The sequence below is a fragment of the Pleuronectes platessa genome, chromosome 13 (genome assembly GCF_947347685.1).
Source record: "Pleuronectes platessa chromosome 13, fPlePla1.1, whole genome shotgun sequence".
Taxonomy (NCBI): domain Eukaryota; kingdom Metazoa; phylum Chordata; class Actinopteri; order Pleuronectiformes; family Pleuronectidae; genus Pleuronectes; species Pleuronectes platessa.
In genome coordinates, this window is record NC_070638.1 from 902,907 (window position 1) to 971,616 (window position 68,710).

Genomic DNA, 68,710 nt, shown 5'->3' on the forward strand with positions numbered 1-68,710 from the left:
CTGTTTTAGTCTTGCATTGTTTCATTTATGAATCTAACACAAAAATCGATGTGCGGCTTGTTTTTTGTCTCAAGTCAGAATCGGACTCAGTTTTCAGTTCAGTGAATGTGTCAGAACTTTCCATAGAAACTTTCAGTTTTGAAGAATGTCTTCATTATCATGTAAACAAACATCTGTAAACAAACTTCTGTAAACAAACTTCTGTAAACAAAAGTAAAACACAGTCGAACTCACTGTAACCACGGCAACATTTTACTTCCTGTTTCTGTCAAAGTTTCTGTGACATTTTCCAAAATACAATCTTTTATTTGTTGTGTTAGTTGTTTGTTGGGAGCGTAGTAAACATGCTTACGGGAACAGGTGAGTTAGCGAACAGAAGGAGAACCACTGTGACGACGCGGTACTGAACGAGGGAAGCCTCAGACTGATGTGATGACTTCTGACTGGAACCTTTCACAAACTCTTTTATTTTGCCCTGTGTGTTGCCGCTGCCATTTTGAATGACGTTTGCGTGTCAGCGAAATAAAGTCGCGATTTTTAAGAAAAGCCTTTGTTTGTTTGTTCTGGAATCAAAAGAAGTTGTTCTGAGTTTTCCTTGTTCCACTCGATGTTATACAACCTGTCCATGAAGTGTGGAGACACTAGAGGGCAGCAAAGGACAAGGACAAGTTATAACCGCCTGCAACTAACTGATGACGTTTAACTACTATGACACTTTATAATTATAATGATACAATGATAATAAACTACAACAACGATATGATGATAACTATGTGAACTGATTTAACTCACGTCGTGTTCTGAGACACGTTCAGGTTCCTTTGTTTAATCTTTAATCTAAACATCGTAAACGAGTGAATTTGAGATTAAGATGCATTTATTAGTCCCAACACATGCACAGACACACTCATGCAGTTTTAGGAAATGTAATCTCTGCTTTTATCCCATCTGGTGCAGGACACACAGAGCAGTGAGCAGCCATGTACGGCGCCCGGGGATCAGATGTTGGGGGAGTAAGGTGCCTTGCTCAGGGGCACTAGACAGGGTAGGGAGAATCCTCTTGGATTTTTTGACAGATCAATCCAGGTTCGTCTTTTATTTTTTGTCCGTGGAGTCGAACAAGAGACGAACCAGAGACCTTCTCTGCCACTAGTCCACCACCTCTCCCCTTTGACTTTGAAGATGAAATATAAACATTTATAAATATAAACACACTCATACACATGAAGCTCCATCTTGTTTTCAGCAGCAGACATTTGAAGCTTCACCAGAGCAGCGTGTCAGAGACTGAAGTTTCATAACGTTCCCCTCATGATCGTTTCACTGCTGAACTCAGTTTATTATTTTAGTTTCCTCTTTACACCCCCCCCCCAGTCGACAGCTTCAGCTGAAGCAGCTTCCTCCTCCTCTGGGGGCCGCAGGGGCTGATGGGAGGTTCCAGGACCTGATCTCACAGCTCGTCCTCGTTAGAGAACCACTTCTCCTCAGGTCCACCCGAGGAACCCCCCCCCCCCCCCCACAACATGCTTCTCCTCCCAGCGGCTGCTCTGTGCTGCCTGTGTTCAGGTGAGTGTTTCCAGCCAATCAGGGGCTCACAAGCTCCACCTCACCTCCACACTCACCTCCGTCCATCTGTCTGTCCACAGCACTGGTTGCCACAGCAGCAGAGCTGACTCAGGACCAGTTGTCTTTGACCGCGACAATTGGTGGAGAGGCCTCGTTCAGCTGTGGAGGAACTGATCCGTGTCGCTGGATAATCTGGTTTCAGAAGGAAGACAAAGGAACGTTCAAACAGATTCTTGTTCTTACTAGAGGTGGTAATGTTGATAAGGAGTTCAATCATCTTCAGAAAGACGACTTCACAGCTAAGAGACAACAGAACAGCTGTGAGTTGAAGATAAAGAAAGTTAAACCCTCTCATGCTGCCACGTACTACTGCGCCTGTTCGGACTATGACGAACCCACAGTGATACATGATGTGGGCAGCCTGAACAAAAACCAGTATGAGGAGCAGTGGGAGAGAGAAGTAAACCACAGCGTCACATGTCTCCCCTCTACCCGACAGCTGCTCTCCACCTTCTGTTCTAAAGACTCGTACGTTCAGCGGCGTGGGCTGTAGCCGTCTCTCATAATCACTCACCGATTTGTTTTAAGTTTTCCTCTTTCTACGAGGAATTCCTCAAAGTTTTTGATCACCCTCTGTGCAGCAAGGAGGCCAGTAGCCGGCTCCTGTCTCTTCGCCAGGGTGAAAACTCTGTGGCTAAGCACTCCGTCGACTTCCGCATTTTAGCTATTGAGAGCGGGTGGGACGAGAGAGCACTGCAGGGTTTTTTCTCCGGGGATTGAGGGACGAGTTGAGAGATGAATTAGCCGCTCTTGATGAGACCACCTCGTTACACAAGTTAATTTCTTTGTCAATTCGTTTAGATTCTCGTCTTCACGAATGGTGCAGGGAGAGATCCGGGAGGGTTGTCCGTGATTCGGACAATGAGCCCTCTCCAGCTCTACCTCCTGGATTGGGAGGGGTATGGGCCGGAGGAGAGACAGTGGATTTCCCTTTCAATTATCTTGGACCCGGGTCGGCCGCCAGGTGGCGTCCCCTGAGGGGGGGGGGGGGGGGGTACTGTGAGGATGTGTTTTGGTGTGGTGTTGTTTGTGTTGTGTGTCCTCCTTCCCTTCTGTTTTCTCCCTGTGTGTTGTGTGTGACAGCGGGGCGTGGCTGCAGCAGGACGAGGCACACCTGCTCCCAATCCATCTAATCATCCCCTCCATCAAAGTCTGGTCTACTAAAACACTTCAGTGCCAGATTATTCCGTCTACTATGGTAGCTGTTGCGCTGCAGAACTCTCCACCCTTGTGTTTGGATGTCTTCTAACCTTTGTGCTTTTCTTCAACCCAGAACCTTTGTGTGCCTCATGGCCCGGCTCCTCATCCTCTTCTCTACCAGGATCGCCAAGCCAGCCAGCACCCTGCCGCTCCAGCCTTCATCTACCTCGCTTACAAATAAACTCTGTTCATTTACCTCCAACAACTCGTCCGTTTCTGCTTTGGGGTCCAAACCTTCACTCAACCTTAACAGTCAGAGGACAACACCTGCTCCTCAGGACTCAGCTGAGGAGCTCTCAGGTGGACTCAGCCGTCCACCTCTAAAGGACAAGGAACGTTCATCTGAATACAACTGTGTCCACATGCTGTCCATGGAGGACAGATGGTCTGAACCAGGAGTAAGAGAAGCCGTCTACGTCAAACTAGAGAAGCAGTCTCTGAACAGGAGGTCGAAGGGGAATCGACTCCCCACTGTGCACATGGAGACATTTTGCTGGACACTTGGTGTCAATGACTCAGTGTCCACTGGAGTTTGAATGTGGGGCTTTTGGACACTTGATGACATCTGTCATGTACTTTTATCCCAAATATGAGAAGAGCCGGCCTCAGTTTGGTTCAACAAGTATTTATTAAGAAGCAATGAAAAGGTATGAAAAGTTACAGCAAAGCAATGGGCACCCAACGCACGGCCCCCCCGGCCCTCTAGTGGCACCGGGCAGTCAGCAGTCACGAGTCGCACCGCACAGAGGGGGGTTGTAATATTTTATAACAGTAGGTATAATTTGATTGGTCAATAATGAAGGGGAGTCGAGACCTGGTTCTTCCTCGATGGTGCGCAGACGTAGTTCCAGCCTCATGGAACTTGAATCAGGAAGTGATGAGGAGCAGCTCCCAGTCAGGTCCTCCTCTGATAGTGGCTGGGCAAATCTTCACATGAACAAGCTTTGACTCAGCTGGCACCTTGTGGGTCAGTGTTGTTGTTCATTGGAGTAAATAATATTGTGTTCCTGCTCTATCGGCTGTATGTTCTGTTTGTGTAAACATGTGCATCCTCCAGACAAAACAACGCCTTTCTATCTTCCCCCCAGAACCTGGGGCAGCTAATGAATTCTTTCTAAGGCTCATAAGCACAGTGCATTCATGTATGTGTGATGTTTGCTAATAAGCTAAGGGAGATATGCTTTAATATAAAAAGTTAAGTATGAGAACAAGTTAAAGTCCAGTATATTGTAAACCACAGATTTACAGTTCTCACAACAGGCAGCGACTCTTATCAGACCTCTTATCAACCAGGTGTGAGACTGACCAGCGATGTGACGCACACACATTCTACCAACTTCAAGATTAACACTAAGCAGCAACGGTTATTATAATGCATTGTGTGAAGGCCATATATCTTGCCCAAACTGCTCCTGCCCCCCCCCCCCCCTCTGCATTTGTTTAGAGTTCAGTTCCATAAACATCTTCACAGACACACAAACACACAGACAAACACAGACTTTAAAATCCCAACACATCACAGGAGCAGGATGGAGGTTGTGTTTCTCTGTTGTTTGGTTTCCACTTACATCACTTGTGTTCTGTGAACTTATGCAAAACAGTAAGTCAACCAAACTCGAAACTAGAACTTTAAGGATTCTTCTTCTTCTTATTCTCTGCCAAATGAATTGGCTTTTTGAGAGCTTTAACTTGCTCAACTTCTTACCAAACTTTGCAGGAAATTCTGAGAAATTTACGTATTCTGGAGTTATTTGAAATGGGTGTGGCGAAATGGCTCCATAGCGCCACCTTTACACAGCCCCTGAGTTCACTTTGACCGATCATCACGTAAAATTGATACACAGGTGTATCATGTTCAGACGCACAAAAAGTCTCAGGGAGCATTATGAATAACGCAACAGAAAGCCCGCCATTTTGCATTTAGTGGCCTTTTTGACCATATTTGCCATTTTTACTTTTGAAATACTTGTCCCAGGGCTTTCATCAGATCAACCTTAAGTTCAGATGAGTGTCATCACAACAAGATGGAGATGAAAAATTTGATAGCGTGGACCTTAATGAGCAATTAGCTACAAGAATCGACATCGTGTGACGGACGCAGGAAGTGAAGCGTTTGTTTTAAAGGGGACATATTATGCCCATTTCACCACAGTTGATATGGTTCCTTGGGGTCTTAATGAAATGTCTGTAACATTTTTTGGTAAAAATACCCCAAGGATCATTTAAAACAGCACCTTTTTACTCTGTCTAAAACAGACCTCCTCAGATCAAGCTGTTTTGAGGGCCCCGCCCCCCTCTCACCCCGCCCCCATCTTACCCCACCCCCTTTCACCCCTCTCATCCCTCCCCCTTCTCACCCCTCCCCCCTCTCATGGAGGTGTAGGACATGTGTTTGAATGTGTTCTCACTACAGAATGCATTCAACATCTATAGGGCAGATTATGGGCCTTTATGTCTAAGAGGAATAGAGCAGTAAGTTTTTTTTTTTTTATGCATGAGATATCAGTCATTTCTGCAATAAAATTATGACTGAGGAATAAAATACATAAATTACTCTTCTCTGTGTATTACTTTGCTAACTGCTCATCTTACACGTGTCAATTGTTGACATGTTACATATCAAACATTAAAAGCACACAACTGCTTCTATAAACTTTTATTGTCAGAAAGATTGCCACAGAGCTTTTTAAACATACCAAGTATAATGAAAACATTGATTACAAAAATACAATTTGTGCCATCAGTAGCCATACTGTAAACAAAGGAACACTTTATATTTGTGTGTCACCTTTATTCTCTAAATACAATGTGAACTTTGCTCAGCCGTTACAGGTATTTCTGTCAGACAACTCACGTTTGATCATGTAATATATTTATTACAACAGATTTAGTGTTTGGCGTCTAGGCTCCAACTTAATCACTCCCCCATATGATTACACAGGAATGATGGGAGTGATGAGCAAATACTTGTAACCCCCTGTTGGAGCCTACAGGTGGATGCTGGGCCTACAGGTGGATGCTGGGGTGGTGGAGGGACTGTAGCAACAGGTAGCCATACTGCAGCAGCAGTGCGAGCAAGAGGGGTTGATGGGAAATGTCTCTCTGGTTAAATAGACCACCTGATAAGGTGGGTGTGTATTATAGATGGTTGTGGAGATTGAGGTATATCACATGATGTATGTCACATGATGTACGTCACGTGATTGGCGCAGCGCAGCTCGAGTTGCCTGCCAGAACTAGCTCGCAGGCGTCGCCATATTTCTGTCAGACAACTCACGTTTGATCATGTAATATATTTATTACAACAGATTTAGTGTTTGGCGTCTAGGCTCGAACTTAATCACTCCCCCATATGATTACACAGGAATGATGGGAGTGATGAGCAAATACTTGTAACCCCCCAAAACTGCACATAGTCGGAGCCTGACGTACGGATCGGTATCTGCTATGTGTGCGCCATTCACCGCTGCGGTGTGGCCATTCTCCGTAGGGGCATTAGCCTGCAGGAGAATATGCTAACTAGTGAACCTGTTATGTGAGCCATTCACCGCCGCGGTGTAGTCATTCGCTGTAGCCAAATTGTCTGCGGGGGAATATACTACCTGGTGAGGTTCCCTATACGGGAATATAGTGAACTTGGCACATGGCAACATATGCACCGGAATTTCCCCTTTAAGCCCAGCAAACCACCTGAAATGTAATAAAATAATCAGTCTGCAAAGCACATACAAATTATTCACTCACATGTTTTGTTTGTATCGCCAATATTCAAAACATGATTCGTTTCATCGGGCTTAACAAATGCGACATCCTGTCCTTAACCCTCGACAAGAGTAAGGAAAAACTACCAAAAAACCCCCATAAACAGGGGAAAATGTAGAAACCTCAGAGAGAGCCACATGTGAGGGATCCCTCTCCCAGGATGGACAGGAACAGATGTATGCCACGGCAAGGGTGCAATGAATCCCTTGGCATCGTTTGCATTGTATCGTCAACATTTGAGGGGATGAAGGCGCGCCGAAACATGCCTGTGACTACCCCGGACGCAGAGACGTGATGGATCCCGAGATCTGACATGCAACAAAGGATTTATGCAGCAGAGAATACATATTAAAACATCAAGGCTGCAGATGATGTTTGAGAGTCAATATTCCTTCTTGTGGTGTCCAACATAGCATGAGTAGCATTGATGATGGAGTGTTGCAGTCCTAGCGGTGCCACATCTTAGTAAGTGCGGGGACAGCATCCAGGTGTTAGGCCTCAGCTCTGGCAGGGATGGCGAAGCTTTGAGGAGATCTCGTCATGCATTTTCGACCATTGATTGTTTGAAGAGGGATGCAAGCGTTTGATCATAGAGGAGAAAGAACAGAAAGCAGTATTATTCTTAACAATGATAATTCAGAAGTCTCGACAAGATCTATCAGACTTTTTGTGAACATGTGTTCTTCTAAGACTAGAGAGGATAAGGTCATGTAGAGGATTAAATAAGCGTCCTTGTCAGATTTCCTATTAGACTGCTTCCGTTATCGTATACTCTGACTCACCTTGACAACAATTCAGTAATAAGGAAATATAAAGCCAAGGTAAATGTTAGGTAAGACTGTCATCATTGAGGATTCATAGCTTTTCTATTGTAGCAGCATTGACACATGACAAGGTTATTGGTTCTTGATCTATTCACTGTTCTGTAGGAATTGGATGAATACCATGGGGTCAAGACGCTCGGGTATGGTTGGACGGATGGGATTTCCCTCTGCTTAAACAGACCGCCTAATGCGGTGGATGAGTGCTGTGGCTTATTGTGGCAAGTGAAGTATGTCACCTGATATATGTCACATGATTTATGTCACCTGATGTATGGCACATGACTGAAGCAGCGCAGCTCGAGTTGCCTGCCAGAGCTAGCTCGCTGGCTTCGCTCCATTTCAGTCCGACAACTCACGTTTGATTATTTATCTTATTTATTACGATATTTATTATTCACAGTAGAACATGTTTGTGTTTGGCGTCTAGGCTCCAACTTAATCACTCCCCATATGCTAACACAGGAATGATGGGAGTGATGCGCTAATACTGTAACCCCCCAACACTGCACAGATTTGGAGCCTGACGGATGAATCGGTATCTGTTATGTGTGCGCCATTCAACGCCGCGGTGTGGCCATTCTCCATAGGCGCATGCCTGCTGGAAAATATGCTACCCAGTGAGCCTGTTATGTGTTCCACGCCACTGCGGTGTGGCTATTCTCCATAGGCGCATGCCTGCTGGAAAATATGCTACCTAGTGAGCCTGTTATGTGTTCCACGCCACTGCGTTGTGGCTATTCTCCATAGGCGCATGCCTGCTGGAGAATATGCTACCTAGTGAGCCTGTTATGTGTTCCACGCCACTGCGGTGTGGCTATTCTCCATAGGCGCATGCCTGCTGGAGAATATGCTACCTAGTGAGCCTGTTATGTGTTCCACGCCACTGCGGTGTGGCTATTCTCCATAGGCGCATGCCTGCTGGAGAATATGCTACCTAGTGAGCCTGTTATGTGTTCCACACCACTGCAGTGTGGCTATTCTCCATAGGCGCATGCCTGCTGGAGAATATGCTACCTAGTGAGCCTGTTATGTGTTCCACGCCACTGCGGTGTGGCTATTCTCCATAGGCGCATGCCTGCTGGAGAATATGCTACCTAGTGAGCCTGTTATGTGTTCCACGCCACTGCGGTGTGGCTATTCTCCATAGGCGCATGCCTGCTGGAGAATATGCTACCTAGTGAGCCTGTTATGTGTTCCACGCCACTGCGGTGTGGCTATTCTCCATAGGCGCATGCCTGCTGGAGAATATGCTACCTAGTGAGCCTGTTATGTGTTCCACGCCACTGCGGTGTGGCTATTCTCCATAGGCGCATGCCTGCTGGAGAATATGCTACCTGGTGAGCCTGTTATGTGTTCCATGCCACTGCGGTGTGGCTATTCTCCATAGGCGCATGCCTGCTGGAGAATATGCTACCTGGTGAGCCTGTTATGTGTTCCACGCCACTGCGGTGTGGCTATTCTCCATAGGCGCATGCCTGCTGGAGAATATGCTACCTAGTGAGCCTGTTATGTGTGCCATGCCACTGCGGTGTAGCTAATCGCCATAGGCGCATGCCTGCAGGAGAATATGCTACCTGTGAAACGGTGATGCGCACCATGCACCCCCGTGGTGTGGTCATTCGCTGTAGGCACATTGTCGCGGGAGACTATATACTGCCTGGTGAGGTTCCCCCCAACTGCACTGGCTGTAGGAGAATATATTGTGAACTTGGCACATGGCAACCTATACCCCAGAATTTAACACTCTAAGTCCAGCAAACCACCTGAAATGCTGGCAATCATGGACAATCCGTCTCACCCCTCCACAAAACACTGGACAAGCTAAGGAGCAGCTTCAGCCAAAGACTCATTCAACCCGCTGCTCTAAGGAACGATACAGGAAGTCGTTCCTCCCAACCGCAATAAGACTGTACAACGCATCTACCTCTGTCAGAGCCACCATCACTGAACTAAACTAAATATACCTGTCTCAATTCATCATTTTATACAATAATATTGTCTTTTGCACACTCTGTCTACATATTCTTACACTCATAGTACATTATATTATCTATTGCATCGCCAAATACTTATATCCGTACTATATATTATATCATACTCTTTGTATATTCTTTGTATATATAAGTCTATATACACATATTTATACATGTGTACATGTTATTATTATTATATTTGACTATTATTATATATACTGTTACTGCTATTATTACTATATACTGCTATTATATTGGTATAATTACTATCATATATAAATATATATTATATATACTATACAATTTTTTATATACTATCTAACAATAACATTACCATCATATCATCAGTACTATTACCATCATCTGCCACTGCACCTTATCTACCTATTTATCTTGTGTTTCTGTTTTTATTCTTTCTACCTCAATATTTTATTCTATTGTATTGTATTTTATTCTAATCAAATGTACCGGCTGCTATGACGACTTAATTTCCCTTCGGGGATGAATAAAGTAATCTATCTATCTATCTATCTATCTATCTATCTATTTACAGACCTCAGAGTGACAAAGGGAGCCACAACAACTAGGGCTGCACAATTAATCGAATTGCATGATCGTCAGCGATATTGACATTTAAAATGCGTGCTTTGCTACATATCAAATCAAGCGCTTTCTCGACTAACATTCGCTAACCACCAGAGGGAGAACAAAATGGGAGTTGTCATGCACGCACCCTGCAGCGGTAGCCAGAACAACGTTTTGTCTGCAGCCAGTTCCGGTATTTCTTAGAGAGTAGAGACAGAGAGTAGCCAATCACGGTGTCGTGTGAAAGGTAAATCAATTATCAGGAGCAGAAGGCGAGGAGCTAGTCCTTCGAAAAGGATCATCAACCGTTGTATGGTAGTTTTGGAATTTGGCAAGTGATGATAACCAAGAACAAATCATGCCAGAGTGCGTTTAGAGTTGTGTTTGCGCCGCATAGCAATACATCTACCTTGTTTAACCACCTGAAAAAACGACCCACAAACCATAGTACAACAAGTGCATCAAGGCCAAAACTAACATTACCTCCCTGAATCTCCGTCCATGTCCAACGTCAACAGAGAAAACCATAAACGACCATGCATGGTGCGACAGCGTATCCATCCCCTTCCCGAAGACACACTGGAATAACTGATGCGATCGCATTTCATTTGGCCAAAGACATGTGTCCAATAAATACTGTGAGCAATGATCAAGCACAACAATGGAGCCGTACATGTCCCTGACAATTCACTGCATTGATTGTAATTTGCAATGAAGAGTCGATGCTTACAGACGTCATTTTTTCCCATAAGAACCGACAGGAGAGTCGATTGCCCAGGACCTAATGAAAGATGTGTACATTAGCTGGAATGTAGCACAACATGGAAGTGAAGTAGTGTTCTTGTGCCTTTAAACATGAAAATGCTATAAAAATATATTGTTCCTAAAATGTATGAATAATCATGATATTAATATTGATCTAAATAATCGTAATTATGATTTTGGCCATAATCATGCAGGCCTTACGACAACGCTGCGCACAGAAGTGTTGTGGTGTCTTGACACAACAGTAAACCACCACTCTCTCACATCCAATGAAGGATGTCCAGAATTTTCTGGTGCACTTCCTCAAAGTGCACCAGATTGTAGTTGACAATCCGAAGACAAAATAGTTGCCCGCGAATTTAATATTCGATCATTCGTTAGTTACCTCATGCGCGTGTTATTCGCGCAGCTGTAATAGACTTTGTTTTACCGGAGGTGCTGATGGAAGTAGCTGAGGAGTGAGCCATCTCGCTCCCTTCCTATCCCTGAAACTCGGGCATGTGCAATGCGATAAATATAGCACATGGCACGTCCGTTGCGAAATCATCGCATGCCAGAAGTCATAAGAAAGTCATATATACAAGTTATTTACAATTATTGCATTCAACATCTATGAGGGCCCACCACCCTGCACAAGATTGAACCCCAACCCTTGGTTGGAGGAAGACCACTCCACCCACATATATATTATATTATATAATTGAAAGTTTCCGGAATAACAAAACATATTACCTGCTAGCATTTGATTCCTTTGGGAAAGGTACTGTTGTCAGGAGACAGAAGCTTCAGACCCATGGCTGGAGATTGGACTACAACTCCCATAATCCTGCTGGAGTGACATACCAGGAAGTACTATAACACGAGCCGGTCCCGTAATTTTGTTTACATCACGTGCAAGGAAGATGGCGTGTGATTCCAGCCTGAATTGTTTCATTCATAACGTTCAGTGCAGACTTCATTCAGCAGAGGAGACAGGATGAAAGCCCCAGCGGATCCAGGCGCGCTTCCTCTGCCTCCGAGGGACAACATCCCGCGGTGAGGGAGAAGTTGGTAGAGCAGAGATGTCCCGGGAAGAATCCGTCAGCGAAGCTGCCGTCAGTGACGCTGCCACCAGCGTTTGTTCGGCCTCGCGGAGCCGCCTTCAGTCAAGAAGTAGTTGAAACTAACTCGTGGCTCAGACCGGATGAATTAAACGCTTCGGGTGCGCAGCTCCTCCAGGATGTGGTGCGCGCTGAGAGGCCCGCTGGAGTCGTGGCGCAGACGCTTGACGTCCGATTCACACGTAGTGAATCTTGAAGGACCGAGCCGAAATTTCGGAAATAAAGCGAACTTCTTCAGAGGAGGAATTACTCGGATTGAGAGAGACAACGACCCACGGAGGAACAACGGTCACTTGGTCAACGGCTGAGACACTGTAGCAACAGGTAGCCATACTGCAGCAGCAGTGCGAGCAAGAGGGGTTGATGGGAAATGTCTCTCTGGTTAAATAGACCACCTGATAAGGTGGGTGTGTATTATAGATGGTTGTGGAGATTGAGGTATATCACATGATGTATGTCACATGATGTACGTCACGTGATTGGCGCAGCGCAGCTCGAGTTGCCTGCCAGAACTAGCTCGCAGGCGTCGCCATATTTGTCGTAGAGAATCTTTGTGAGCTGGTGTTGAGGCCACCTGGGCCGGAGAATCAGGGTGGTCCTGCCCTCCTGCTCGGTGCTCCAGATACGCAGAGTGTTCCCTGATGCTCAGGGAAGTTATGCAGGGTTCAGACCTGCCCTTGATTGAAACTCGACACATAGCTGGCTATAACTTCCTGCTTGTCAGGTTTCTCATACTTGGCAGAGAGATCCTCACGTTTTGAGATCTTCAGCACCTCATTCACATATGGGGCCGGGTCCTGAAAAACCTCGTGAAAGATGAGGTCCAACAGGTTATCCACGTGATCTGTAATACAAATTGGGGGAAAAAGTTGGACATTTTGCACTTTTTGTATTTATTACTTTCTTTTTATAATTATTTTTATTCTATTTATCGTGAAGACGATAAATAAATGGTCTTTAAATCGTGAAGACCATTTAGAGACAGCAGTTAATTGATGTTATTTATGTTTCACATACTGTTGTATGTTTGGATTTTAAATAAAGCCTGTGAGATATTACATCTGTCCCCCGCCGACACACAGGACACAGCTCCAGGAGGCAGTTTTCATAGATAATATATGTGGGTGTCTTATGAACAGGGTTGGAAGATTCCATTCTATTAGAAAGACAAAGATTTCACCAAAAGGCTGCAACAGCTAAAAAAGTGTAGGATGGTAATCTATCTGATTATTGAAATGTTTAGATTAAATATTGAGTCACTCACGTCACATCTGCTGACTCAGTCAAGACTGTGATCGAGTCGTCAGGATCATAGGTAGCATCCTGTGGCTCTCCGAAGTCCATACTTGAACAACTTGGGTTGTCCTGTCCCTCCTCCAAGCGAGGTCTCTTACAGCTGAGGTCCCAACACCAACATCAGTGCAGCACAGTTTTCTGTGTGCCTATGATAAAACAGACACAGTATCCATGGAGTCACAACAAATGAGATGCTGTTACAACGTTCACACGGAGACACAATCAATGACATGACGAAGTAACTGAGGGTAAACAAACCTGTACTTTTGTAGTGAGGTTGGCGCCCCGTGGCAGCTACTCACGGCCGGTGCCCTTAGCTAACTTCCAGCTACAGCAGTTACTAGGCACACGCGAGCGGAGGGGGGGAAAGCGCGTGGAGAGCACAACACTCATGAACCTGCCGTGCGAACACCGTTCACCGTGGACTCCGACGCCGTCTTCTCGCTAAGACTCGCCAGCCGTCCTCATTAATTGTTCAATAACGTTATTAATAGTCGAACATGAAAACTCCTGTAAAGTTTCTACCTATCCCCCACCACTACATACTAGCCCCCCACCCCCTCAAACACAGCACAACATGCTAACGGCACTAGCCTCCACACAAAATGTCTAAAAGAAGCAAATACCAGAATTATTTTAAAAAAATACTTACATTTCCCTCGTCTTCAGTATTGCGATGGAAAGATGGCACCGACCCCTCTTTCAATAACAACCTTTTAGAGAATCCGTTGTTATATTGGCCCAGGTCCGATTCAAAGTGGTGGCAGGAACGTTGCCATCATATATGAACTCAATCCATCTCAATCTTGTGTCTTCTGAAGCTGGAGTCACATGAAGACATTTGTGCTGATTTGTGCAGCCGACCACTGAGCATCTCGGTTGTCGGCATTGATTCATGCTGCTGTTAGCTTATCCAAGTGTTTCCAAGGCTTGCAAGAATGAAATGGTGGACACCGGTGGACCGAGCTTCTATAAAGTGGGAGGGTCCATCTAGGGGTGGGTCGAGTGGTAGTGGGGGAGTGCATAGAGCAATGGGGGAATGTACTAAATGGGCATTTTTCGACTATGACTATTTCGAAATAGTCGAAATAGTCATAGTCGATTTCTGGGGAAATTCCATTGGACGCACTTTAGCACATAGTTTCTGAAATAGAGGAACCACAACAAATCGCGGGAGTGATTTTTTTCCAGAGTTTTTGGGACGGTAGACATGCCAGATACCCAAACTAATGTGTAGAAGCACTACAAAAGTGGAATTTTCATAATATGTCCCCTTTAAGCTCGGTCACTAATGTTTTCTATGGTGCACAGACACTAGAGGGCAGTAAAGGACAAGTTATAATTGCATCGACCTATACCATCAGGGGTGGTGTTGTGTTTATTTACAGTGTGATGTCTCGCTCTTCATTGTGTAGTTTTTGTATTAAAGTGTGTGTCTTTGTGTGTTTGTTCAGGTGACAAGTGTTTGAGCGACAGTTCGTTCAGTTATGATCCAGAGTTCAGCTGCTGCAGCTCGTAGTGAGTCAGAAACACACAACTTCACACTTTACTTTCCTCTGCTCTGCTTTGCTATTGATTTGATTTTGATTTGATTTCCAGATCATTTATGGCCATCAGATCATGAAGTGTGTGGACAGGGCGGGGTTTCATCACACCATGCCGGACCGCTAATGGCTGAAGAGGAGTGAGTAAAACACGGTCGTCAGAAGTGGTTGGAAATATAGTTTTATTTTAATTTATGCACATGAAGCTCCATCTTGTTTTCAGCAGCAGACATTTGAAGCTTCACCACGAGCAGCGTGTCAGAGACTGAAGTTTCATAACGTTCCCCTCACGATCGTTTCACTGCTGAACTCAGTTATTATTTTAGTTTCCTCTTTACAACCCCCCCCCCCCCCCCCCCTTTCAGAAAACCACAAGACAGCTGCAGCTTCCTCCTCCTCTGTGGGCCGCAGGGGCTGATGGGAGGTTCCAGGACCTGATCTCACAGCTCGTCCTCGTTAGAGAGCCACTTCTCCTCAGGTCCACCCGAGGAACCCCCCCCCCCCCCCCCCCCCCCCCACAACATGCTTCTCATCCCAGCGGCTGCTCTGTGCTGCCTGTGTTCAGGTGAGTGTTTCGAGCCAATCAGGGGCTCACAAGCTCCACCTCACCTCCACACTCACCTCCGTCCATCTGTCTGTCCACAGCACTGGTTGCCACAGCAGCAGAGCTGACTCAGGACCAGTTGTCTTTGACCGCGACAATTGGTGGAGAGGCCTCGTTCAGCTGTGGAGGAACTGATCAGAGTTACTACATATTCTGGTTTCAGAAGAAAGACACAGGAACGTTCAAACAGATTCTTGTTCTTATTAGAGGTAATGTTTATAATGAGTTCAATCATCCTCAGAAAGACGACTTCACAGCTAAGAGACAACAGAACAGCTGTGAGTTGAAGATAAAGAAAGTTAAACCCTCTCATGCAGCCACGTACTACTGCGCCTGTTCGGACTATGACGAACCCACAGTGATACATGATGTGGGCAGCCTGAACAAAAACCAGTATGAGGAGCAGTGGGAGAAGTAAACCACAGCGTCACATGTCTCCCCTCCACCCGACAGCTGCTCTCCACCTTCTGTTCTAGAGACTCGTACGTTCAGCCACGTCTCCACAGGTTTGCTGTCGTTCCTCAGACAAACCTTCTCCATCGCCGCCCTTTAAAGACCAATCAGAGCAAGTGTCTCGTCTCCAACTGGTTCTCTGTGATTGGACGGCCGGAGGAATCGGGCCTGTGACAGAACTCTGACAGTTCAACCCTCACACCAACTCTTGGTGACATCATCATGACATCATCATGACATCGTTAACCTTTTACCCGCCAATAAACCGAACATGCTGATATTTGCTCATAACACAAAGAACTGAGTTCTGAGTGTATTGGACAGAATAACGTTGGACCTGATGGTGGCGCTACATGAAAAGTCCGAGGCTCATCAGAGTCAGTGCGGTTCATCCTGAGGGGAACATGAATGTTGTGCTGGAGTGAACATGAGCTCAGATGGTTTTTGTCTGAGTCTCTTTCACTGTGGAGTTGATCTTCGGCTCAGGAACCAAATTGTTCGCCACTGGTAAGAAACTCTTTTATTTCCCTTCACTGGTTCCATTGTTGAAAATGTGATGAAGGATTTGAACCATGTTTGATTTTCCTCGTTGGGACAAACTTCCTCTTTCAGACTTTCTGAAATGAACAAACGTGTGACAGTGAAATGTCGCTGCACATCAGACACAATCCTCTTTTTCTGCCTCAGGTTTGTTCAGAGTCTAAAAGTCTCAAACGTTTTCTGGATTCTCTTCAGCTGCTGCCGAAGGAATCTGAGTTTTCTTTCCTCTCCTGAAATAAATTCACAGCTTCACGAGCGTCCGTGGAACCTTCAGCCCCGAGCGCTTTGAGACGACTCGTTACATCTCATCTGAAACCAGAAACCTTTCAACTCTCAAAAATAAGATCATTAACTGAGTTCTCGTCACATTATGAATATTTTAAATTAAATCATCATTTTCATGATAACATAAAATCTACGTAAATAATTATGAAAGTTCCTTGAAAATACCAGCCTGAAATTTAGGTTTTATTATAATGCCTGCTGATATATATCAATCTATATATTTTACTAACTCAAGGAAAATACATTTAGTATTTAACATTAAAGATGTGGTTCAGAAATAATGCAATTGCCCTTTAATGATGAATGTGTATTTTTGTGTATAAACAATAATGAGAAATATATTAGGAATAAATAAAAGACAAATACTTTTGTCAATAGACTAATATTTTTTCATCATATCCCAAATATTTGTTTTATGATAATATTCTTAATATGACTGGAATATTTCTTATACTTATATTTAGTTTGATGTATAATTTGTTAAAAGTTATGAGGGAACATTTCAGTGTAAAAATTTCATCATGCAATTATAAATATTTAGTACTTAACGGACATAAAAAAATATATATTTATACGTACATTTGAATATGTATAAACAAATCGTATATAAATCTTTCTCAGTATAAAAGATAGTTACACCTTCACACTTTGTAATAAGCAACAAAATAAATGACCATTAATGGTTTGTGTGTATTAGCAACACAATCCTGTAATATTTATATCTTTTATTGTGTTTTAAATGATAGAACATGGACACACATTTACAATTTGATAGAAATAGTGATAAATCTATAAATCTATGATCAGATGAAGTTGAGCGGCTGTGGCTCTGATGATATCTGTGATGTGTAGCGATGCCGTGCAGCAGCTGAATCTATCTGTGAAGTATCGATGAGGTGTTTCCAGGATCACACTGTGAAGTGCAGAGTTGTGTTCATGTGCATGTGTGTTGTCAAACGTCAGATCGGCCGGTGGTGACTCCGGTGGTGAGCGTGTACCCGGCAGCTTCCATAGCCGCCCTGGACGGGAAGAGCTCCCTGCTGTGTGTGGCCTCCAACATGGATCCTCCTCTGGTCCAGTTCTCCTGGACGAGACAGAGGGAGGGTGGTCCTCTGGAGACGCTGTCCTCTGCTCATGGAGAGCAGCTGGAGCTCAGAGGGGAAGGACGCACCGCCGCCATCATGGTGGTCGACCGGCACGTTTCCTACACATACAACTACCACTGCCACGTCAGGCATGAGGGAGGCGCAGTGGAGGCCCCGGCAGAGCAAGGTGAAGGAGGTTTGGTGACTGTGATGAGCTTCATGTGTCTGTGTCTTTATTCCAGAGCGTGGACTTTCAGTTTGAGAGCAGGACTTATTGATTTCACATTTTGTGAAGCTTTCGTTCAAAACCCTGCACTTGCACTCAAACAGCCTCCGCTTGTGCTCTAACTGAGGCAAGAACCAGGATCTCAGCTTCAGCTCTACTTCTGACAGGAAGCCGGAGTCGTCATGAAGCCGCGGAGGGCCTGAGGACGTGAACCTGGTTAAATCAACCGCCCATCTGCTAGCTCACAGATGTTGACACTAACACACTGACAACGAGGACGGGACAATTTCATTTGTCAATATTACACCTGGAATTCTATTGGTCGGGATATTTTGACAGATTTGTTGCAAATAACAATCTGAGAGCAGAAGTTTCACGTGAACAGAAGCAACGTGACCACGAGGAGAAGCTGGAGCTGGAGCTGACATAGCCACAAAACATCTGAGTGCAAGCAACAAAACATCTGAGTGCAAGCAACAAAACATCTGAGTGCAAGCAACAAAACATCTGAGTGCAAGCAGGGTCTGTCTGAGAGTGAATGTGGGGTTTTGAGTGACAGCTTTATAAAATGTGAACATGAAAGATAAGATGAGAGAAGTTCTGCTTTCAAACTGAAAGACCAAGTTCTGAAAACTCATGTGAGGACTGAGCCCGACTTCTGAATTCTTTCAGAGGTTTCTGCAGCTCATGCACAGACGCCTCTGGCGGCCTGGGCCCGGTCTCAGCGGCAGGTGAAGCTGCTCTGGCTGCTCTACACGCTGCTGATGGTGAAGAGTCTGGTTTACTGCGGTGGACTCGCTCTGATCCACATCCTGAGGAACAGGGAGCGTCCAGCCGCTGCTCACCAGACCACGGAGTTTCCTGCAGCAGCTTCAACTTCTCACTGACTCCTGTTCACTTCACTCTGCTTCTCTTTCACTGCAAACATTCATCTGAACTGTAACTTTGCAAAGTATAAAATAAAGATTTTTATTCTGAAGACATTAAACATAAAAATAAAACACATCTCATCTCCTTTACATCTGGTGTGAACTGACTCCTCGTCTTTGTGCATCAATAATAATTCACACTGATGCTCTTTCCACATTAACCCTGTGTTGCATGAATTATTACTTAAACATGTTAAAAACTGGTTTTAATGTGTTTTATGCTGCACAACGAGAAAACAAATGGTTTAAATACAAAGTACAAAAATATCTCAACCGTTATATAATTATGAATACATAGTGTTTTATGAATTCATGTATTTACTAACAGTGAAGCATGCACAGTCTTGTATCCTCTAGGACAGAAATTAATAACTGACTGAATTTATTTACTAGTAATTTATACAAAAGTAAGAATTTCTTCTGTTGAAACTATGATTTCCAGTTCATAAAAATAAAATCCAGATAATGTCATAAAGAAAAAAAAAATCTTAAACTAAATACAAGTTTTTTCCTCATAAATAAAGGATTGTTTATTATTGTAATTCAGTACTATTGAGATCAACTGTTAACACTTTGCAGTTGAACATTATTTTGGTTATAAATTCACAGTTTAGCCTTAGTATTGTAGTTATTCTGCTTATACCCTGATTTTACTCTCATTGATATTTGTCGGCTGCAGAGGAACTGAAGCTGAACTTCACAAACTTTGATTCAGGAAGAAATATCAAGATGTTTGAGGACAAAGATTTTCATTTTGAAAATGTGTGTGACTGTTACTGAACCAACAATTAAACCAATGTAATAACAAAGTGAAGACGTCTCATGAACTAAACCTCGTTGGTCTCTGCTCATGAAGCTTCGTCTGGAAACTGGGACAGAAATTCATCCTGGTTCTGTTTTCTGTTTTTAACAATCAGGTTTTATCTTTATCATGAGGACAAGTTGTTGCCTTGTGTGACGCTGTGTGTGTGTGTGTTGCTGAGCGGCGTCAGGAGTGTGTTTGTGTGACGCTGTATGTGTGTGTGTTGCTGAGCGGCGTCAGGAGCGTGTTTGTGAGTCGCTGTGTGTGTGTGTGTTGCTGAGCGGTGTCAGGAGTGTGTTTGTGTGTCTGTGTGTGTGTGTGTGTTGCTGAGCGGCGTCAAGAGTGTGTTTGTGTGACGCTGTATGTGTGTGTGTTGCTGAGCGGTGTCAGGAGTGTGTTTGTGTGTCTGTGTGTGTGTGTGTGTTGCTGAGCGGCGTCAGGAGTGTGTTTGTGTGTCGCTGTGTGTGTGTGTGTTGCTGAGCGGCGTCAGGAGGGTGTTTGTGTGACGCTGTATGTGTGTGTGTAGCTGAGCGGCGTCAGGAGTGTGTTTGTGTGTCGCTGTGTGTGTGTGTGTTGCTGAGCGGCGTCAGGAGTGTGTTTGTGTGTCACTGTGTGTGTGTGTGTGTTGCTGAGCGGCGTCAGGAGTGTGTTTGTGTGTCTGTGTGTGTGTGTGTGTTGCTGAGCGGCGTCAGGAGTGTGTTTGTGTGTCTGTGTGTGTGTGTGTGTTGCTGAGCGGCGTCAGGAGTGTGTTTGTGTGACGCTGTATGTGTGTGTGTTGCTGAGCGGCGTCAGGAGTGTGTTTGTGTGACACTGTGTGTGTGTGTGTTGCTGAGCGGCGTCAGGAGTGTGTTTGTGTGTCTCTGTGTGTGTGTGTGTTGCTGAGCGGCGTCAGGAGTGTGTTTGTGTGTCTCTGTGTGTGTGTGTGTTGCTGAGCGGCGTCAGGAGTGTGTTTGTGAGTCGCTGTGTGTGTGTGTGTGTTGCTGAGCGGTGTCAGGAGTGTGTTTGTGTGTCTCTGTGTGTGTGTGTGTAGCTGAGCGGTGTCAGGAGTGTGTTTGTGTGTCTCTGTGTGTGTGTGTGTAGCTGAGCGGTGTCAGGAGTGTGTTTGTGTGTCTCTGTGTGTGTGTGTGTAGCTGAGCGGTGTCAGGAGTGTGTTTGTGTGTCTGTGTGTGTGTGTGTGTTGCTGAGCGGCGTCAGGAGTGTGTTTGTGTGTCTGTGTGTGTGTGTGTGTTGCTGAGCGGCGTCAGGAGTGTGTTTGTGTGTCTGTGTGTGTGTGTGTGTTGCTGAGCGGCGTCAGGAGTGTGTTTGTGTGTCTGTGTGTGTGTGTGTGTTGCTGAGCGGCGTCAGGAGTGTGTTTGTGTGACGCTGTGTGTGTGTGTGTTGCTGAGAGGCGTCAGGAGTGTGTTTGTGTGTCTCTGTGTGTGTGTGTGTAGCTGAGCGGCGTCAGGAGTGTGTTTGTGTGTCTGTGTGTGTGTGTGTGTTGCTGAGCGGCGTCAGGAGTGTGTTTGTGTGTCTGTGTGTGTGTGTGTAGCTGAGCGGCGTCAGGAGTGTGTTCAGCAGCAGATCTCAATCTGTTGTGGTGGTTTGACAAACGTCGACAGTTGAGTTGTGTGGTTTCTGTCGAGGTTTTAACTTCAACAACACGTCGACAGTTTCCAGCTTCAGACCGTGAGACACAACTTCAACTCAGAGACTCATCAGCTCTGATCAAACATTAATAACAAATACACAACAGGAAATCTGTTATATTCTGTCTTTGAGAACTGTTTGGATCCTGTTGTTGTTGTTGTTGTTGTTGTTGTTGTTTTTGTGTCCCTTTCATTCGTTACATTAACACTGTGGTACATTTATTTGTTATAATGGTTTTAAATGAAGATCAGTTGGAATAAAACAAATTGTATTTCTTATCTTGTACTTTTAGAATGAATAATAAATTGGTTCACTTCTCAGAACCAAGTTCCAAAGTGCTTGAGAAAGTCAAATGAACATGAAACCAACACTCCCAGTGTCCAACATTCAACTGGACGTCAGAGGACAACACCACGTCCCACATGCAGCTGGACGTAGGGAGGGACACTCGGACCTGGGGACTCAACCAGTCCTGCTCATCACATGAGAAGTGAGAGCTCCTCAGGTCAGGACTCAGCCGTCCACCTCTAAAGGACAAGGGACGTTCATCTGAAGACAACTGTCCGAAATGCTGTCCATGGAGGACAGATGGTCTGAACCAGGAGTAAGAGAAGCCGTCTACGTCAAACTAGAAAAGCCGTCTCTGAACAGGAGGTCAAAGGGGAATGGACTCCACACTGTGCACATGGAGACATTTTGCTGGACACTTGGTGTCAATGACTCAGTGTCCACTGGAGTTTGAATTTGGAGCTTTTGAACATTTGATGACATCTGTCATGTTCTTATATTTTGTTAGATTTGCTCTTCACAGGATTTCTCTCTGACTTTCATTATCTGATTATCATACACAGAGGCACGCATAGCACTCAACCTAGTTAAAGGGGGGGGGGGGGCTGCTATCTGAGGGGGTCAGCGACCATTTTGAAAGCATGCTAAAGAAGGTGTAAACTTTGTCAACCATTTTGAGAGACCCTAATTTACATGCAAACACACACACTCACATACATATCCTTGTTTTAGTTTAGGACGCTTGTTAGTAATTTGTGTTCTATATTTTAAATGTTTTCTATCACAAATGTTATTTCATTAATTTTGCATAAGTGAACTTGCCGACCGTTACACAGTTAAGAACTCCATAACCTTCACTGTTCATTATATAATCTTTAATAGTGAAATATTGAGATTTCTAATCGAACTAAATCTAAATGAGACTGATCTTAATCAATAAATTGGCTATCTTTTCCCTTCTTTGAAGGGTGGTGCCCCGAGAGAACTTTAACCAACTAAAGTTATGATTTAATATTCATATTTTAAATATTACTATTCTATTTTTTATTTAGAATTTATTGAAGGCCTTAAGGCACACCATTCTGTGGTAACACTGTTTAAGCATTATTGCACAACATGAATGGTGCCCCGTGTGAGGCAGAGTACAGTTGGCAGAAATTCAGAACGCTGTTGCTTAATGTTGGAGCAACAAGTAGGTATATGCTTTTATACTACTGGATCAACGGGTGATATTATTAGCGCTGCCCGGCGCTAACAATCTCACACACAAATGCAGCGAGGTTTACAAATTAAAAGCACTTTGTAAATGCAGGTCCAACAGTTTATATATGAATGTAGCAAGCTCCAAATATGTATTTGATGAAGATTGCAAATACTTTTACATGAATATATTAGTGAATTTTTTTTCTATTTGTGTGTGCATCGGAAATATGTTTATGAATCTTATGTTTTACATGTGAATTTTTTTTACTTATAAATGGAATGAAACATATATATATAAATCCCCAAATACATTTGTGGATCTTTTTTGCGCACGTATTCATTTTTGGGTGCATTTATTCCTTTTGAGACTGTTCTGGCTCCATATTCTATGGCAACCCTTTTTAAGCACTATTGCACAACAGCAACAACGGTTATTATAAGTCATTGTGTGAAGCCATATCTCTGGCCCAAACTGCTCCTGCCCCCACCCTCCTGCATTTGTTTACAGTTAAGTTCCATAAAAATCTTCACAGACACACACACACACACACAGACAAACATAGATTTTAAAATCCCAACACATCAAAGGAGCAGGATGGAGGCTGGTTGTGTCTTCCCTCTTGTTTGGTTTCTACTGAAGAATCGATCACTTACTTCATTAATGTTTTCTATTGTGCACTTGATTTTCCTATTTTCAATAATTATTGGCCAATTTTTTTATTCTAAATAAAGTGGATTAAAACAAAGTTAAAAGGTGGAGACATTTGTTTTCCACTGAGACGAAAATTTCATGTGATTATTTATCATGTGATAAATAGAATGATTCATTTTATTTATACATTTTCTTCATGAACACGTATATAAATCGGTAGATTTCACAATAAGAGGCAACATATAATTGGTATAAATACACAAAGAAGGAAAAGTATTCTGCTCATCATGGTGAGAAGTTGTGTAAAAATATTAAAAGTCTTTCAAACTTGTTGTCAAAAGCACAAAAGCTGTTTGATATTATTTTAGATTTTCCAATTGGACGAGAAAACTAACATTCCACTCTGTGAGTTGGACACTAGAGGGCAGCAAAGGACAAGTTATAATCCTGACTGCAACTAACTGATGACGTTTAACTACTATGACACTTTATAATTATATTGATACAATAATAATAAACTACAACAACGATATGATGATAACTTTGTGAACTGATATAACTCACGTCGTGTTCTGAGACACGTTCAGTTTCCTTTGATTAATCTTTAATCTAAACATCGTAAAGTGAATTTAAAAGATTATGAAGATGAAATATAAACATTTATAAATATAAACACACTTATACACATGAAGCTCCATCTTGTTTTCAGCAGCAGACATTTGAAGCTTCACCAGAGCAGCGTGTCCGAGACTGAAGTTTCATAACGTTCCCCTCATGATCGTTTCACTGCTGAACTCAGTTTATTATTTTAGTTTCCTCTTTACAAACCCCCCCCCCCCCCCTCGTCAGAAAACCACACGACAGCTTCAGCTGAAGCAGCTTCCTCCTCCTCTGTGGGCCGCCGGGGCTGATGGGAGGTTCCAGGACCTGATCTCACAGCTCGTCCTCGTTAGAGAACCACTTCTCCTCAGGTCCACCCGAGGAACCCCCCCCCCCCCCACAACATGCTTCTCCTCCCAGCGGCTGCTCTGTGCTGCCTGTGTTCAGGTGAGTGTTTCCAGCCAATCAGGAGCTCACAAGCTCCACCTCACCTCCACTCTCACCTCCGTCCATCTGTCTGTCCACAGCACTGGTTGCCACAGCAGCAGAGCTGACTCAGGACCAGTTGTCTTTGACCGCGACAATTGGTGGAGAGGCCTCGTTCAGCTGTGGAGGAACTGATCAGCATAACTACATATGGTGGTTTCAGAAGAAAGACACAGGAACGTTCAGACAGATTCTTCATATTAGTAGAGATGGTTCTATTAATAAGGGTTACAATCATCCTCAGAAAGACGACTTCACAGCTAAGAGACAACAGAACAGATGTGAGTTGAAGATAAAGAAAGTTAAACCCTCTCATGCAGCCACGTACTACTGCGCCGGTTGGGGGGCTGGAGCCCACAGTGATACATGATGTGTGCAGCCTGAACAAAAACCAGTATGAGGAGCAGTGGGAGAGAGAAGTAAACCACAGCGTCACATGTCTCCCCTCCACCCGACAGCTGCTCTCCACCTTCTGTTCTAGAGACTCGTACGTTCAGCCACGTCTCCACAGGTTTGCTGTCGTTCCACAGACAAACCTTCTCCATCGCCGCCCTTTAAAGACCAATCAGAGCAGGTGTCTCGTCTCCAACTGGTTCTCTGTGATTGGACGGTCGGAGGAATCGGGCCTGTGACAGAACTCTGACAGTTCAACCCTCACACCAACACTTTGCTGATCCAGAAGAAAGAACCGCTAACGTTCAGGACTCAGGTGGAAAAGGACAAAGAAGAAGGAGAACCACTGAGCTGTGGTGGTGTTCCTCCACCAACCAGGCAGCTTCAGTCCCTCCAGCTGGGACATGTGACCCTCACATTAACATGAGGTCACTGGGACCTTTGACCTCTGGAGTCTAATCATTTAATCTTTGAGTCCAAGTGATAACTGGAGAAATATGAAGAAATTCTCTAAAGACATGTTTGATGGAAACGTGTTAAAGAGAACAGAACCATGTTCTGTGAGGCCACAGTGACCTTGACCTTTGACCTTTGACCAGGTCGTCCCTTAGTCCAAGTGAAGGTTTGAAGATGTTTCATAAAGAACTCATCAGCAGTTAGAGCACATGATGATGAACGATTGATTAATCCTGATAAACTGCGTCTGTCATCTTATTGGTCGCTACACTTTATGATATAATTTCATGACATCATCATGATAGCGTTAACCCTTTACCCGCCAATAAACCAAACATGCTGATATTTGCTCATAATCACTAAACACAAAGTCCAGCTGAGTTCTGAAAGTATTGGACAGAATAACGTTTGACCTGATGGTGGCGCTACATGAAAAGTCCGAGGCTCATCAGAGTCAGTGCGGTTCATCCTGAGGGGAACATGAATGTTGTGCTGGAGTGAACATGAGCTCAGATGGTTTTTGTCTGAGTCTCTTTCACTGTGTGGTTGATCTTCGGCTCAGGAACCAAATTGTTCGTCACTGGTAAGAAACTCTTTTATTTCCCTTCACTGGTTCCATTGTTGAAAATGTGATGAAAGAGTTTGAACCATGTTTGATTTTCCTCGTTGGGACAAACTTCCTCTTTCAGACTTTCTGAAATGAACAAACGTGTGACAGTGAAATGTCGCTGCACATCAGACACAATCCTCTTTTTCTGCTTCAGGTTTGTTCAGAGTCTAAAAGTCTCAAACGTTTTCTGGATTCTCTTCAGCTGCTGCCGAAGGAATCTGAGTTTTCTTTCCTCTCCTGAAATAAATTCACAGCTTCACGAGCGTCCGTGGAACCTTCAGCCCCGAGCGCTTTGAGACGACTCGTTACATCTCATCTGAAACCAGAAACCTTTCAACTCTCAAAAATAAAATCATTAACTGAGTTCTCGTCTCATGATGAATATTTTAAATTAAATCATAATTTTAATATAATGCATGCTGATATATATCAATCTATATATTTTACTAACTCAAGGAAATACATTTAGTATTTAATGTTAAAGATGTTGTTCAGATTAATGCATTTGCCCTTTAATGGGGAATGTGTATTTTTGTGTATAAACAATAATGAGAAATATATTTGAAATAAATTAAAGACGAATAGTTTTGTCAATAGACAAATGTTTTTTCCTCATATCCCAAATATCTGTTTTATGATAATATTCTTAATATCACTTAAATATTTCTTGTACCACAACTTATATATATTTATATATATATAAGTTGTAAAAATATACCTATATTTGGTTTTAGGTAGAATTTTTTTTTAAAGTTATGAGGGAAAATTTCAGTGTAAAAACATTATCATGCAATTATAAATATTTAATACTTAACCGACATAAAATGTGTATTTTTATACATATATATGAATATGTATAAACAATTCATATAAATCTATCTCAGTATAAAAGATAGTTACACCTTTACACTTTGTTATAAACAAAATAAATGACCATTAATGTTTTGTGTGTATTAGCAATACAATCCTGTAATATTTATATCTTTTATTGTATTTTAAATGATAGAACATGTACACACATTTATAATTGGATAGAAATAGTGATAAATCTATAAATCTATGATCAGATGAAGTTGAGCGGCTGTGGCTCTGATGATATCTGTGATGTGTAGCGATGCCGTGCAGCAGCTGAATCTATCTGTGAAGTATCGATGAGGTGTTTCCAGGATCAGACTGTGAAGTGCAGAGTTGTGTTCATGTGCATGTGTGTTGTCAAACGTCAGATCGGCCGGTGGTGACGCCGGTGGTGAGCGTGTACCCGGCAGCTTCCATAGCCGCCCTGGACGGGAAGAGCTCCCTGCTGTGTGTGGCCTCCAACATGGTTCCTCCTCTGGTCCAGTTCTCCTGGACGAGACAGAGGGAGGGTGGTCCTCTGGAGACGCTGTCCTCTGCTCATGGAGAGCAGCTGGAGCTCAGAGGGGCAGGACGCACTGCCGCCATCATGGTGGTCGACCGGCACGTTTCTTACACATACAATTACAGCTGCCACGTCAGGCATGAGGGAGGAGCAGTGGAGGCCCCGGCAGAGCAAGGTGAAGGAGGTTTGGTGACTGTGGTGAGCTTCATGTGTCTGTGTCTTTATTCCAGAGCGTGGACTTTCAGTTTGAGAGCAGGACTTATTGATTTCACATTTTGTGAAGCTTTCGTTCAAAACCCTGCACTTGCACTCAAACAGCCTCTGCTTGTTCTCTAACTGTGGCAAGAACCAGGATCTCAGCTTCAGCTCTACTTCTGACAGGAAGCCGGAGTCGTCATGAAGCCGCGGAGGGCCTGAGGACGTGAACCTGGTTAAATCAACCGCCCGTCTGCTAGCTCACAGATGTTGACACTAACGCACTGACAACGAGGACGGGACAATTTCATTTGTTAATATTACACCTGGAATTCTATTGGTCGGGACATTTTGACAGATTTGTTGCAAACAACAATCTGAGAGCACAAGTTTCACGTGAACAGAAGCAACGTGACCACGAGGAGAAGCTGGAGCTGGAGCTGACATAGCCACAAAACATCTGAGTGCAAGCAGCAAAACATCTGAGTGCAAGCAGCAAAACATCTTAGTGCAAGCAACAAAACTTCTGAGTGCAAGCAGGGTCTGTCTGAGAGTGAATGTGGGGTTTTGAGTGACAGCTTTATAAAATGTGAACATGAAAGATAAGATGAGAGAAGTTCTGCCTTCAAACTGAAAGACCAAGTTCTGAAAACTCATGTGAGGACTGAGCCCGACTTCTGGATTCTTTCAGTGGTTTCTGCAGCTCAACCACCGACGACTCCAGCACCGACGACTCCAGCACAGACGACTCCAGCACCGACGACTCCAGCACCGACGCCTCCAGCACAGACGCCTCCGGCGGCCTGGGCCCGGTCTCAGCGGCAGGTGAAGCTGCTGTGTCTGCTCTACACGCTGCTGATGGTGAAGAGTCTGGTTTACTGCGGTGGACTCGCTCTGATCCACATCCTGAGGAACAGGGAGCGTCCAGCCGCTGCTCACCAGACCACGGAGTTTCCTGCAGCAGCTTCAACTTCTCACTGACTCCTGTTCACTTCACTCTGCTTATCTTTCACTGCAAACATTCATCTGAACTGTAACTTTGCAAAGTATCAAATAAAGATTTTTATTCTGAAGACATTAAACATAAAAATAAAACACATCTCATCTCCTTTACATCTGGTGTGAACTGACTCCTCGTCTTTGTGCATCAATAATAATTCACACTGACGCTCTTTCCACATTAACCCTGTGTTGCATGAATTATGACTTAAACATGTTAAAAACTGGGTTTAATGTGTTTTATGCTGCGCAACGAGAAAACAAATGGTTTAAATACAAAGAACAAAAATAACACAACCATAATATAATTAGAAAAACATATTGTTTTATAAATACAATTATTTACTAAAAGTGAAGCATGCACAGTTTATTTATCCTATAGGACAGAAATTCATAACTGAATGAACCTATTTACTAGTAATTTATACAAAAGTAAGAATTTCTTCTTTTGAAACTATGATTTCCAGTTGATAAAAGAAAAATCTCGAAATTTTTATGAAGGAAAAAAAATATCTTAATCTAAATACAAGTTTTTTCGTCATAAATAAAGGATTGTTTATTACTGTAATTAAGTACGATTGAGATCAACTGTTAACACTTTGCTGTTAAAACTTATTTTTGTTATAAATTCACAGTTTAGCCTAATTATTGTAGTTATTCTGCTTATAGCCTGATTTTACTCTCATTGATATTTGTCCGCTGCAGAGGAACTGGAGCTGAACTTTACAAGTTTACGTGTTTGTGTGTCTGTGTGTGTGTTGATATCAATCTGTTGTGGTGGTTTTACAAACAGCCGTCGACAGTTGAGTTGTGTAGTTTCTGTCGAGGTTTTAACTTCAACAACACGTCGACAGTTTCCAGCTTCAGACCGTGAGACACAACTTCAACTCAGAGACTCATCAGCTCTGATCAAACATTAATAAAAAATACACAACAGGAAATCTGTTATATTCTGTCTTTGAAAACTTTTTGGATCCTCCACGTTTATTTGTTTTAATGGTTTTATATGAAGCTCAGTTGGAATAAAAACGTTGATTTATTCTTTGAATAAAACAAACTGTGAAACGTCTCATTGCATTTCTTATTTTATACTTTTAGAAAGAATAATAAATTTGTTCACTTCTAAAAACCAAGTTCCAAAGTTCTTGAGAAAGTCAAATGAACATGAAACCAACACTCCCAGTGTCCAACAGTCAACTGGACGTCAGAGGACAACACCACGACCCACATGCAGCTGGACGTAGGGAGGGACACTCGGACCTGGGGACTCAACCAGTCCTGCAAATCACATGGCACAGGAGAACTCCTCGGGTTTGGACTCAGCCGTCTACTTCTAAAGGACAAGGGACGTTCATCTGAAGACAACTGTGTCCACATGCTGTCAAGGGAGGACACTTGGTGTCAATGACTCAGTGTCCACTGGAGTTTGATTGTGGAGCTTTTAGACACTTGATGACATCTGTAATGTTCTTTTATCCCAATTATGAGAAGAGTCGGTCTCGTTTGGTTCAACAAGTATTTATCAAGAAGCAATGAAAAGGTATGAAAAGTTACAGCAAAGCAATGGGCACCCAACGCACGGCCCCGGCCCTCTAGTGGTACCGGGCAGTCACGAGTCGCACCGTACGGACGGCGGTTGTAATATTTTATAACAGTAGGTATAATTTGATTGGTCAATAATGAAGGGGAGTCGAGACTTGGTTCTTCCTCGATGGTGTGCAGGCGTAGTTTCAGCCTCTTGGAACTGGAATCAGGAAGTGATGAGGAGCAGATCCCAGACAGGTCCTCCTCTGATAGTCGAACTCACAATATATATAGGGAGGTTGGTTCCGCCCATGACTTCAGGTAAAAGACGTCCCCCATTGGGCCTTTTGCCTAATTAAGGACATGTTTTTGTACCTGAAGATGAAAACACATTGGTCAAGAACATTCCCTCTACACCCATCTATTATCTGGTCAGAGATCATTCCCTAAGTCAAAGGTCCTTCTAAAAAGTTAGAGAACTTCTAAAACAAACATCTGGAGGACTCTCTGAGTATATCTGAAAGTCCAGAATGCAGGAATCATAAATGTAAGCCTGTCTTTATATTTTAAGCACATGCTAAAATTATCTACTCTAACGAATATACACGACAGAGACCCCCTTCGAGACTAAACAAAGTCTCGAAATAATCAAAAGAATAAAACATACAGGTATATGATGATGACAAAAATAATAATCCGTCTTCTGCATAATTTTATAATTTTAACAACATAGCAACAGTTATGGATTTTAGGAGTGAGAGTGAAAAACCTGTCAGGCAGCTAACTTTCCTGAAATGTCCATCAAACAAACTAGACAGGAAAATTCTCTCATGGCCCCTCTGCCCAGGCGACCATACATTGTACTCCATGCCACTGAAATGAGGAATTCTAGCAAATTGTGTAAGGAAATTACTTTAGCAAATACATGTGGAACTTTCAGCAAATAAAAACAAAACAATGTCCGAAGTCAGGCTGGTCGACCCATCGACCCTTCTAATGGACCTTTTCCTGCCTAGCCCCATTATCCCTAGACATCAAGAAAAGTAATTAGTAAACAGAGAACATAATTAACTTTTAATATTACTCATGCAATATATAAGACATAAGAATGTATAAAACTGCAGTTCCTCTGCAGCATTGAATCTCAGTTGTAGTATCGATGACCTGTTGAATCTGGATATTGTATCCTTGTTCAGAGTCCTTCAGTCCATTCGTATTGTTCATGTTTGAAGTGTCTGAATCCATTCAACACATCGGAGTCCCTGAACAATCAACCGTCCTCACAGTGGTCTTTCCCCCAATATGTTCTAGAATGAAAGAAAATTAAAACATCAAATACAGATTTACACTCCATAAGTAAATGTTAAATTATAAGTCACATTTTCCATTTCCCCCCTGGAAACACATAACTGATGTAATAAGAAACTATGAAATAACTAAGCAATAACAGAGGTAAACGTTATTATTATAATAACATCAGATATTCAAAATTGAATTTTTTTCTCCACGTTGTCCCCATCAACGTCCATGTCAGCACCATGTAATAGTGGCATCTGAGTTTGATCACCAGGCATCACTACTCCAACCCATCTCAATATCATAACCTTTGCAAATGTCAACAACAGCGTACAAAACAAAACATCAAACTCAACACTAAAATGAGTGCTGCCAAAATCTGAACTAACACTGCTCCTACTGGTTCTATTTTATCTTGCAACCAAGTATTTGCTGGCCATCCAGCGTTTCTCGACGGGGTCATGTAGCCCCCCTTCTTGTGAACTGCCTGTGTGAGAAGTCAGTCAGGGTCTGAAGTCAGGGTAAATTACTCTTCCTAGTGTTATCGCTAATGGTCTTAAGCTTCTTTTAATGCCTGGTCGTAAATTGCACTGACATAGGCATGTAAAGTGTAACTTTCTCTGTTAGACTCAAACACAAACCAATATTGTCTATCTTTATCAATTTGAATGTTGAAAAATTAATTTGCCAGATCAACGACAGAGAACAATTCACTATTGTTCAGAACTTACTAAAAGACGAAGCACATTGTTGTACTGCGGGGTTGACAACTTAGAAATCTTGGATGAATTGCAAATCATCAGATTCGTTTTATCACAAATATTCCATCTGTTCTCCTTGTCATCCTCCATTCTTTCTTTGATGTTTCTTCTGTTTTCTCCTCCTCCATATTCTCTCCAGATGTAGCACTCACAGGCAAAGTGACCTAATTATCCACAATTATAAAATTCTTCTGAATGCTGTTGAAAATTTGGATCGAGCCTTCCTCTCCAGGTCTGCTCTTGATCAAATGCTGACTCTTGGTGGGAGATGACTTGAACCGTCGATGGTGGCTGGAACGATCGGAGCTGAACCTGGTTCAGCTGTGATTGTAGTAGTGATTGATCTAGTGGAGCCTGATTCTGTATAACCAGAACTTGCTTCTTAATTTTCTTATTATCCACCAGTTGTATTTGATTGAGTTTTCTAAGGACATCTTGGTCCTGTTCTTTCTGGTCATGTTCCCTTTTCCTATACAGAACCACTTGCTGTGCTGGCTGTATGATCTGTATAAACACCCTTTTCCATGCTTCCCAGACCAACCACCTCTGCCAGTTTGCTCCTCACTGTTAGGGGCAACCCCTTCTGTATTTTGGCTCGCAAAATGGACTGCTCCATTTGATTCAAATCAGGGTAATTTCCTGTGACATTTCTCCACACTTGATGAGCTCTAGACACATAGGCCCTCAGGTTTTCTTCCTGTCCCAGTGGTTCAATAAAAATGTTGTCAGGATGTAAATTCACCGGAAACGTCTCTTTCAGCCCTCTACACACTCGACCTCTGTTTGCACAAAACAAATCTGAATCATTCACAGCAGTTCCCACATATTGATTAATTCCAGCTTTCTGTAAAATCTCTCCCATAGCATGAACTCCAAGGAGATTAGTCAAGAGTCTCTTAATATCTCGCATGTCAAGTTGTTCTCCCACCATAATCTCTTCCAACTTCGAAATCCAAGAATGTGCTCCATCTTGAAGAGTAGGTAATTTCTCAATTATGCTTGAAATATCTGTAGTCTGCCAAGGTTTATACTCCAAATTCTGCCCTCGGACGACCACAAGAAAAATGTTCTTGAGTGTCAACTGTTTACTTGGGCTTAAAGGACCCATGGTTTGCCCATTTTACCACAGTTGATATGGTTCCTTTGGGTCTATATGAAATGTCTAACATATTTTGGTCAAAATACCACAAGGATCATTTAAAACAGCATAGTTTTTACCCTGTCTAAAACAGCCCATCTCAGATTGACCTGTTTTAAGTGCCTCGCCCCGCTCCACCGTGCTCCACCGCGCTCTCGTGGAGCGCGTAAGCTCGCAAGCTAACGCTAGCTCTTGACCCGTCAGACATCTAAGTGGCCGAATAAACATGCCGATCGTCGAGGCAGAGACCGCGGAGACTCTCTGCCCGGGGAGACGCGCTCTCCACGGAGCCCGTGAGATGATGGTGGGAGGTGGTCCAAGGCCATGTAGCTAGACTCCCTACATGGTCATGGTTGAAAAAGGACGAACACATCGGTCGTAATCCCATTTGACGCACTCTAGCGTATCGTTTCTGACATAGAGGAACCACAACAAATCGCAGGGGGTTGTTTTTTTCCAGTTTTTGGGACGGTAGACATGCCAGATACCCGTGTAGAAGCACTACAAAGTGGAATTTTCATTATATGTCCCCTTTAAAGTATTCTTCATGCCCAATAGATGGGAGCTGTCTTTCTGCAGCTCTTCCCTCTGTGTCTGCAACTCCTCTACCTAGTTCTTCAGTGTTATTTGTCTTTCTGTTTTTTTCTACGTCCCTCTCTCTCTTATCGTTTGCAGCTTTGATCAATTTCTCTCACTCATTTTCAAACAACTGGAGAATGTCAAGCTCCACTTATTTCTTTTGTTTGCATTCTTCCCCCTTCTTGCCCTTCTTTTCCTCTTCCTTGTATGTGGACACAAGTACTTGCATCATTCTTATAACGTCTGGGTTCATAGTCCCCTTTACCGGTCTTGGTCGGTCAATTTTAGGCCAGGGTTTATGCCATTTTTTCGATATTTTTTTTGCAACACTTGCCTTTAACTAAAGGATTATTCTTCTATACTACATCAACAGGAGTTATTACTTTTGGACGTTTAATGCCCTTTTTCCCCATAGTAGCAGCTACCTTTTGTTTCCTTATTGTAAATAAAAAAGTAATTGCTAAGATTGAAAGCTACTTTAAGCTATTTAGATTACTCCTCCCCCCTTTGTTGTTTTCAATCAATTAATCAACAAATTAACCAATATCGTATATTTGATGCAGCCGGAGGTCAATGATGTTGTAGAAATTGTTGATGATGAAGGAAGGATTCCGAGGACCCAGTAGTTTCAGTGTAACAAGGTTCATTACAAGAAATTACAGGTCGGGACGGGCATCTAGATACCCGGAGACACACAGCCAATAGTGAAATCTGACGTGCTGGGGTCTTACACACAGTTATATAGGGAGTTTGGTTCCACCCATGACTTCAGGTAAAACACATCCCCCAAGGGACTTTTGACTAAATATGGGCACGTTTTTGTGTCCGAACATGAAGACACACTGGTCAAGAACATTCCTTCTGAGCCCATCTGTTAACTGGTCAGAGATGGTTCCCTAGGTCAAGGGTCGTCCCCAAAAGGTAAAGTAAATAAGACAAACATCTGGTGGACTCTCTGAGAATGTCTGAGTGTCCAGAGGGCAAGCCTAATAAATGTAAACCTGTCTTTGTGTTTTTAAGCATATATCAACATGTTTTACTCTAACGAATACACAACATAACCCCCCTTCGAGACTAAACAAAGTCTCGAAATAATCAAAAGAGTAAAACATACAGGTGTGTGATCATGACAAAAATAACAAACCGTCTACAGCATAATTTTGACAATATAGCAACAGTTATGGAGTTTAGGAGTGAGAGTGAAAAACCAGCTTTGATCAGTTTCTGTCCCTCAATTTCAAACAACTGAAACAAGCTCCACCTGTTTCTTTTCTTTGCGTTTCTCACCCTTCTTGCCTCTCTTTTGCGCTGCCTTATACGTTGACACAAGAACTCGCATTGTTCTAATAACATCTGGGTTCATAGTTCCCTCTACCGGCCATGGTCGTTCAATATTAGCCCAGCGTTCATGCCATTTTTCCGATATTTTTGCAATGCCTTTAACTAAAGGATTATTCTTCTGTACTACATCAACAGGAGTAATTACTTTCGGACTTTTAGTCTCCTTTTCACCCATAGTAGCAGCTACCTTTTGCTCCCTTTTTGTAAATTGAAAAAGTAATTGCTAAGATTTAAAGCTACTTAAAGCTTTTTAGATAACTCCTCCCCCCTTTTAGGAATTGATTAATCAACAAATCAATCAAGCACTCAACAGCTCAAAAAATTAATCAATTCATAAATCATGTAGTAAAACCACTACTTTACTGCAGCCAATTCAAATGAAATTTGCTTCCTAACTCCAAAAGAATCAAAAGCTCATCAATGTAATATCACAACTCAAAATCTGCTTATAATGTTTGACGAAAAGATCCCGCGCTCCCACAAGTGACTGACTGTCACCAAATGTGCTCTTAATTGCAACAAGACAATCACCTATTTTATCTCAGATCATCAAAAAGTAACAATAGTGTATCACCAACACAGCTCCGATCAGAATTAACCACACACAAACAGTGAAACTCACATTTGCAACTCTCAGCAGAGTTTAAACCTAATAATCCTATTCCATTAATTAATTAAATGCATTAACTGGTCAGTCCGTTGTCAATCCTTATATTTTGTTTTAATTGACTACAGCATGTAGCTTTTCATGTGCATGTAAGCAGATGAATGTGCTCTATCAATCTCCTATAATAGCTTATAAATGAAAGCAGGTTGAAATGGTTTTCAGCAATAATAACTATAAATGAGAACAAATACAATTATGTAAGATGCAGGTTTTTGCTAAAGAGTTTGTGTAGAAACTCTACCCGCCTTGATCAAAGTGGAGATAGAAGCAGCACATGCTGAAGTCAGCAAGCCTCAGGCCGTGACCTGTAACGGCCAGCTGTCTTTTTGGCTCTCCACCTCAATTCTCACCCATCGTAAGGGAAAGAAAAAGACAATGATTTAGTATCTTTTCATCTTTTTAACAACAACACAGGCGGTTCAGTATGATTTGCACACATTTGCACCCTTTATTTGCCAGCATTTAGGTCAACAGACGTTTTTTCTCCTTTAAACACCCATCATAATCTCATATCATGCATCATCAATGTATGATTTAGTTTATTTCAGTCTAATAATATCTTTAAAGTTCTCAATAGTTAATTATTTATTCACGGTTGTATTAAAAACTCAACAGTCCTTTCGTAAACAAATATATATTAATGATTCTCCGTCTGTGCATTGCACATTTGTCACACCCAGTGAGGAAAAACAGATATGTTATTCTTATTTTATATCAGCCCATAGTGGAGAAGTTAACACTCATAATAAAAGCATATTTGCATTCTCTAGTCAATGCAAATAATCTCCTCACGTCATCACCTTAAAACAAAATTCTGACTATCTCTCCTTCTATCAAAATTATCATTATCCAGCATTTAAAGCCAAAAATGTCAAATTAAACCCAATTTGTTCCCAAAGGGAACCCTTAACTAAGTATTGTCAAATTTAATGAACCAAATGAAACAAGAAAGTTCAAACAGTGAAATATTTAGTTTAGAACTACAGACGTATCCAATCTAGGTGAATCAAACAAACAACTTTATTTCCTAATATTGTCTGCACAATTTCGCTTTACCACAAACAAACAAAGAAACAAATTGTCCTTTTTAGCTTTGTATAAAACCCCATTAAAGAATTGGTTTAAAACACTTTGTGACTCTGTCCCTGTGTCTCACAGAAGACTTGTTATCACAGTGAAAATCACCCTCACGTTTCTACACGCACAGACAAACAGACACACACACACACACACACCACTGTTTGAGAGGGGGGGGGCTGTTCCTGTTACACACAGCCCCACGACGCCCTGTACACAGACACACACACTTTCTCATCCAACAGCTCAAGAGCTCATTCGCACCCCGAGCATGCTTTTTGCCGCTATTTCTCTCTACTTCTATTAAAATTTGTGCTACCTTTATGAGATGTAAATCATCCAATGAGAGGCTGCATCAGACACTGTTCGTCAACAGCTGTCAGAGTGGGAACAGTCAATCAAATTTTTTATTTTACAATCTCCAGTTATTAAACTGACCTCTGGTGAGGTTGTCAGGGCCCATACTACCAGCGCCTTCTCTGAGGGCTTTACTATCCAGATTCTGCGGCTTATTCCTTGATCATTTCCTTAACCTTTATTTTTCTCTCATTACTCTTTCTCTTATCACATTACATTTATTTATTTATTCAAATTCCCTGGTACTCTTACGGTGTGACCTTGCAGCAGACACAGAACAGTCTAGTGAGAAATGCTCACCGTGGATGAAGTCGTCTGAAGATGCCGCAGGACACAGACCAAGTTCGTGACGCCAAGTTCTATGGTATATTTCTGGGCAGCCGAGATGTCGATTTTGTTGTTGAAGTTGTTGATGATGACGGAAGGAATAAACAACGTAGCCCTAGTTTTAGTTTGTCTTTTTATTTTCTGCCATATCTAAGCCCAGTCCCTAATGTTTTCTACTGTGCACAGACACTAGAGAGCAGCAAAGGACAAGTTACAATCCTGACTGCAACTAACTGATGACGTTTAACTACTGTGACACTTTATAATTATAATGATACAATAATAATAAACTACAACAACGTTATGATGATAACTTTGTGAACTGATTTAACTCACGTCATGTTCTGAGGCTCGTTCAGTTTCCTTTGTTTAATCTTTAATCTAATCATCGTAAACGAGTGAATTTAAAAGACTTTGAAGATGAAATATAAACATTTATAAATATATTCACACTCATACACATGAAGCCCCATCTTGTTTTCAGCAGCAGACATTTGAAGCTTCACCACGAGCAGCGTGTCAGAGACTGAAGTTTCATAACGTTCCCCTCATGATCGTTTCACTGCTGAACTCAGTTTATTATTTTAGTTTCCTCTTTACCCCCCCCATCAGAAAACCAGTCGACAGCAGCTTCCTCCTCCTCTGTGGCCGCAGGGGCTGATGGGAGGTTCCAGGACCTGATCTCACAGCTCGTCCTCGTTAGAGAACCACTTCTCCTCAGGTCCACCCGAGGAACCCCCCCCCCCCCCCCCCCCCCCCCACAACATGCTTCTCCTCCCAGCGGCTGCTCTGTGCTGCCTGTGTTCAGGTGAGTGTTTCCAGCCAATCAGGGGCTCACAAGCTCCACCTCACCTCCACTCTCACCTCCGTCCATCTGTCTGTCCACAGCACTGGTTGCCACAGCAGCAGAGCTGACTCAGGACCAGTTGTCTTTGACCGCGACAATTGGTGGAGAGGCCTCGTTCAGCTGTGGAGGAACTGATCAGCATAACTACACATGGTGGTTTCAGAAGAAAGACACAGGAACGTTCACACTGATTCTTGATATTAGTAGAGATGGTTCTATTGATAAGGGTTACAATCATACTCAGAAAGACGACTTCACAGCTGAGAGACAACAGAACAGCTGGGAGTTGAAGATAAAGAAAGTTAAACCCTCTCATGCAGCCACGTACTACTGCGCCTGTTGGGACTATGACGAGCCCACAGTGATACATGATGTGTGCAGCCTGAACAAAAACCAGTATGAGGAGCAGTGGGAGAGAGAAGTAAACCACAGCGTCACATGTCTCCCCTCCACCCGACAGCTGCTCTCCACCTTCTGTTCTAAAGACTCGTACGTTCAGCCACGTCTCCGCAGGTTTGCTGTCGTTCCACAGACAAACCTTCTCCATCACCGCCCTTTAAAGACCAATCAGAGCAGGTGTCTCTTCTCCAACTGGTTCTCTGTGATTGGACGGCCGGAGGAATCGGGCCTGTGACAGAACTCTGACAGTTCAACCTTCACACCAACACTTTGCTGATCCAGAAGAAAGAACCGCTAACGTTCAGGGCTCAGGTGGAAAAGGACAAAGAAGAAGTAGAACCACTGAGCTGTGGTGGTGTTCCTCCACCAACCAGGCAGCTTCAGTCCCTCCAGCTGGGACATGTGACCCTCACATTAACATGAGGTCTCTGGGACCTTTGACCTCTGGAGTCTAATCATTTAATCTTTGAGTCCAAGTGATAACTGGAGAAATATGAAGAAATTCTCTAAAGACTTGTTTTATGGATACGTGTTAAAGAGAACAGAAACATGTTCTGTGAGGCCACAGTGACCTTGACCTTTGACCTTTGACCAGTTCGTCCCTGAGTCCAAGTGAAGGTTTGAAGCAGATTTGAAGAGACTCCGTCAAAGTGTTTGTGAGATATCGTGTTCACACGACTGGGACGGACACTCTGAGACCAGAAGAAGAGAAAAGAAACTATATTCATGAAATCGTGTGAAACATGAAAATCATCAACGTTTTATATCGTAGTAAAGATGTTTCATAAAGAACTCATCAGCAGTTAAAGCACATGATGATGAACGATTGGTTAATCCTGATAAACTGCATCTGTCATCTTATTGGTCCCTACACTTTATGATGTCATCATGACATCATCATGACATCATCATGACATCATTAACCCTTTACCCGCCAATAAACCAAACATGCTGATATTTGCTCATAATCACTAAACACAAAGACCAGCTGAGTTCTGAAAGTATTGGACAGAATAACGTTTGACCTGATGGTGGCGCTACATGAAAAGTCCGAGGCTCATCAGAGTCAGTGCGGTTCATCCTGAGGGGAACATGAATGTTGTGCTGGAGTGAACATGAGCTCAGAAGGTTTTTGTCTGAGTCTCTTTCACTGTGTGGTTCTTCATCTTCGGCTCAGGAACCAAATTGTTCGTCACTGGTAAGAAACTCTTTTATTTCCCTTCACTGGTTCCATTGTTGAAAATGTGATGAAGGATTTGAACCATGTTTGATTTTCCTCGTTGGGACAAACTTCCTCTTTCAGACTTTCTGAAATGAACAAACGTGTGACAGTGAAATGTCGCTGCACATCAGACACAATCCTCTTTTTCTGCTTCAGGTTTGTTCAGAGTCTAAAAGTCTCAAACGTTTTCTGGATTCTCTTCAGCTGCTGCCGAAGGAATCTGAGTTTTCTTTCCTCTCCTGAAATAAATTCACAGCTTCACGAGCGTCCGTGGAACCTTCAGCCCCGAGCGCTTTGAGACGACTCGTTACATCTCATCTGAAACCAGAAACCTTTCAATTCTCAAAAATAAGATCAATTAACTGAGTTCTCGTCTCATGATGAATATTTTAAATTAAATCATCATTTTCATGATAACATAAAATCTACGTAAATAATTATGAAAGTTGCTTAAAAATACCAGACTGATATTTAGGTTTTTAATATAATGCCTGCTGATATATATCAATCTACATATTTTACTCACTCAGGGAAAATACATTTAGTATTTAAAGTTAAAGATATTGTTCAGATTAATACATTTGCCCTTTAATGGTGAATGTGTATTTTTGTGTAAAAATAATAATGAGAAATATATTTGGAATAAATTAAAGATAAATAGTTTTGTCAATAGACAAATGTTTTTTCCTCATATCCCAAATATTTGTTTTATGATAATATTCTTAATATGACTTAAATATTTATTGTACCACAACTTATATTTGGTTTGATGTAGAATTTGTTAAAAGTTATGAGGGAACATTTCAGCGTAAATACTTCATCATGCAATTATAAATATTTAGCACTCAACCGACATAAAATATATATTTTTATACGTATATATGAATATGTATAATCAAATGGTATAAATCTGTCTCAGTATAAAAGATAGTTACACCTTCACACTTTGTAATAAACAACAAATTACGTGACCATTAATGATTTGTGTGTATTAGCAACACAATCCTGTAATATTTATATCTTTCATTGTATTTTAAATGAGAGAGCATGTACACACATTTACAATTTGATAGAAATAGTGATAAATCTATAAATCCATGATCAGATGAAGTTGAGCGGCTGTGGCTCTGATGATATCTGTGATGTGTAGCGATGCCGTGCAGCAGCTGAATCTATCTGTGAAGTATCGATGAGGTGTTTCCAGGATCAGACTGTGAAGTGCAGAGTTGTGTTCATGTGCATGTGTGTTGTCAAACGTCAGATCGGCCGGTGGTGACTCCGGTGGTGAGCGTGTACCCGGCAGCTTCCATAGCCGCCCTGGACGGGAAGAGCTCCCTGCTGTGTGTGGCCTCCAACATGGATCCTCCTCTGGTCCAGTTCTCCTGGACGAGACAGAGGGAGGGTGGTCCTCTGGAGACGCTGTCCTCTGCTCATGGAGAGCAGCTGGAGCTCAGCGTGGCAGGACGCACCGCCGCCATCATGGTGGTCGACCGGCACGCTTCCTACAAATACAACTACCGCTGCCACGTCAGGCATGAGGGAGGCGCAGTGGAGGCCCCGGCAGAGCAAGGTGAAGGAGGTTTGGTGACTGTGGTGAGCTTCATGTGTCTGTGTCTTTATTCCAGAGCGTGGACTTTCAGTTTGAGAGCAGGACTTATTGATTTCACATTTTGTGAAGCTTTGTTCAAAACCCTGCACTTGCACTCAAACAGCCTCCGCTTGTTCTCTAACTGAGGCAAGAACCAGGATCTCAGCTTCAGCTCTACTTCTGACAGGAAGCCGGAGTCGTCATGAAGCCGCGGTGGGCCTGAGGACGTGAACCTGGTTAAATCAACCGCCCGTCCGCTAGCTCACAGATGTTGACACTAACACACTGACAACGAGGACGGGACAATTTCATTTGTTAATATTACACCTGGAATTCTATTGGTCGGGACATTTTGACAGATTTGTTGCAAATAACAATCTGAGAGCAGAAGATTCACGTGAACAAAAGCAACGTGACCACGAGGAGAAGCTGGAGCTGGAGCTGACATAGCCACAAAACATCTGAGTGCAAGCAGCAAAACATCAGAGTGCAAGCAGCAAAACATCTGAGTGCAAGCAACAAAACATCTGAGTGCAAGCAGGGTCTGTCTGAGAGTGAATGTGGGGTTTTGAGTGACAGCTTTATAAAATGTGAACATGAAAGATAAGTTGAGAGAAGTTCTGCCTTCAAACTGAAAGACCAGGTTCTGAAAACTCATGTGAGGACTGAGCCCGACTTCTGGATTCTTTCAGTGGTTTGTGCTAATCCAGCACCGACGTCTCCAGCACCGACGCCTCCAGCACCGACGCCTCCAGCACCGACGCCTCCAGCACCGACGCCTCCATCACAGACGCCTCCAGCACCGACGCCTCCAGCACAGACGCCTCTGGCGGCCTGGGCCCGGTCTCAGCGGCAGGTGAAGCTGCTCTGGCTGCTCTACACGCTGCTGATGGTGAAGAGTCTGGTTTACTGCGGTGGACTCGCTCTGATCCACATCCTGAGGAACAGGGAGCGTCCAGCCGCTGCTCACCAGACCACGGAGTTTCCTGCAGCAGCTTCCACTTCTCACTGACTCCTGTTCACTTCACTCTGCTTCTCTTTCACTGCAAACATTCATCTGAACTGTAACTTTGCAAAGTATAAAATAAAGGTTTTTATTCTGAAGACATTAAACATAAAAATAAAACACATCTCATCTCCTTTACATCTGGTGTGAACTGACTCCTCGTCTTTGTGCATCAATAATAATTCACACTGACGCTCTTTCCACATTAACCCTGTGTTGCATGAATTATGACTTAAACATGTTAAAAACTGGTTTTAATGTGTTTTATGCTGCACAACGAGAAAACAAATGGTTTAAATACAAAGTACAAAAATATCTCAACCGTAATATAATCATAAATACATTTTGTTTTATAAATACATGTATTTACTAACAGTGAAGCATGTACTGTTTTTTATCCTCTAGGACAAAAATGAATAGCTGAATGAAATGATGTACTAGTAATTTATAGAATTTCTTCTGTGAAACTATGATTTCCAGTTGATAAAAGTAAAATCCAGGCAGAAATATCAAGATGTTTGAGGACAAAGATTTTCATTTTGAAAATGTGTGTGACTGTTACTGAACCAACAATTAAACCAATGTAATAACAAAGTGAAGACGTCACATGAACTAAACCTCGTTGGTCTCTGCTCATGAAGCTTCGTCTGGAAACTGGGACAGAAATTCATCCTGGTTCTGTTTTCTGTTTTTAACAATCAGGTTTTATCTTTATCATGAGGACAAGTTGTTGCCTTGTGTGACGCTGTGTGTGTGTGTGTTGCTGAGCGGCGTCAGGAGTGTGTTTGTGTGACGCTGTGTGTGTGTGTGTTGCTGAGCGGCGTCAGGAGTGTGTTTGTGTGACGCTGTATGTGTGTGTGTTGCTGAGCGGCGTCAGGAGTGTGTTTGTGAGTCGCTGTGTGTGTGTGTGTGTGTTGCTGAGCGGCGTCAGGAGTGTGTTTGTGTGACGCTGTGTGTGTGTGTGTTGCTGAGCGGCGTCAGGAGTGTGTTTGTGTGTCGCTGTGTGTGTGTGTGTGTTGCTGAGCGGCGTCAGGAGTGTGTTTGTGTGTCTGTGTGTGTGTGTGTGTAGCTGAGCGGTGTCAGGAGTGTGTTCAGCAGCAGATCTCAATCTGTTCTGGTGGTTTCACAAACGTCGACAGTTGAGTTGTGTGGTTTCTCTCGAGGTTTTAACTTCAACAACACGTCGACAGTTTCCAGCTTCAGACCGTGAGACACAACTTCAACTCAGAGACTCATCAGCTCTGATCAAACATTAATAACAAATACACAACAGGAAATCTGAATAAGAACGTTGATTTATTCTTTGAATAAAACAAACTGTGAAACGTCTCATTGCATTTCTTACTTTTAGAAAGAATAATAAATTGGTTCACTTCTCAAAACCAAGTTCCAAAGTGCTTGAGAAAGTCAAATGAACATGAAACCAACACTCCCAGTGTCCAACAGTCAACTATCACACCCACAGGTGGATTAATACGTAGATTATTGATTTATGTTTAGTTCAGGTTCCGTGTGGGTGGAGGAGGAGCATGTGGAACATGATGACCAGTAAACACTCACAGACTGTAGCTGCACGTTTCCTAAAGCTCCTCGTTTACTGATGACATAGATCCCACATTAACTATCCTGTCACACATGAATCCATCAGAGGTCACTGGCTCCTGAACAGTCTCTCATGAGTCTGGAGAAGCTCCTGCACGGCCCATGTCTTTACAAATGACTAAAGGATATAATGGTCTTTGGTATCTGGGCATCACAGAATGTCTTGAAGGTACATTACACTTTACTACTGTTATAATTTATTAATTAGATTAATAAACATAGTAATGTTTCTCTAACTGAATGGACAGACTGTATCTAACAGATGTTTTCTGTTGGGATCAAGTCTGTTAAAGTCTCTGAGGATTGAAACACTCACACAGCTTCGGTCTCCCTCCTCCTCTCTATTTTCTTGTCATTTAATTATTCTCTACATTTTACTGTAAATCCCACTGAGCAGACCTTCACTGAAATGTGCTGTAAAATACTGGAATAATACTCCCCTCTAGTGGCTGCAGCAGCACACTGCTGTAGTGGCTGGCGTGGATCCAGGTGGCTCTGCAATAGTGATGGGAAGTTCGGATCTTTTTACCGTGTCGGTTCTTTGAATCTCGTTCAGTAAAATGAACGAATCTCTTTTTGAGTCATTCGTTCGTTTCAAGGGGGGGGGGGGGGGGGGTGCAAACGATCCAAAGACTCGTACCCGGCAGATGAACGAATCGTTCACCTCACGACCGTGTCTTCAGATCAGTGATTCGTTTTTCTGCCAACAGAGTCTTCGGATCAGTGATTCGTTCATCTGCCGGATACGAGTCTTTGGATCCTTTTTCACGTGACCTGCATCAGCCTATGCAACAGTCCCGATGCGCGGCCACGAGAAAATGAACGAATCTCTCTTTGAGAGGACTCGTTACTCCCGAGTCCTTGTAAGGATTCGTTCAAAACGAACGAATCGTTCACGACCGACACATCACTACTCTGCAACCTCAGCTTTCAATGACGTGGTGGACTGGATGTGGAACGGTCCGTTTCCCCTGCAGGCCCTCCAGTTCTTCACCAGGGGTTAGGGTTCTACACCCAGCCAGCGTCTGGCAGAGCTGTTTTCAACCGTTTATCAGAAAGTACGGAGAACAGGTCTGCACTATAACACAACATCCTGTCGGGGAGTTTCCTTTTAATAGGCCCAGTTCCTGTTTCTTTAATAAAGAGAATTTCGTACAGTTTAAGGCGTTAGCTAAATGTTAGGCATGGTTTTGTACTCACCAATGATCTTCAATGCGGAAAAAGACAAAGGGTTGGGGTTAGGCCGCTTATTGACCCTGGAATTCAGGAGGTAGAGTCGGTCGTCTACTACAGTGATTTTCAACCAGTGTGCCGCGGCACACTAGTGTGCCGTGAGAGATCGTCAGGTGTGCCGTGGGAAATTATCTAATATCTAGTGTTGCACCGAAGTATCGGCCGAACATCGGTAGCGGCCGATAGTCACCTCGTTTACTGACATCTGCACATCGGTAATAATCTTGACTTTCACCGATATCATTGGTAATTGTGGTTAAACCGCTGGGCAGGTGCCGCGGCTGGGGGAGCAGTCGCCCTCCTCTCCACGCCGCCGGAGACTCGGAGTGCGGCACGCCTCGACGTTTTTTTTGGGGGGGGAGGTCCTATTCCGCTGTGCCTCACGGCGTCAGTGGTGCGGGGGCTTTCTTTCTCTTGGACCGCGGGGCGGTGTCCGTCGCCGGTGCGGAAGGCGGGCCGTTGGAGGGGACCGGGTACGGCGGTCGGCGGCAGCGACTCTGGACGCGTGTCGGGCCCTTCTCGCGGATCACCTCAGCTACGGCGCCCGCTGGGGGAACCCTCCGTTCGCGCGGGGGGGCCCCTCCGGCGGTGCGCCTCGGCTGGCGCCTAGCAGCCAGAACTGGTGCGGACCAGGGGAATCCGACTGTTTAATTAAAACAAAGCATCGCGAAGGCCCACGGTGGGTGGTGACGCGATGTGGTTTCTGCCCAGTGCTCTGAACGTCAAAGTGAAGAAATTCAATGAAGCGCGGGTGAACGGCGGGAGTAACTATTGGCACTCAGAACAGGTCAATCTGTTTTAGACAGGGTTAAAAGGTCCTGTTTAAAATGATCCTTGTGGTATTTTGACCAAAATATATTACAGACATTTCAATAAGACCCCAAGGAACCATATCAACTGTGATAAAATGGGTATAATATGTCTCCGTTAAATAAAGTTTAGTTAAATCAAAGATTGTTTCATAAATCAGATTCAATTTGTGCTCATTAAAAGATAAGAGTAATAAAATAAAATAGTGCTTTTTAATACATTTAGAAACTATATTACTAACTATATGTATTATATGTACTGTGTTAGTCCATAGAGTGTCATTTTGGTTGGTGGTGTGCCCCAGGATTTTGTAAATGTAAAAAATGTGCCGCGGCTCAAAAAAGGTTGAAAATCACTGGTCTACTAACCAGAAGGTCGGCGGTTCAATCCCAGTCTCCCTCATTCCATGTAATGAAGTGTTCCTGGGCAAGAAAGTGAACCCTTAGTTTCCAGCAGTGTGTAAGTCGTGTATAATAGAGAAAGTGTGACAGTGTGTGTGAATGGGTGAATGGGAAAACTGTGCTGTAAAGAGCTTTGAGTGGTCAAGAACCGAAAACATAAATATAGCTCAATTGATCTAAACGAGTCAGCCCTCACGCAGAGTTTATCTACCATCTGGAATTCAGAAACACATTATCATGACCAGGCCGCACAGAGCTGAGTTAACCCCATCCTGCCTGGAGCCACGACATGGAAGAGGGGGGGCAATGGCCTGTAACGCTGCATTCCTCCATCCATCCCTCCATCAATAATTCCATTTATCCTTACATCCATCAAATCCCTCCATCATCCACATCTGACAGGTGTTTTTATTTGTTGCTTTTAGATAGAAGTTAGACATTAGACAAATGAATAGAAAACGCACCCAATGAAAATGTGTCTATGTGTGAAAGTTGTGTCCTTACACACTTGATCAACTGCACAGTACTGGTTCTGCTCCCAGTAAACCACACTCAACCAGTTCTGGGTCTGCAAACTCTCTCAGGTTTAACTGATTTAACTGTGCAACACTCATTTATGTCTGTGCAATTCAATGTATCACATTAAACTGAATATATCCTGATTAGTGATTACACTTTCTCTATCTTATTTCTATTTAAGTGAGTTTAAAAAGCAAATGTCCCTGTTGTTATGTTATGATTTTATCTTATCGTACTTTTCTTATACATAATTCACAGATACAGTTTTCATCCTTGTGCATCAACCTGTGCCACTGCACTTTACTCAAGTCTCTGTACAAATAATATTCCTGATTGCAGTGTAAGGTTTATGTTAAGTGCATATTCTCTTTATTTCTATTTGTCATGTGTTTCTCTTGTCGACCTAACTTTAACGATCTGCTGCTGTACCTCCTCGGCGTGGGATTGATAAAGTTTAACTTATCTTATCGACGAAACATCTTGATTATGCATCGACCCTCCACACTGTGTTTACACACTGCATATGGATACATGTTGGGCTGTGGTGCAGACGACTGAGGGAAATAATCTTACACAAATAAAACATGTTGTTCTGGTTGAACTGACACATTTCTGAACAAAGCTTGGTGACAGAGCTTCTGTGATCAACTTATATTTGTAGTAATCGATGAAGAATATGTTTGTTCTGTGTTTGTTTTAATATAGAAAATATCCCAGGGAGCCCTCGTGTGTGTGCCGAGGAAGAATTTGACAAATCCTATTTCTTCAAAGTCAAACTCAACTTTATTGTCCGTTCTTCTACAAGCAGGGACAGAGACGGGATTGAAATGCTGTTGGTCTCTGATCCGGTCTAAACATAAGTAGACAGAACATAACCACGCAACATAATAAGTACTCAAAACAGAGATCTGTTGATGGAGGTAGTGTGTGTGTGTGTGTGTGGGGGGGGGGGGGGGGTACAGTCCAGCATACATTAACTTAGTTATGTGAAAAAACAAAACTGGAAATGTCTCAGAACTCCATGAGACGTGTAGGACATGTCCAACAAGCCCCAGGTCGGGATCATGGTCCACCAGCAGCTGGGACCACTGCAGTAGCATCTGAGCTAACCAGTGAACCACTGGTATCCCTGGATCTCTAACTCAACCGGCTCGAGCCCCGGATCCTGGAACCCGCCCCGGGTCGCGTTCTGACACCAGCGAGGAGCACTGGGTTCATTCTGAGGAGAACTTCTTCACACGAAGCTGGAGAGCTCTCCCCACACCGCCATGTTAGTTCCGTGTTGACTTCCTGAGCACAGAACGTCACTGCACCGCGGAGCATGCTGGGTAATGTAGTCGAGCGCGCTGTAATTCGGTTGTTCTCAAACCCACTGGGCCGAGCGTGTTCCAGTAAGCAGGTTCCCAGTTGTTTACTGGGAGACAGACGCTCAGAGGAAAGACCCGAACAGGCCCCCCCACTCCGCCATCTTTTATTAGCTCGACGTAGTTACGGAGCAGAACTACAACTCCCACAATCTGGCGTCATTGCGCGTCACGTTTAGCAACAGCCAGTCACCGACGGAAAGAACCCGCCGCTTCCGTGTTGTTCTTGTGTTATTTTGGTTGGAATCGGTCGTCGGTGGCTCCGGGTTCGGCCCCGTCATGATCCTGTGAAGCTCGCGCGCACTTTCCTCCGTCTCCCCGCCGACATGTCGCTGCTGCCGAGCTCCAAGAAGCGGGACAAGCGCATTCTGTCCGGAACCTGCCCGGACCCCAAGTGCCAGGCGAGGCTCTTCTTCCCCGCGCACGGCTCCGTTAGCATCGAGTGCACCGAGTGTGGACAACGACACGAGCAGAGGAACCTGCTGACCGTCGAGGAGGTCACGGATCCGGATGTCGTGCTCCACAACCTGCTCAGAAACGCCCTGCTCGGTGTCACCGGGGCCCCGAAGAAGGGGACGGAGCTGGTGAAGGTGATGGGGCTGTCCAACTACCACTGCAAGCTCCTGTCTCCGGTCCTCACCCGGTACGGCATGGACAAGCAAACCGGCAAGGCCAAGCTGCTGAGGGACATGAACCAGGGGGAGATGTTTGACTGCTCGCTCCTGGGAGACAGGGCTTTCCTCATCGAGCCGGAACATGTGTCCACCATGGGCTACGGCAAGGACCGGTCCGGGAGCCTCATCTACCTCCACGACACCCTGGAGGAGGTTAAGAAGGCCAACAGCAACAGAGAGTGTCTCATTCCCGTCCATGTCGATGGAGACGGACACTGCCTGGTCCACGCTGTGTCCAGAGCGCTGGTCGGCAGAGAACTGTTCTGGCATGCTCTGAGGGAGAACCTCAAACAGAACTTCAAGAAGAACCTGGACCGCTACAAAGCCCTGTTTCAGGACTTCATCGACGCTGCCGAGTGGGAGGACATCATCAACGAGTGTGACCCCCTGTTCATCCCGCCTGAAGGCGTGCCGCTCGGGCTGCGGAACATCCACATATTTGGGTTAGCCAACGTCCTCCACCGACCCATAATCCTGCTGGACTCCTTGAGTGGAATGAGGAGTTCTGGGGATTACTCAGCCACCTTCCTGCCCGGCCTGGTGGCTGAGGAGCAGTGTCGGGGGAAAGACGGGAAGTTCAACAAACCCATCTGCATCGCCTGGAGCAGCTCCGGCAGGAACCACTACATCCCTCTGGTGGGAATCAAGAACACGGTGCTGCCCAAGCTGCCGGCCCGGCTGCTGCCCAAGGCCTGGGGCGTCCCCCAGGAGCTCATCAGGAAGTACATCAAGCTGGAGCAGGACGGGAGCTGCGTGATCGGCGGGGATCGCAGCTTGCAGGATAAATATCTGATGAGGCTGGTCAATGCCATGGAGGAGGTGTTCGTGGAGAAGCACAGCATCCACCCATCGCTGGTGGCTGACGTGCACCAGTACGTCTACAGACGGACCGGCGTGATCGGCATCCAGCCCGAGGAGGTGACTGAGGCTGCTAAGAAGTCAGTGATGGAGAACCGGCTGCACCGCTGCCTGATCTGCGGCGCCCTCTCCGAGCTCCACGTCCCACCGGATTGGCTGGTTCCTGGTGGGAAGCTCTACAACTTGGCCAAATCTACACACGGTCAACTGCGACCGGACAAGAACTACAGCTTCCCCCTTAACAACGTGGTCTGCTCTTATGACCCCCAGCGGGACGTCCTCATGGCAGACTACAAACTGAGCTCCCTCAACACCTGCAACTGGTGTCACGGCACGTCGGTCCGCCACATCCGGGGCAGCGGGTCAGTGGTTTACTTGGACGGGGACAGAACCAACACCCGCTCTCTGGGGGGGAAATGTGGATGTGGGTTCAAGCATTACTGGGACGCAAAAGAATACGACAACCTCCCTGAAGCCTTCCCCATCACGCTGGAGTGGGGGGGTCGGGTGGTGCGAGAGACTGTGTACTGGTTCCAGTATGAGGCAGACACAGCGTTGAACAGCAATGTGTATGACGTCGCGATGAAACTGGTCACCAAGCACTTTCCTGGGGAGTTTGGGAGTGAGATCCTGGTGCAGAAGGTGGTCAGCACCATCCTGCATCACACGGCCAAAAAGAACCCGGACGAGTACAACCCAGTGTCCATCGACGGGGCTCATGTCCAGCGTCTGACGGACACCAGTGAGACCGAGCAGGCGGCGGACACCCAGCCGCCCACTAAGATCATCCTGACTGGTCCCAAAGCAAAGACGCTCCACAAAGAGGAGCTGACGATGAGCCGGGCGGAGCGCAGCCTCCAGCAGAGCATCAGCGAGCAAGCCTTCGTCTCCCAGAGGCGACTCACTGACAAGTTGAAGCAGGAGCAGAGAGGCCAGGGCCGGACGTCTTCCCCCGGGGGGTCTCCAGAAACATCCTCCTCTTCGGCTCCAGCCACGCCCACCAAATCCCCGTCCTCGTCCAATAAGGAGAAGAAGATCCGTGTGACCACCAGTGACGGCAGGCAGGCCATGCTGACCCTGCAGGCCCAGACCTCCTTCTCAGAGCTGCAGAAGAGCATCGCCAACCAGTTTGGCGTTCCGCCGCCGCAGCAGTGCATCCGCTACGGCTTCCCACCCAAAGAGCTGGCCCCCCCGAAGCACGGTGAGGAGAACGAGCCTATGGCGCTGCAGCACGGGGACAGAGTGTCAGTGGAGATACTGAGGGGCCCCGAGGACAAGAGCCCCGAGGACAAGAGCCCCTCGGCTTCCATCCCTCGAGCCTCCAGCTCACACGCCTCCCTGCACTCGGTGAAGAGCGAGGACGCCGTGACCTCCGGCAGGACGAGCACCCGGGAGCTGCAGGACAGCATTGACCTTGAGATGTCCTCCCTCTGTCTCCTTGCAACTTTGATGGGTAAGAATACAGCAGCGTGGGACATGTCCCCGTCTGCTAATGAAACATCTTAAAACCTTTAATTGTGAACGCAGATTTTCAGTCTGAGATAAGTAACTTCAGCAGATGAACTAAGGCTGCAACTTTTGACCAGTGATTCTTTCTCAACTAAGCAGCAGAACATTTGGAGTGAACACAGCAGCAGAACATATTTAAAACATTGGTTGAAATGTTCAGCGTCATTTTTTTTTAGGTATAATTTTAGCTGTTCTAAGCAGTTTCTGTATCGTAGGTCGTAGAAACGTCCAGAACAAAGTCACTCAGGCTGATCCTGGAGTCAGATGATATGTAATCAATGGGGTCATGAAAGATGCTTTTGTTTTTTACAGCAAGTGTTCCCTGCTTATCTTTGTTCCAATACACAAAAAATAATTTGTCAAACACAATAGAGAGATTGATCCAAACATTTGAAGATGAATTAATCAATTACAAAGAAAAGTTAAATCTGTGACTGTTCACACAAACTGCTACAAGCATATCGTCAGGTTGAGTCGTGTCAACATCTGGAGTGGATCTGTGTTTGTGTCACTGCGCTGACGTTGAACATGATCTCGATGGGTTCACCAGCGGGGGGGGGGGGGGGGGGGGGGGGGGTTCTCTCTCACTCTGATCATGTGGTCCAGGTGGGTCCTGGGTCCTGATTGGTTGATGCAGACGTCAGTCGAGCTGCCGAATGAGCTTGCAGGAAGCCGGTTAGGTTCCATCATGGTGACTGTCTCTAATCATCCACCCTGGATGTTAGACAATTGTTTATGTGTGTGTGTGTGTGTGTGAATCTGCTGACTCAGGCAGCTCACCTGCCAACAGGGTCAAAGGTGGTGGTTGCACTCAGATAAACACATCAGCCGACCAGCAGGCAGCGTGACCGAGAGCGTCTGTCGATATTCAGGAAGGTTTCACCAGCACTCAGGTCTGACGCTGCGTTTCCTGTGAGCTGCAGCTCATATTAACGATCCTGAGAACACAGCTCCTGCTCATCAGTCTGTTTCCAGCCCGAGCTCACACTTCACACAGAGGATCAGCACAAATGTTATTTTGGTTCCCTGAAGATTTTTCACTCCCTTGACGTTGATTCAATCTTTCAAATCTCTGTGTTGCTGCTCCGTCAGATTAACACAGACATGAAGCTGACAACTGACCAATCTGCAAACCTCACAGGAATCAGAGCATTCAGACAGAATCATGTGGTTGTAGCTTGAGACTGAGTTTCCTCTGGTGTGTCTCTGTTTCTCTCTGTTCCAGGTGAAGATGTTTGGTCCTACGCAAAGAAGCTGCCGCACTTATTCCAGCAGGGGGGGGTCTTCTACAACATTGTGAAGAAAGACATGGGTGGGTTTGCTGGCTTCTTAGATGATCTGCTGATTCCAGTGGTAGAAAACCTTTGATATTAATGCTGATCCTTAAGTTGCTCATTGAATTTCATTTTCCTGATTTTAGACGAGAGGCAGATCTGTTGTTGATGCTGTGTGGTGAGCAGTCTGTGCTCTTCCTCTCTCTCTCAGGCCTGATGGACGGGAAGCACTGCACGCTGCCTCACCTCACCGGGAAAACCTTTGTTTACAACGCGGCAGAGGAGTGTCTGGAGCTCTGTGTGGACACTGCTGGTCACTTCCCTGTCGGCCCTGACGTGGAGGAGCTGGTGAAGGAGGCGTTGGTGCAGCTGCGCTCGGAGACGACCACCAGGGGCAGCAGAGAGGGCAGCCCGTCACACGGCCTGCTGCGGCTGGGCAGCGGTGGCGTCATTCGCAAGAAGGAGCAGCTGCAGAACGTCAACGCCTTCCAGGGTAAAGGTCACTCCCTAGGCAGTGCCGGTGGCTCCTCCCCTCCTGAACACCGGCCTATCACTCGCCAGCACAGCAGCGGCATGGACCTGAGTGCCAGTGTGTCCAGAGGTCCACCCGACCTGTCGGACATCCCCGAGGACGCCACCAGGGAGCTGGTCCGGATGGCGCCCGGCTTCGTCACCATGAAGGACAGTCGAGGTCTGGACCCCAGCCTGATGGAGCAGCAGAGGAGGAAGCTGCAGGAGATGGTCTCCTCCATCCAGGCTTCCATGGAGCGCCACCTGAGGGACCAGCAGGGTGCCGCCGCCTCAGGGGGCGGAGCCAGCCACGATCTAACAGGCGGGACTAAGATGGGCACGGGTCAACCAACGTCTACAGCCAGCCATGCACCTCCAGCTGCAGCAGAGGTGTCTCCAGCTGGCAAAGCAGATGAGACGCCAGAGGATCCGGAGGAGATGGACAGCCAGGAGTCCGGACAGCGCGGCGCCACCGAACCAATGGATCACTCCTGATCCCTCCGGACCCTCCCCCCCGTGCTGACCCCGCCCCACCTGGCCAGCACCTGTGGGTCGTGACGCCTCAGGTCGGATCCCAAAGCTTCGGTTCTCATCGTGTTTCCTTTACTGCATGACTAAAGAGCGGGCCGGCCGCCTCACCTCTCTGTGGCTGGAGGCGAAGAGGCAAAGAGGCGTCTGTGACACGTCATCGATACGTTCACACATTTCCACAGTTCTGTTGCAGTCTGACGTTGTTGCTGTGTTTAAACTCTATGCACTTTGTTACACACTCTGTCTCAGCTGTCTACGCCACAACATCACGTAGTAAATAATAAATGCAGCTTCTGATTTATTAACGCGTTTGAAAGAAATTCTTTTGGCTTTTAGGAAAAGTTGTTCCTCTGTATTTGATTATATATCTTGAATGATGATCTCACAATATATCTCAGAGTCTGTATGACGACAGAATTGTATCTTAATCCCTGTGATTCCCACCTGCAGACGTCTGATCCTCTCGCGATAAACATGCAGCGTTAACACCAGAGGACAAGTCGTTCGCAGACTGTGTGTCTGTGTGTGTGTGTGTGTGTGTGTGAGAGATAAGCACCTGTGTATATAGAAAAATACCTTGACTCTTAATCTGCCACCAGGAGGATAACTGCTGGTTCACGGCAGTGTCGTGTCCTGAGAACACTCCTGACACGTGAGCTTCTACACCGAGCTTCTCCAACCTCCACCACCTACTGGTGAGTAACAGCAGCTGCAGTTCTGACACTAGCGCCACCTGCAGGTAAAGGGTGTTACTGGGTTTTCCCCACGTGTGTTTGTATTGCCTCTTTTAAAGGAGCAATACATAAATATTTGCTAATTGCTCGTTGACCATCACCACAGACGGATTCCAGTAAGAAAACGTACATACAGCAACTTTTAAACATTTATTTTTACATCTTAAACCTGGAAAGATTAAAGGTAGTTTACTGCTGAGTCATGTGCCCTCTACCCACAGGCAAGCCAGTACCTCTATGGTGACTAACACATTAACATAGATCTCAAAACTGACGGGATATATATTTCAAATCATTTAAAAAAGTTAACCTATAATCAGACAAGTGTTTATTTTAACACTGTTTATGTAAGAATCCCATTTATTGGGCACAACCTCTTTAAAACCAGATTTCTCAAAGAAAACTGTTGTAATTGTGGTTTAAAAAAAAGGAATATTTGAGGTTACACAGTAGAATCAATACACCTTTTGTTATTCGCCTTGAAAAAAGTATTAGCTGAGCTCATGATAAACTTGAGGAGGTAAAACACACACGCAGTAACATTAAAAGAATTCTGCTGTCGCCCTCATTACCTGCTCGTGACACAGTGTTGGACTTTCAGCTCCTGAGAACAAAGCGTTGAACCAGAGAAACCTGTCAAACTGAGCGGAGCAGTAAAAGCTGCTCATCGTCGCAGGAGAACCTCGTAAAAGAATCTGAAAAGAATCTGTTTGCTTCCTGAAGGAATTAAATGTTCATGAAGGGAAAAAGCAACAGCAGAAATATGTCTTCATTTCTTATTTCTAACGATTTTAGTTGTGATTCCAAAGTCCAGAGGAACTTGGTTTTAAATTGACTGCTTTTCTGAACTTGATAAAAACACGTGTTGTTTTTCACTCAGAAGCCACAAATCGTTTGTTTTTATCACCAGGAGAAACTGAAGTCAGCAGCTTGGGTTCTTGATTGTTTAGACAAAAGTCCCACGTTTTACACACCTGGACACGGAGACTCCATTAAAGGAGGAGGTTGAGCTTTGGAGGAAACTCTTCTTCTCCTGCTCAGATTGACTCAGATCAACTCTGGTGTTAGTTCGTTCCAGACTGTGGACGTGATGCTCAGCAGCTCTGTGCTATGTACAGACTTCAGCCTGGTGTCGATCAGAAACATCCAGCTCTCAGCAAGAAGGAGAGAAACTCTTATTCCTAAAAAAATCCAAATGTTAAGACTGAATGTCTGTTTACACTTTTGTTGCCAACAACACGTCTGCGTTGCTGTTGAGTGCTGAGGCTTCGACAGAGGAGCTGATCCTCAGGCCTTAAAACCAGTTTGTTTCACACTGAAGTGCTTTGATCCCAAGCTCAGTTGATTTCAACTCAACCTTTGATCCCAATCTGTTAGTTTGAGAAGAGGAAGAACTGATCCCTCAGTCAGAAGAAGACTCTGGTGTAACAAGCTTTTCTTTGTGACTGCTGTACTAATGACATGAGTTGTGATCCACTTGTATAATAGTGTATAATGTAGAATATTTGGACTTGTACAGAAACAGATGGTTCGGTTCCTTCAGCTTGTTTTGTGTTCACTTCTCTCTGGTTTGCTGATAAAATATTAATGATTCAGTTTCAACCTCCTGTTTGCATGTGTGAGGAATTTTCAACCCCAACAATAAAAACACTTAATTCACCTGTTTTTGTATTTTGTGTGTTACGGGAGTGTTTGTGTTTGAGACAATATCGTTTTATGAAGTTATGAGTGTTTGTGAAAGAGTGGGTTTATTTCAATAAAACTTACAAAATAAATATCAACGAACTTCTGGAGAATCATTAGAATTTATTTAATGTCTAATGGATCCATTCATAACAAATCTGAAATACACACACATTAAAAACTCTTGTCCAGCTTCTCCTCACCTGTCCTGTGTTAGTGTCTCAGTCCATTCAGCTTGTCCTCACCTGTCCTGTGTTAGTGTCTCAGTCCCTTCAGCTTGTCCTCACCCGTCCTGTCTTCCAGCTAACTGCACACATCCACACAGCGTGTGTCGTAAGATTCTCTAAAGTAAAGTCCAGTTATTTCTCTAAGAGCTTCACTGAGTTTCTGTCTCTTAACCCTTGTGTGGTGTTCGTGTTTGGGTCAATCAGCCAATGTTCGTGGGTCTGATGGATCCACCGCAGTATTCGGTCTTTCAATCAATACAGCTACAACAATATATGTAAAAATACTTAACAGATGTCAACTTTATCCCAATTACAAGCAATATAAACAGCATATATGGTTAAAAGTTGTCATTTACCCCTGTTAAAGTGCTTTTTGTGATAAAATGCAATTAAACAAAGAAATTGTTACAATCAAGATATGATTGGAAAAAAACAAATATGAAACAAGGTTTTTCATCAGTGTTGAGGTCTATTTCTTGAACTTAATTAGAAATTGAACACACTCATGTCAGTCTACATGAGAAATGATTTTTGAAGAGAGAAAATCTTTGGAAGACAATGAAGGGGAAGAGTTTAGAGAATATGAAGATCCTGTTTCAATTCAGAGTCTGAGTGAGTTTGAAGAAGAGGATGAGATTGACCAGCAGCCAGGCCAGGCCACCAGCAGCCAACATATGGATGTCAAAAAATTATGAAATCACATGGCTACCAATGTAATAAGGATGCAACCAGGGCCGACAGGGATAGCAGTGAATCATGTGCAGGACATCAATTCTTCTTACGAACTTTTCATTACGTAAATCATTCTGCACTCATTTGGAGGGACAGCGTGTTTTCGTAGAAAGCTGGAATGAGATGAACCAAACCCATTTGTTTGCAGACTTTGGGGTTATTATCCGTGCTGGAGTTTTCAAATCCAAAGGGGAATCCACAGATTCCTTGTGAGATGCAGAAACTGGCAGAGAACTTTTTGCTTGAAATGTACAATTTAACCCTTTACGTAGTCCTGGGTCCAGTGGACCCGAACACCACATATGTAATATAAATGTGTAGGGGGGGGTGTACAGTGTACAGTCACTGAAAATATGTTCTTGTATATGTTCATCACAGAAAATGAGCCAAGGCCAATGAATCTCAGGTTGAAAAAAATATTTATCGCATAATTTTTCTTTTAGCAAACATTGAAAACCTGTCCCACAGTCCCTAACAACATACAAGGGTTAATAGAACCTCAGGCTCAGGAGGCCACTGGTCACTTTCATACGTTTCTGGGATCATAGAACAGATCTGCTGAATCAAGTCTATTAAATATGTGTGATTCCTGCTCCCACCCACAATGAGACGAGGGACTTTAATGTCATCCAACATCTAATAAAGACCCAAGAGTTAAACTCAGACTCCAAACTAACTTACACAGATGAGTGTGATAGTGCAGGTTTGACATCTGACAATGTTCAATCAGTTCTAATAAAAGATAGTCTTCATGGACACATGGGTTTATAGCTTATCTTAATTTTTATATGAATATGTTGAGTATTTTGATCTTTGAAGCTGTTTAATCTGTGTAATGAAATGTTTCCTGCGACACAGACTCAATAGTTACAGGCTGGTTACTCAGTTATAATCTCCGTGTGGACATCGGTTAGCATTCTCAAGTCCCCCAGGATTTAATGTGAATGACGACTCGGGAGACAGTTGTTCAGGTTCCTGCTCTTTAATCCAGCAGAGTTTCAACAGAAAGATGTGTGTGTCTGTGTGTGTGTGGTTCTACAAATAAAAGCGCAATCATAATAAACCTTATCAGCCACACAGCTATCAAGTAGCCTTTAGCTTAGCTACAATGCACAGGCTAAAACACAAGCTAACAAGGAATAAAGCAGTCACAAGGATTACACAACAAAGACACACACAAAGATGCAGTGACGATGTGGCCGACAAATAAACAACTAACGGACTTTGCTCTGGACGCACACACAGGAAAACAACTGTGGTTGAACTGTACAACAGAGCAGCTCTTCAGGTTAACACTGAACTGACACACACACTCAGCCAAGTGTGTGTGTCTGTGTGTGTCACAAGAGTCTCGATCTCAGTTGAACTGGTGTAACTTATTGTACGAAGCAGATGCCTGTTGGCAGGTTGTGGTAGAGTGTGTACTCACATGAGGAAAAGGTTCTGGTAGGAGTATACAACACAGCAGCTCTACAAATGAGCAGAGTTACTAGAAATTACAAGGATTAATAAAACGTAGAAGCTTATAGCATTAATTAAAAGAAACACTAAGGTTAAAAACATTATTTACTTTATTCACGTATTTGAAAGTATATTATTAGAAGTCCTTATTCTTTGTTAGTTCCCTGTACTGTGCTGTTACTGGTTAACCTCCTAGATAGTGTTGAAACTTTGGTATTGGCAGATCATAACATTGACATTAACTCACACTCTGGGATTATATTATAAGTGTTATGTTGTTACAAATGTGTGAGGTTAATTAATAATAGGATTGGTTTATGTTAACTAGTGTCCCACTGTTGACAACCTGAAGTTGTGTGTCAGGGAACTCGTTTTGTGTGATTTAACTCATCTTAAAAGGTACATGTGCAATTATATTCTTATTTTTTAATATGCAGGGTAAAGGCCAATTTGTTTTCTACGCCCTTGTCTTGATCCTTTAGTGCTTCATGCACAAATTTCTGACATCTACAATATTTGTATTTTACTCATTGTTTGTATGTAATGATTTTTCAGAGTAGTAACTTAAACTGAAGTAAATGTAACTGACTACAAATGTTTTTTTTTATTTTTATTTTTTAAATAACATGAAATCAATCTAAACAAAAACATCATATTTACTTTTTTTATTAACCGTGATAATATATTTAATATCTGTGAATTCCAGATGCAGTATAAAGACAATCAATGGAATATTTTATGTTTTCATATAAGTTATATTTTATAAACTCATTCTGCATTTTCATGACAGCACAGTGGCTGTGGCTGTCAGGTAAACAAACTGCACTGCCAAGTACTATCAAGTGGATTCAATCCCACAATACATCACATAGAAAATGAACAAACAAGCTGGAGGAAGAGAATCAAAGAATCTATCTGGCAGGATGACCACACTCATATAACTGAGGTGGAGAATATGAATATTAAAAAGACATAATTATTGAAGAGGCCAAACACATTTGTATGAACGAGGGACTCGCTCTGAAGACTCGGCGGCTCCCGGTTGTTTCAGAGAAATACTGCTGCAAACAGAAATGTGAGGAGCACGGTCACGAGGATCAACTCGTCTCCACAAGCTTCGTCTTGATGGTTTCTTCTGTGGAAACTGATTCTCAGCTGTTCTCTCAACTGGGTGGATTAGAAACACTTTTAGGAAAGAGCTTTGATTATGTGGCTCTTCACTTCTGTGGCTTCTTGTGCGTCGTGTCCATGAAACTCACAACTGCTCCTCTCCCACAAAGTTCACAACACCACATGTGACTGTACTGTCTGTGATCCCAGGTGACCTCCTAACCGAGACACATCTCTTTCCCATCAGGTGCTGCAGTGATGAGGTTTCTCACCAGTGAGGACTCTGGTCACATTCAGTCAATTCACCACAACACGGGAAATTTCTCCCACATCTTCGGGGATTAACATGTTTTCCTCCGTGTGGATCCTAATGTGCTTTCTTAAGGATGCTGCATGAATAAAGCTCATCCCACACATGTTGCAGATATATGGCTTCTCACCCGTGTGGAGTCTCATGTGACCTCTCAGGGCCGACCTCTGTTTGAAATTTTTTCCGCATATTTCACAGAAAAACGGTCTCTCGCCCGTGTGGCGACGAATGTGCTCTTCCAAGTGAACCTTCCGAGTGAATGTTTTTCCGCAGAAGTCACAAGAGAACGGCCTCTCACCCGTGTGAACCCTCAGGTGTAAGGTTAACCTGGACTTACAGAGAAAAGCTTTCCCACAAGTGTCACAGGAATACGGCTTCTCACCTGTGTGAGCCCTCATGTGGACCAGCAAGTTTGAATTGGTCAAGAAGGTTTTCTGACACAGCTCACATGAAAACGGCCTCTCACCCGTGTGGAGTCTCATGTGCACTCTCAGGGCCGACCGCTGCTTGAAATTTTTCCCACAGAGTTTGCAGAAAAACGGTCTCTCGCCCGTGTGACGACTAATGTGCTCCTCCAAGTGAACCTTCCGACCGAAGGTTTTCCCACAGGTGTCACAAGAAAACGGCCTCTCACCTGTGTGGGTTCTTTTGTGGGTTCTCAATGCAGAGTTGTTGCTAAATTGTTTCCCACATGTGTTGCAGGTGTACGGCTTCTCACCTGTGTGGTTTCTCATGTGGATCAAAAAGCCCAACTTAGAGGTGAGAAATTTCCCACAAGTTTCACAAGAAAACGACTTCTCACCTGTGTGGATTCTCAGATGTTTGTCCAGTTTGGACTTGACATCAAACCCTTTTCCACAAGTGTCACATGAGAAAGACGTCTTCCCTGTGTGAGTGGAGCAGTGACTCTGTGTCGGGGGGGAGTTGTTTCTCTGAGACTCTTCATCTCTAGTCGGTCCTGGGTCCACATGCTCACTTCCTCTCTGAGCTCGGCTCTCAGCTCCAGGAGAGATGTGGGAGAGGAGCGGCTGCTCACTGGTTGGTTCTGGTTCACTGTGATCACTTCCCTCATAAGGAGACGTCAACATGAAGGTATCGTCCTCCTGCTTCAGGACAAGCTGCTCTCCCTCCTGACTGGTGCAGAGCTCCTCCTGCTCCTCTTTAATCTGTGGAGGCTCTGGATCCTCTTGGTCCAGACTGGGGTTCCTCTCCTGGTCAGTGAGAAGCTCCTCCTCCTTACAGACATGTTGCTGTGGGGGCTCTTGAGGCTCTTGAGGCTCTTGAGGCTCTGGAGGAACAAAGAGACAAGAGATCACTAATGTGAAGAGAACCAATAAAAACACGTTAAATCCTTTAGGATCCCATGAGTCCTGTTCCTGTCTTAGTGTCTCTCAGTCCATTCAGCTTGTCCTCACCTGTCCTCTGGAGCTCTATCTCCGGGCTCCAAACGATGTCCAGCAGTCTGCGCTGTCCATCGATCTCTTCACTGAAGTGGATAATACTTCTGCTGACTCCAGGTCTTTCTCCAGCAGCAGCAGGGTCCTCTTGGTCCAGACCTGAGTTCCTGTCCCGGGCACAGAGCTGCTGGGCGCTGAGAGTCTTCCTCTTCTTCCAGACATGTGTCCGGGGGAACTCTGCAGGTACAAGGAGTCACAGTAAACAACAGACTGTGTTTTAAAAGTCTTTGTCAAAAGTGTATTTGTCATGGTTTTTGAACTGGGGCCTGGTTTATAACTTTTGTGTAGGTTCTACTTATCACACAAAAGATCAAATCTATACAAACAAAGTTAACGAGAGGATGTGAGCACTCACACACAAACTTTGACTCATTCATATGAACGTTTGGGAGACAGGACAGTGGTGACACAGACGTGAGGGGACGAATTGAAGCTGGAATCAAAATCCACTTTATACATTAAAACCTGGAGTGCTAGTGAGGCATGAATCCTCAATCAACTGTCAGTGTCTCAATCCATCAGCTTGTCCTCACCTGTCCTGTGTTAGTGTCTCAATCCATCAGCTTGTCCTCACCTGTCCTGTGTTAGTGTCTCAGTCCATTCAGCTTGTCCTCACCTGTCCTGTGTTAGTGTCTCTCAATCCATTCAGCGTGTCCTCACCTGTCCTGTGTTAGTGTCTCTCAATCCATTCAGTGTGTCCTCACCTGTCCTGTGTTAGTGTCTCAGTCCATTCAGTGTGTCCTCACCTGTCCTGTGTTAGTGTCTCAGTCCATTCAGTGTGTCCTCACCTGTCCTGTGTTAGTGTGTCAGTCCATTCAACTTGTCCTCACCTGTCCTGTGTTAGTGTCTCAGTCCATTCAGTGTGTCCTCACCTGTCCTGTGTTAGTGTCTCTCAGTCCATTCAGTGTGTCCTCACCTGTCCTGTGGAGCTTTATCTCCGGTTTCCACGCGATGTCCAACAGTCTTCTCTGTCGATCGATCTCTTCCTCGTACTCGAGGACAGTTTGTTCGAACACTCTGAATATCTCTTCAGCAGCAGCAGTTAGTCGCTCGTGGACAAAGTCTCTCAGACACTGAACTGAAGACATTGTTGCTTCATCAGCGCTCGAACATTTATCTGCGACACGACGACACCATCGTCTTCCAGCTAACTGCACACATCCACACAGCTAGCACACAGCTAGCCAGGCCAACACTTCCGGTCTGCGCGTCAGCTTGCTGTCATGTCCCGGAAGTGGAACTGAGTAACTTCCGCTCCGAAGCTTTTCCGTTAATTAAACAAAGTTTATGAGTGAAATGACCGGAAGTGTTTCAGCGGCCGCCACAATAAGCGCTGTTTGATTTTTCTATATGATGAGGAAAGGAGCTTTAATGCCTAAATGATCTCCTTCAGAGGAGGAAACACCGAACCATCCTTTATGAGAGGACATGTCCCACAAGTCTTTGAGGCAGCTGAATTTAAAGTGACGTCAGCTCGTAGTTTCAACTGGACACACACACACAAAATAAAAATAACTATCAGCTTTTATTCTCCTGAAAAGAAGCAGAACTGATGAGAATCCTCACATTGATCTGAGCTCCTGATCAATGTGATCAACAATCATTATGAACACTTTTTCAATCAAATATATGAGCGTATTTCCTGTTAGTGATTATTCAATGTCTCCTCTGTACAAACTGAAATCGTATTTTCCCAGATTCTGTACAAACAGGAAACTTTCCTTTAACTATTTCCAAAGAACATCCCTCCAGGTGATAAGTGAAGATTTATTGGCGACATGAGGACATGGCGGTTTGCAGGGCAGAGCTGTATCGACAGCAGGCAGGAGAATAAATGTCAGAAATTCAACTCAATATTCCTTCTTATATTTCTCAAAATACAGAATCATAACATCATGCTGTGTTTGTATGTAAACATGTTTCTGTGCAATAACTTTTAATGTGAGGGTGACTAACTAAAAAGTATTTTTCTTGGGAAATGTAAAGAAAAAATTACATGAAATTAATTCAAGCAAAAACATCTGAGTTTGTATTAACACACGTGTGTGTTACAAACTCATTCTGCATTTTAATGACAGCACAGTAGCTGTGGCTGTCAGGTAAACAAACTGCACTGCCAAGTACTATCAAGTGGATTCAATCCCACAATACATCACATAGAAAATGAACAAACAAGCTGGAGGAAGAGAATCAAAGAATCTATCTGGCAGGATGACCACACTCATATAACTGAGGTGGAGAATATGAATATTAAAAAGACATAATTATTGAAGAGGCCAAACACATTTGTATGAACGAGGGACTCGCTCTGAAGACTCGGAGGCTCCCGGTTGTTTCAGAGAAATACTGCTGCAAACAGAAATGTGAGGAGCACGGTCACGAGGATCAACTCGTCTCCACAAGCTTCGTCTTGATGGTTTCTTCTGTGGAAACTGATTCTCAGCTGTTCTCTCAACTGGGTGGATTAGAAACACTTTTAGGAAAGAGCTTTGATTATGTGGCTCTTCACTTCTGTGGCTTCTTGTGCGTCGTGTCCATGAAACTCACAACTGCTCCTCTCCCACAAAGTTCACAACACCACATGTGACTGTACTGTCTGTGATCCCAGGTGACCTCCTAACCGAGACACATCTCTTTCTCTTTCCCATCAGGTGCCGCAGTGATGTGGTTTCTCACCAGTGAGGACTCTGGTCACATTCAGTCAATTCACCACAACACGGGAAATTTCTCCCACATCTTCGGGGATTAACAACTTTTCCTCGGTGTGGATCCTAATGTGCTTTCTTAAGGATGTTGGATAAATGAAACTCCTCCCACACGTGCTGCAGATACACGGCTTCTCACCCGTGTGGAGTCTCATGTGGACCAGCAAGTTTGTTTTGACCAAGAAAGTTTTCTGACATATTTCACATGAAAACGGCCTCTCACCTGTGTGGACTCTCATGTGCACTCTCAGGGCCGACCTCTGTTTGTAATTCTTCCCACATAGTTTGCAGAAAAACGGTCTCTCGCCCGTGTGACGACTAATGTGCTCTTGCAAGTGAACCTTCCGACTGAATGTTTGCCCGCAGAAGTCACAAGAATACGGTCTCTCACCCGTGTGGACCCTCAGGTGTAAGGTCAACCTGGACTTACAGAGAAACGCTTTCCCACAAGTGTCACATGAGAAGGGCCTCTCTCCTGTGTGGATTCTCACATGTGTGTTCAGTTTGGACTTGGTCATAAACACTTTTCCACAAATGTCACACATGAAAGACGTCTTCCCTGTGTGAGTGCTGCAGTGACTCTGTGTCGGGGGGGAGTTGTTTCTCTGGGACTCTTCATCTCTAGTCGGTCCTGGGTCCACATGCTCACTTCCTCTCTGAGCTCGGCTCTCAGCTCCAGGAGAGATGTGGGAGAGGAGCTGCTGCTCACTGGTTGGTTCAGTGTGATCACTTCCCTCATAAGGAGACGTCAACATAAAGGTCTGGATCTGCTTCAGGACAAGCTGCTCTCCCTCCTGATTGGTGCAGAGCTCCTCCTGCTCCTCTTTAATCTGTGGAGGCTCTGGATCCTCTTGGTCCAGACTGGGGTTCCTCTCCTGGTCAGTGAGAAGCTCCTCCTCCTTACAGACGTGTTGCTCTGGAAGCTCTGTAGGAACAAAGAGACAAGAGATCACTCATATGATGAGAACCAGACGTCTAAGAAGATACATATCAGTGCTGTGTCGTCAGGACCAACAAGTTATCAGTAAGATGAAACCTTAGTTTAAACAATAATAATAAACTTTATTTATATAGCACCTTTAAAAACAGCTTTTTTAGCAAAGCAAAAAGAAGGTAGACAAATGGGATGGAGGCAAAGTGACAGACATCAACATTGAGGGGCGTGATGATGATAGAATCTATTACCATAAATACCATTTCGGGATTAGATTGATTTGTTAAACTCAAGTTGGAAAAGAATTATAAATAGAACCAGAAGAAGAAATTAGGAGCTCAGACTCGCTGACAGACGAACAGGTGCATCACGTCCAGACGCTAACCAGGACAACACCACAGAGAACCAACTGACTTTGATCTGACACACAGATCCTTGGTTTCAGAGCTGTTGGTTAATTTATTGCCTGAGTGAAGTTTAATGATTCCAGTGTTTCTATAGAATCAGTAATAAATCAATTTAAATGATATCTCTCCTTAGATCTGGTTTCTGGAGCAGAGCTAGGTCACATGCTAGCTGAGAATACCAGAGCCAGACATGTTCCTCTGCTCTCACTGTCAGGTGACCGGTGAAGAGATGGTGGACAAAGAATCAATAGAAACAGGTTAAATGCTTTAGGATCCCATGAGTCCTGTTCCTGTGTTTTCATTAAGTCCATTCAGCTTGTCCTCACCTGTCCTGTCTTAGTGTCTCTCAGTCCATTCAGCTTGTCCTCACCTGTCCTCTGGAGCTCTATCTCCGGGCTCCAAACGATGTCCAGCAGTCTGCGCTGTCCATCGACCTCTTCACTGAAGTGGATAATACTTCTGCTGACTCCAGGTCTTTCTCCAGCAGCAGCAGGGTCCTCTTGGTCCAGACCTGACTTCCTGTCCCGGGCACAGAGCTGCTGGGCGGTGAGAGTCTTCCTCTTCTTCCAGACATGTGTCCGGGGGAACTCTGCAGGTACAAGGAGTCACAGTAAACAACAGATCACCAAAGTCACTGAGATCTGTACGGCTGCTTTCAGACCTGTGAACAACAAGGTCGGAGTGAGACTCAGTTTGTCCTCCTCCTCCTGAGCTCCTGTATAAAGTGTGAACAGCGGGGGGGGGGGGGGGGGGGGGGTAACACAGGAAACAAATGTCTCTGGTGACAAAGTGCTGACACACACGATGAAGACACAGACAAAGAAGTGAGGAGAGTTCGTGGTGATCAGAGCTGATGACGTGTCAGGTGATGTAAACATGATCACATGACCTCTGCAGCAGGTAACAGGTCACTTCCTGTGTGTGTCTGCCCCTGCCCCCTAACCCTGTCCTGTGTTAGTGTCTCAGTCCATTCAGCTTGTCCTCACCTGTCCTGTGTTAGTGTCTCTCAGTCCATTCAGCTTGTCCTCACCTGTCCTGTGTTAGTGTCTCAGTCCATTCATCTTGTCCTCACCTGTCCTGTGTTAGTGTCTCAGTCCATTCAGTGTGTCCTCACCTGTCCTGTGTTAGTGTCTCAGTCCATTCAGTGTGTCCTCACCTGTCCTGTGTTAGTGTCTCAGTCCATTCATCTTGTCCTCACCTGTCCTGTGTTAGTGTCTCAGTCCATTCAGTGTGTCCTCACCTGTCCTGTGTTAGTGTCTCAGTCCATTCAGTGTGTCCTCACCTGTCCTGTGTTAGTGTCTCAGTCCATTCAGCTTGTCCTCACCTGTCCTGTGTTAGTGTCTCAGTCCATTCAGTGTGTCCTCACCTGTCCTGTGTTAGTGTCTCAGTCCATTCAGTGTGTCCTCACCTGTCCTGTGGAGCTTTATCTCCGGTTTCCACGCGATGTCCAACAGTCTTCTCTGTCGATCGATCTCTTCCTCGTACTCGAGGACAGTTTGTTCGAACACTCTGAATATCTCTTCAGCAGCAGCAGTTAGTCGCTCGTGGACAAAGTCTCTCAGACACTGAACTGAAGACATTGTTGCTTCATCAGCGCTCGAACATTTATCTGCGACACGACGACACCATCGTCTTCCAGCTAACTGCACACATCCACACAGCTAGCACACAGCTAGCCAGGCCAACACTTCCGGTCTGCGCGTCAGCTTGCTGTCATGTCCCGGAAGTGGAACTGAGTAACTTCCGCTCCGAAGCTTTACCGTTAACAAAATAAAAAGTATTTTACTATTTCGATCAAAAGTGACAAATTACCAAAATGTGTGTGTGTGTGTGTGTGTGTGTGTGTGTGTGTGTGTGTTTGTTTGTGTGGGTGTTTGTGTGTGTGTATGTGTGTGTGTGTGTGTCTGTATTCGACCCATCAGTGGTGAAGCTGAGTAGCGTTAGGACCCAGAGCAGCAACTGTCAGAGTTTGTGCAGTAAAAATAGCAGCAGTGTGTGTGTGCGTGTGCGTGTGTGCGTGTGCGTGTGTGCGTGTGCGTGTGTGCGTGTGCGTGTGTGCGTGTGCGTGTGTGCGCGTGCGCGTGTGCGTGTGCGTGTGTAGGTCATGAGGAGACCTGCACAGACCGGATCAGTCCTCCTGCAGGACTGAACGGGGAACACTGTCGTCTGTCACTCAGGAGATCCTCTGACAGCTGGAGGTGAGTCAGAGTCTCTACTTTATATTTCAGGATTTTTCTTTGGAACATAATTGAGTCTTATTGCATGTTTGTCCGTGAGTGTGTGTGATTGTGTGTGTGTGTGTGTGTGTTTTCTAAGATGTGGAACATTTTACCGTGTAGAAATATGTCTGAGTTGATTCCTATCTGATACGTTTAAGTGAGTCAATTATATTAATAGTCAGTTTTTTACAGTTATTGTTCAGTTTGCAAAAAAGCCAGAGATGAGAACATGCAACCACTAAATACTCGTCATGAGAAAAAGAGACTCAACTCAAAGCACAAACACAAGGTTGTTGGGTGGATGGATGGAGAGTTGTCCTCTCTGCTGGTTTCTTTTAACCATCACCATCTTGTTTTGACCGTGACCAGCTCCTTTACATGTAACCAACCTTTCAACCACAGAACTGAATGATTAGTTGAAATGGTCACATGGGTTACTGTCAATCACAAACTGACAGATGTGGATGTTTCTCCCTCTCAGCCACTGACCAGGATGCTGCAGCTGTGTAAAGTCACTAAAACTCTGTTCATCAGCGATGCTCGTGCTGCCTGCAGCGATGAGCTCCTCCAGCAGGAGGCGGTGACGCTCTGCATCAACGTGTCCAAGCAGCAGCCGTTTCCCTCCACCAGCGTCACCAAGTTGCAGGTACCGGTGTACGATGACCCCAACGAGGACCTGTATAGCCACTTCGACCGATGTGCAGACGCCATCCAGAAGGAGACGAACCGCGGAGGACGCAGCGTCGTCTACTGCAAGAACGGACGCAGCCGTTCGGCCACCATCTGCATCGCCTACCTGATGAAGCACCGCCGGCTGAACCTGACGGAGGCCTTACAGGTGTGAATGGCGGTT

General features: G+C 44.4%; 8 protein-coding genes and 1 long non-coding RNA gene across 12 annotated transcripts in view; 7 read left to right on the forward strand and 2 right to left on the reverse strand.

Annotated features, from left to right (window-relative positions):
- The window catches only part of LOC128454675 (CYFIP-related Rac1 interactor B), an 8,754-nt gene extending 8,208 nt beyond the window's left edge, over positions 1-546 (forward strand). The window contains exon 11 of the mRNA XM_053438153.1: positions 1-546. This exon is cut by the window's left edge and continues 507 nt beyond it. The gene's annotated coding sequence lies outside the window, so the exon portion shown is untranslated.
- Positions 547-14,501: 13,955 nt separating this feature from the next.
- LOC128454692 (uncharacterized) lies at positions 14,502-15,184 on the forward strand. Its single transcript, XR_008341638.1, has 3 exons — positions 14,502-14,649; positions 14,731-14,815; positions 15,041-15,184. It is a non-coding gene; the product is annotated as an uncharacterized LOC128454692 (long non-coding RNA).
- On the forward strand, positions 15,185-18,887 carry LOC128454688 (immunoglobulin lambda-1 light chain). Its single transcript, XM_053438170.1, has 5 exons — positions 15,185-15,240; positions 15,321-15,637; positions 16,203-16,239; positions 17,521-17,829; positions 18,541-18,887. Exons 1-5 carry the CDS (start codon positions 15,198-15,200, stop codon positions 18,753-18,755), a joined length of 921 nt encoding a protein of 306 aa, XP_053294145.1. The 5' UTR covers positions 15,185-15,197; the 3' UTR covers positions 18,756-18,887.
- A 5,383-nt stretch (positions 18,888-24,270) lies between these two features.
- LOC128454686 (immunoglobulin lambda-1 light chain) lies at positions 24,271-28,585 on the forward strand. Its single transcript, XM_053438168.1, has 5 exons — positions 24,271-24,415; positions 24,496-24,813; positions 25,833-25,886; positions 27,137-27,445; positions 28,157-28,585. The coding sequence occupies exons 1-5, from the start codon at positions 24,373-24,375 to the stop codon at positions 28,444-28,446; spliced, it is 1,014 nt and encodes a 337-aa protein (XP_053294143.1). The 5' UTR covers positions 24,271-24,372; the 3' UTR covers positions 28,447-28,585.
- A 9,696-nt stretch (positions 28,586-38,281) lies between these two features.
- On the forward strand, positions 38,282-43,427 carry LOC128454687 (immunoglobulin lambda-1 light chain). The gene is made up of 5 exons (XM_053438169.1): positions 38,282-38,339; positions 38,420-38,734; positions 39,934-39,975; positions 41,261-41,569; positions 42,280-43,427. The coding sequence occupies exons 1-5, from the start codon at positions 38,297-38,299 to the stop codon at positions 42,597-42,599; spliced, it is 1,029 nt and encodes a 342-aa protein (XP_053294144.1). The 5' UTR covers positions 38,282-38,296; the 3' UTR covers positions 42,600-43,427.
- A 5,298-nt stretch (positions 43,428-48,725) lies between these two features.
- vcpip1 (valosin containing protein (p97)/p47 complex interacting protein 1) lies at positions 48,726-56,271 on the forward strand. Its single transcript, XM_053438123.1, has 3 exons — positions 48,726-51,507; positions 52,789-52,875; positions 53,049-56,271. Exons 1-3 carry the CDS (start codon positions 48,849-48,851, stop codon positions 53,840-53,842), a joined length of 3,540 nt encoding a protein of 1,179 aa, XP_053294098.1. The 5' UTR covers positions 48,726-48,848; the 3' UTR covers positions 53,843-56,271.
- Positions 56,272-58,217: 1,946 nt separating this feature from the next.
- On the reverse strand, positions 58,218-62,830 carry LOC128454670 (gastrula zinc finger protein XlCGF57.1). 2 transcript variants are annotated; one of them, XM_053438143.1, is made up of 3 exons: positions 62,509-62,830; positions 61,551-61,769; positions 58,218-61,405 (listed from the first exon to the last, which is right to left on the reverse strand). In XM_053438143.1, exons 1-3 carry the CDS (start codon positions 62,678-62,680, stop codon positions 60,123-60,125), a joined length of 1,674 nt encoding a protein of 557 aa, XP_053294118.1. In that variant the 5' UTR covers positions 62,681-62,830; the 3' UTR covers positions 58,218-60,122. The 2 variants fall into 2 exon arrangements, with proteins under 2 accessions (XP_053294118.1, XP_053294117.1); XM_053438142.1 differs by having other exon boundaries at positions 58,218-61,423.
- A 268-nt stretch (positions 62,831-63,098) lies between these two features.
- LOC128454672 (zinc finger and SCAN domain-containing protein 12) lies at positions 63,099-67,354 on the reverse strand. 3 transcript variants are annotated; one of them, XM_053438146.1, is made up of 4 exons: positions 67,047-67,354; positions 66,300-66,353; positions 66,009-66,227; positions 63,099-65,222 (listed from the first exon to the last, which is right to left on the reverse strand). In XM_053438146.1, exons 1-4 carry the CDS (start codon positions 67,216-67,218, stop codon positions 64,294-64,296), a joined length of 1,374 nt encoding a protein of 457 aa, XP_053294121.1. In that variant the 5' UTR covers positions 67,219-67,354; the 3' UTR covers positions 63,099-64,293. The 3 variants fall into 3 exon arrangements, with proteins under 3 accessions (XP_053294121.1, XP_053294122.1, XP_053294123.1); XM_053438147.1 differs by lacking the exon at positions 66,300-66,353; XM_053438148.1 differs by lacking the exons at positions 66,009-66,227; positions 66,300-66,353.
- Positions 67,355-67,727: 373 nt separating this feature from the next.
- dusp28 (dual specificity phosphatase 28) overlaps positions 67,728-68,710 on the forward strand; it is a 2,923-nt gene continuing 1,940 nt past the window's right edge. Inside the window, exons 1-2 of the mRNA XM_053438164.1 lie at positions 67,728-67,836; positions 68,339-68,695. Coding sequence (XP_053294139.1) covers positions 68,351-68,695 — 345 coding nt within the window. The 5' untranslated portion in view covers positions 67,728-67,836; positions 68,339-68,350. The remainder of the gene's footprint in view (positions 67,837-68,338; positions 68,696-68,710) is intronic.

Excerpts from the sequence above, each read along its gene's own strand:
- vcpip1 (XM_053438123.1), top strand. The coding sequence starts at position 48,849 with ATGTCGCTGCTGCCGAGCTCCAAGAAGCGGGACAAGCGCATTCTGTCC. Across the intron at positions 51,508-52,788 it reads TCTCCTTGCAACTTTGATGG|GTGAAGATGTTTGGTCCTAC; the intron begins GTAAGAATACAG and ends TCTCTGTTCCAG. Across the intron at positions 52,876-53,048 it reads CATTGTGAAGAAAGACATGG|GCCTGATGGACGGGAAGCAC; the intron begins GTGGGTTTGCTG and ends TCTCTCTCTCAG.
- LOC128454670 (XM_053438142.1), bottom strand. The coding sequence starts at position 62,680 with ATGTCTTCAGTTCAGTGTCTGAGAGACTTTGTCCACGAGCGACTAACT. Across the intron at positions 61,770-62,508 it reads GATAAAGCTCCACAGGACAG|AGTTCCCCCGGACACATGTC; the intron begins GTGAGGACACAC and ends TTGTACCTGCAG. Across the intron at positions 61,424-61,550 it reads GATAGAGCTCCAGAGGACAG|AGCCTCAAGAGCCTCAAGAG; the intron begins GTGAGGACAAGC and ends TTGTTCCTCCAG.
- LOC128454687 (XM_053438169.1), top strand. The coding sequence starts at position 38,297 with ATGCTTCTCCTCCCAGCGGCTGCTCTGTGCTGCCTGTGTTCAG. Across the intron at positions 38,340-38,419 it reads TCTGTGCTGCCTGTGTTCAG|CACTGGTTGCCACAGCAGCA; the intron begins GTGAGTGTTTCC and ends GTCTGTCCACAG. Across the intron at positions 39,976-41,260 it reads AACCAAATTGTTCGTCACTG|ATCGGCCGGTGGTGACTCCG; the intron begins GTAAGAAACTCT and ends GTCAAACGTCAG.
- LOC128454686 (XM_053438168.1), top strand. The coding sequence starts at position 24,373 with ATGCTTCTCCTCCCAGCGGCTGCTCTGTGCTGCCTGTGTTCAG. Across the intron at positions 24,416-24,495 it reads TCTGTGCTGCCTGTGTTCAG|CACTGGTTGCCACAGCAGCA; the intron begins GTGAGTGTTTCC and ends GTCTGTCCACAG. Across the intron at positions 25,887-27,136 it reads AACCAAATTGTTCGTCACTG|ATCGGCCGGTGGTGACGCCG; the intron begins GTAAGAAACTCT and ends GTCAAACGTCAG.
- LOC128454672 (XM_053438146.1), bottom strand. The coding sequence starts at position 67,218 with ATGTCTTCAGTTCAGTGTCTGAGAGACTTTGTCCACGAGCGACTAACT. Across the intron at positions 66,228-66,299 it reads TCCGACCTTGTTGTTCACAG|AGTTCCCCCGGACACATGTC; the intron begins GTCTGAAAGCAG and ends TTGTACCTGCAG. Across the intron at positions 65,223-66,008 it reads GATAGAGCTCCAGAGGACAG|AGCTTCCAGAGCAACACGTC; the intron begins GTGAGGACAAGC and ends TTGTTCCTACAG.
- LOC128454688 (XM_053438170.1), top strand. The coding sequence starts at position 15,198 with ATGCTTCTCATCCCAGCGGCTGCTCTGTGCTGCCTGTGTTCAG. Across the intron at positions 16,240-17,520 it reads AACCAAATTGTTCGCCACTG|ATCGGCCGGTGGTGACTCCG; the intron begins GTAAGAAACTCT and ends GTCAAACGTCAG. Across the intron at positions 17,830-18,540 it reads GGAGGCCCCGGCAGAGCAAG|AGGTTTCTGCAGCTCATGCA; the intron begins GTGAAGGAGGTT and ends GAATTCTTTCAG.